The 71,508-nt window shown below is 42.7% G+C and overlaps 1 protein-coding gene across 2 annotated transcripts; it reads left to right on the forward strand.

Moving 5' to 3' along the window:
* Positions 1-303: 303 nt before the first annotated feature.
* On the forward strand, positions 304-31,664 carry ACTR3 (actin related protein 3). Of its 2 annotated transcripts, XM_063341387.1 has the most exons (13): positions 304-570; positions 15,397-15,452; positions 19,615-19,739; positions 20,291-20,401; positions 21,957-22,052; positions 22,596-22,703; positions 24,873-25,016; positions 25,749-25,922; positions 26,719-26,811; positions 27,297-27,422; positions 29,455-29,538; positions 29,926-30,052; positions 31,209-31,664. In XM_063341387.1, the coding sequence occupies exons 1-12, from the start codon at positions 527-529 to the stop codon at positions 30,019-30,021; spliced, it is 1,257 nt and encodes a 418-aa protein (XP_063197457.1). In that variant the 5' UTR covers positions 304-526; the 3' UTR covers positions 30,022-30,052; positions 31,209-31,664. The 2 variants fall into 2 exon arrangements, with proteins under 2 accessions (XP_063197457.1, XP_063197456.1); XM_063341386.1 differs by lacking the exon at positions 31,209-31,664 and having other exon boundaries at positions 29,926-30,828.
* Positions 31,665-71,508: the final 39,844 nt, after the last annotated feature.

Consider the following 71,508-nt stretch of genomic DNA (forward strand, 5'->3'; position numbering starts at 1 on the left):
AATACTGTGTGGCTAGAGGACATCATGGGGCCAGGCCTGGTGGACACAGCAGCCTGTCCTTCCAACCCTGAAGGGCTGTTGGAGGCGGGAAGAGAGAAAAAGAAAAGAAAGAACCCTTGAACAGATTTCTTTTTTTTACTTTCTCCACCCGAACTCTCAGGTTTTCAGTACTAAAATACTACTTCACCCGCCCTCCTCTGTTCGCCGCCCCTGAGGAGGGTAAGAACCCTCCCGCCCGCTCCACTTCGCGCCGCCTCGCAGGGGCGCGGCCGCGAGATCAGACGTCAGCCGAGGGCCGGGGTTGTCGCGCCCGCCCTCGCCGCCGCGCGCAGGGAGGGGCGGGTCAGCCATCTTGGGCTCGCCGGGCCGTGCCTGCGAGCCGAGCGGAGCGGAGCGGGCGGGGGAGGCAGCGCCCGCCCTGCGGAAGTGCCCTCGCTCCCTCCCTCCCTCCCCGCCGCCGAGCCCAGCCCCGCCGGAGCGCGCCCAGGGCTGCCCGCCGTCCCTAGCACCGCCGCTACCGAGGAGCATGGCAGGGCGGCTTCCCGCCTGTGTGGTGGACTGCGGCACGGGGTGAGCGACGGCCGGGCCGGCCGCTGACAGCTCGGTGCCGCCCGGGGCGGGGCCGGGCGGGTTCCGCTTGCCGCAGATGGCGGCGGGGGTCGCGCTGCCCGCCGCGGGGCCGGGCGGCCGCGCCCGAGGCGTCGCGGTGCCGGTAGCGGGAGGGCTGGGCCGGGCCGGGGGGAGCAGCCGGCTTCCATCCCATCCCTTCCATTCCCCTCGCCGCCGCCGAGCCCTCGGGCCGCCCCGCCGGGCCGGGGCCGCTTGGAGCAGCCGCCTCCGGCTCCTCGGCCGGTGCCTGCCGGGGTGTGGGGGAGCCGGTGCGGCTGCCGGAGCCGGGGGTGGCCGGCGGGGACAACGACCCTGCCAGCTCCCGAGATGCTCTCGCTGAGAGGAGTCGCCGGGCGCCGTCCGGGGGGTCTCTTATGTGCTTATTTATTTTTAATGTGTGGATAATGTCATTTATTCTGTGCTGCTTCTCTCTGTGGAAGGGGAAAAAACCCCTCCCCCTCCAGCGAGCAAGCGCAGAGGAACTTCCTTAGTTTTGTCAAAGCCTCTTCCTGCTTTCGGGCTTTTCTACCTTATAAGGCAGTTTTCAGTGTCAAACCTGAACCAAATCCGTTTTAGAAACTCTTCTTTTTATTTAGCAGCCGCCAGATGATGAAGAGGACGCGGTGCCCGGGATATATAGCATAAGCGGCGGTTGGGGAGGAGGCGGCCCTCGGCATTCAGGCTGCCTTCCCCGCCGTGGCCTGGCGGCTGGGGCTGGGGCTGGGGAGCCGGCCCTCCGAGGAGCCGGTCGGAGGCCGACCTGGACGGGGTTACACCTGGACGGGGTTACACCTGGACGGGGTTACACCGTGCTGCTTGCAGGCTTCCACGGGTTACACGGAAACCGCTCTGTGACCTGCCCTCTGTGGTGTGATTTTTTTAAAGATGAAATATTTCATTTTAGGCACTGTGCATCAGGCTTCTACTGGGAAGTAAAGTAAAGAGCTTTTAAGGATCTTCCTCTTTAGCTGGTGCTGATGGCATGCTGAGTCTTTAACTTGTCTCTTTCTTTCACTTCTCATCCATCTTGCTAAACGTAGTCAAATTTCTCAGTGGCTGCAATATAGGCACAAATACTTAAAATGCTCTGAAAAGGCAAGTTCTTTTGAAATCTGGGCGCTTGTTTTTTGAAATTACATGCTCGTCTTCCCTTCAGGAGAATCTCTTTGGTGTAGGACATTAATAAATTTGTCTTTAAGAAGAGCAAGAACTAAAACCTTGAGTTCTGAGGGATGAAGGAAGGTTAGCACAGCGGGAATGAGGGTGTGTAGCTGAATGTAATGGAAGTGCATGTGAGTTGAACATGATGTGTATATGCACTGTTTATCTTTCAAAACAAAAGATCTGTAATGTACTCTGCTGTATGCCACTAGGGGCTTTTTCCCATCCTACGTGTTTGTGCATTGCAGGTAGGCCCATTAAAGTCAGTAATTATGTCTTTATAGGTTTGCAAAATATAGCTCGTGAATAGCTCGTGACCACTGAAGTAGAGAGATTCACTTAGAGCTTTCAGTGATGCCAAGCAGGAACAACATATTAGCATATAGCTGTGTAAGTAACGACTTTGCCTTTTTAATGCGAGAGGTATACTGAGGGGCTTGAGTGTTAAAACAAATGTTCCCGGGGAGGATCTGTGTGTAAGTACTCCATTAATCCACTTCAGTGCACACGGTGTACTCTGTAATGTTCTTGTATATGATGTTCGCAGAGTCTTGCTCCTGTTTTGTTTATTTATTTCCCCCTAGTCTTCAAAGATCTCTCTAAGATGCTCTTTCATTGTGCACCTCTAGGTTTTTGGTTTTTTTTTCTGTAAACACAGACCAACCTATTCTGCTCTCCAGGCTTTTCCCTTCTGGTATGCTTCGTAGTTTGAAATTGTGCTTCCTTGAAGATCTGCTTCGGGAAACTGTGGGCAAAGATTTTTAGCATTGGAAACATTACAGAGCATTGGGGTTGTTGGAATTAATTGACTTCAGTAGTCAAAGGTATAAAGTGGTGAATCTACAAAGGAAAAATCTAATACTTGAGGCAAATAGGGAACAGGTGGGTAGTAGTGCAGTGGGATGTGATAGCATAATCATATCATGCTCATAGCTTTTTTTTTTTTAATTGCTGCAGCCCTCCTTAACTCCATCTCGGTTTTTGTGCACAAGCAAGAACATGACACAGTAGTTATTTCAGCCTTGTACTCTGTGTGGATCAGTTGAGGTCTCACCTAGGGTTCTGCCTTGTGTACCAAAATGGAAGAAAGCAGACAATTTAAAGATAGCCCCTGAAAACAGGAAAATAAGGAGGTTTCGAAAATACAACCAAAGCAGAAAGTTTGAAAGGAACTGCCTTTAGAACGGGCAAGGCTTTAAACGTGCACAAATTTTTCAGTAAGTAGGGTTTTTCTAGAGGGAGGGGATGATAATTAAATTACAGTCCAAGGAGAATTTACCTTAATCAGCAAAAGGGCAGACGTAGGAGAGGTATTAAGGGTGTCTTCCTACGTGTCTTGTGCGTGTAGCCACAGGTTCAGTTTGTTGATCTGAGTGGTTTTTTTGTTGTTTTTTGGTGTGTGTGTTTTCATTTTTGCCAGGTAAGATTGAGGGGAAAGGGGTGGATGAGAAAGGTGGCATAGTTGTGCTTTTCAGCATCAGCCTGCATGGATTAGACAAATTTTAAGGACCCCTTTCAAAGCACAGAAGAGGGTGGGGAGATCATGTGATCCCTGTTGTTTGAGGTTTTAACAGGTTAGTCAAACTTTTTAGGGAACATCCAAGTACGTGTCATACAGCTGGAGCTGGCAAATGAGTAAAGTCAGTGACACAGCAGTCAGGTTATGGGCGCAGCAAAAATTCTTCCAGTGTTACATTTGTTATCTTGAAATTTGCATTCTTTGCTTAAGCAAACCTGATACCTAGAAAATAGGTAATGGATACCTGGTAAGAGCAGGTAAATAGTGTGAATGGGACTTGCTTCAGATTGGCGTATCTAAGGATTACATGCCTTTTAAAATAAAAATACAAAAAAAGAAAAATTACATGGAATTATTTCTATAAACTGTATGAACAGCACACCAAAGAAAGAAAAAGGCTCTTACTGATATTTTAATCTCAGTAGGCTGCAGTCTTTTGCTCTGTGCCTTTTGGGTAGTTGAATAGTTCTTGCTGCCTGTTCTACAGGCAAACACAGTGCAGCCTGCAAGTCATGATTAAAAGCTCTTCCTACGCCACTTCAGAATTTAGCTTGATTAGGTTGACAAGTAGATTTTAACTGTGTCTTTCTGTGTGAATGCATTTTTTTCTAAGTATAACCTTGTATAACACTGAACTAGCTCATTTGGGATGGCAGATAATTAATTCCAAGTGTTCAAATTAATGGCTCTTCAGCTGAACTGAAGTAAGTGGCTGTGTAACCTACTGCAGTTCCAAAATGAGAACTTAATTTTAGCAATGAAAGTGATTTAAAGAAAAGTATTTGTCTTTTCTGTACCTAAACTTTCCCTTTTCTAGAGGCTTGTGTACGGTTTTTCTGTGGCTGTCAGGTGGATCCTTTACCACTCAGAGTGTCGTAGGTGACCAGCTTCTCTGGTGTACCCCAGAGCCTTCTGTCTGTAGGGTCAGTATGTTCGTTCTCTTGAGTAAATTGGTTACGTGATTGTGTGGAAAAAAAAAATAAAATCTGTTGTCTCACATCCTACTTTCTTATATCTCCTTTTATATGCCAGGCTAGGCCCCTTTTTCACTTCCCTTACACAGTTTATAAAAATGGGTGTGTTTGGGTTTTTCTCTTCCTTCTTTCCTGAGTACTAGGGGAGAGTGAAAGGTTTCAGAGTTGATGGGAGAAAGCCCCGCTGTTTGTGGTGGGCAGTCTGGGTTCCCTCTAAGCCGAGAGCATGGAAAACTGAGGATTTCCAAGCTTTCTTGACGTGAAGTTGCAAACTCTTCTTTGCAATGAGTCACATCTCTGAGAGTTTCTTGGCTGTTCCATTTCTATAGCCAGTTTTGCTGTAAATGAAGGAAGGATGAACTTGGGCATGTGAAACCTCGGAGAAGCTGAGATCCTGGCTGACGCTTGGGTGGTGTGCACAGTGCAGCGAGCTTTGCACTGGGGGACTTCTCCCATCAGTCTTCATGAAACACCTCTATAGTTTCATGCTCTTTAGCAGAGTGAAGTATTTATGGGTTGAGTGTCCTCTGATGTGAGAAGTTATAACAGGATTACATCGTTCTGTTTCTCTTCTGGGTTTTGACCTGGTAGCATAAATGAATACAAGATCCATGAAAACTAATAATCTTCAATAAACAGCGAAGATATGTGAGGTGAGAAATCCAATGCTGTAAAAACAAGGTAAGGGGAAGTAACAGCCTATATTTTGTTTGCTCTGCAACTTTTTTAGTCTTATACTGGACTTCAAAATTATTTTTCTTTCCTAACATTCCAGATACGGGTTATTTCAAATCATAACTTCTATTTAGTATAAATATATCAGCACTGTGGTGTTCTTGCAGTTAATATTTCAATTGGATATCTTGTTGTAACCTTTCATGGGTTCCAGTCTTCGTGAAAATGTTCTCTTTTGGGATGAATTTTCTCTATGTTGTGTCATCCCAGAAGTAATTTTTCAGTATGGAAAGCCTGAACAAAATAATTCCTTAATGGAATATGGAAAAAATACTCTTCCAGGATTTTAAGAATATCTTTTGCTTGCCAGTAGCTGAAATGGTTGGAGAGGGAGGGCGAAATGCTTCATCCTTAACATGGAAAAAGGAGTTGTGCTAGATTGAGAGTTGTGGTTTAAAATATATATATATTTTTGATAATTGCAAATAGGTTCTGGAGACCCATGATGACCTGTAGCGTCTCTTAAATGATTCTGGCACATCACAGTCCATGTTTTAACACTAAATGCACAGAGCTTACAGTGTAGTTAGGAATAATGGGAATTCAGTTAGGAATATATAATATTCCTAACCACACACGTATATATTTTGGAATTCCATTACAGGAATCAGTTTATATCTTATTGCAAAAGATGCACTGCACCTTCTAGTCCTTCTGTTTCTGCTTTTCTTTTCTGGTGTCCCACTTAACGCTTGATATATTGATATACTAATAAGGGCGGGGGGAGGAGGAGGCGACATCTCTGAGTTGAGGACAAACCCACTTGCATTCACGGGCTGAATCTGTAAAGTTAATGATAAATGAGCCACCTTCTAGGTACAGCAGAGCTCCTATTCCTGTGCGCGGGGGAAGCTTGCGCAGTTGCTGAGACCAGAGTATGGCCCTGGTTATGAGGAAGGGTTTGAGGGAGGGTAAGGCTGTGGGTGGGACAGAGCAGGTTCCCTTCTTGGTTTTTGGTTCTTATTTATTACCTGGCTTGAATGTTCTGCCCAGAAACTACATTGATTGCATGAGTGTGATGCACATTTGCTCATCTGAACTCTTAGAGCTGTATTTTCACATAATTCAGAACTACTGTACTAGTTCCTGAGTAGTAATCCAGCCTTTATATTATTTTAAAGGCACGTATAAGAAACTTTGCAGTTGCTCTTTCAGTTCATGCAATTTAAAAGTTTCAACATAATGTTTCAACATTCAGTTTCATCATTGCAGGCTTCCTTGGGGAAATGCAAAAAGGCTTTGAAAATTTCAAACAAACTTTTTTTAAAAAAAATTAATTTTAGACAAACATTCTTCATTTATAGACTTTAAGGAGAAAAGTTAGATTTGAAGGTAAAATAACTAAAACAATATTTTAGTTTGTCCCCAGTAAAATTATTGAGTTCTCTTCTGCTCTGCTTAGGAAAAGAAATTTTTATTACCTTAATTTTTAATTTTTGATTTGTTTTAGTCACTGAACTAAAATATATTTAGGTGTACTAATCTAACAAAAATCTTCCTTGCGTAGGCGCTTAAAAATACCAATTTGATTGCAAACTTGTTGGTGTCCATAGCAGGATTATTTTTAACGATCAGTATGAAGCATCTGTCCTTCCTTCCAAGTCCTAGTGCTGTTATATTGCTTTCTTTTTCTTTTTTTAAAAATCAGTTGTCAAGGAGGTTTATATCCCAAATTGAAAAAGTCATCATTTCATCCACTGACTTAAAAATTATGTTATACCCTACATTAGAATTTTTGTTCTGATCATGAGTTTGCATTTTTAAGACCAGACGTGGAAAATCTCTAGATAAATTTAGCTATTTTTTTTTTCTGGGGTTTCCTTTTTCTCTTTATTATTCTCTTGTGGTCATTGTGAGTGTTTGCAGCTGTGCACAGGATGTGTTTTGGCATACTCAGTCTGTAGAGAGCAAGATGCAGACAGGAGGTTGTCTGTTGATACTTTATTTTGATTGTACCCTGCTATCAATGAATGAATCCAAATTTTAATTCTGTAGTTGATGCAGTATCTCTTACTTATCTATTTTTTGAGTATTAGCATTTTATTTGTTGTGTCTTGCCTTAGATTTATCATGCTGTTTATCATCTGTAAGAGCCTTGCATATTTGTAGTCAGACTTCAGAATCTTATTAAATGAGACCTGCTTTTTATATTAAACAAAACTGTGTGGTATGTTTTTGTCCACAGCTTAGTGGGGCATTTTTTTCTACAAGACAACTGTTTGTAATTGGAAGCTGTCTTTTTATTAGAAGCACGGTGTAACATGATGAGTACGTAAACTGGTGTTTTAATGCAAGCCTATTCTTGATGGAAAACATTCAGTTATTTGCTCGAAGTGGTGACCATAGTACTGGGCAGGTGGGAGGTGTGCGGAGAGTGTCCTGCGGTGCTTGCTGTGTGCTCCTTCTCTCCTGTCTGTGCTCTGCCCGTCCATTTGGTTCATCTAACCCTCTGCTCAGGGTGGTGTGATTGGGGCGATAGTGTAGTAGCTGTGGGTTCAACACTGGAGCTCTAAACTGCTGAAATCATGCAAATAGCAAGCACAAATGCTCAACATTGTGAAGTGATTCCACATTAAAAAGGTTTTAGCCACTGTATTGCATCTGTTTGGAAAGACTTCTGAGTTAAGTCAGATTTATATTGAATATGGCTCTTTCTGCATCGTATGACTCGGATTTTGCCTATTTCATTTCTTCAAGTACAAGATTTTGTTTCCTTGGCAATTATGTATTGATTGGCTCAATTGATCTCTCCCTGTTTTGTCTGTTGAAAAGTATATATAGTTAATCTATTGTCTTGTGGGTTGTTTTTTGTTTGTTTTTTTTTTTTTTTTTCTTCTGATAAATGTCTGTGCAATGTTCAGCTTATTTGGGGCAAATGATGTAGAAAGTTGCCAAATGAATCTCCCCCTCATAGTAAGTTAATAAGTAATTTAGACTGTTAAGTAATTAGCCATGCAGACTTCCAAACTTTGGGGCATTATTTCCTTGTTATTTGCAAATACCATATGGAGCAGTCAGGCTGTGGAAAATGCTCAGAAATCTTCAGTGAAAATGAAATAGAAATTATTAAAAAACCTAGCAGTGCAGGTTAGTATTGTGTGGGTGTGGTGTAACACAGAGGCACTGTTAAAGACACTTGTTAAAATGAATTAGTCTAGAAGTCTCAAAGGAAGCAGTAAGTTAAGAGAGCGTTCTGCTTTTGCCAACACAAACTATTTTCATTATGCAAAGATAATACCCAAAGCCATTTGCTCTTCTTACTTTGAGGAAAATGTGTTCAAAAGAAAGCTGACTTTTATTTTCTGTGTTAAAGTACGTCAGCATTAAATATTTTTAATGGCTTTTACAAATGTAAATAAAATTGACTAGGATTGCAAATTTAGGTGGTAACATCATCAAAATGCCTGAATTGGATTTTCTTAGTCTTTAACGCTTAAATATGGGCTGGTTTTCAAGCACGCTTTTCATGACTCAATCATAACCTAGAGTCATTCAATAACAAATGCATCTTATCTTCCTGTTTACTTTTAGGAGAAGAGAACTTTTCCGGAGTCAAGTTATCAATGCTTGTTGTTTGTTTATTTATTTTTAAAGTTTTGATGCAAGTAAACATAGAGCAAATTTGAAAGTACATTCTCTTCTACTCCATCCAAATGTTTGTAAAATTAGAAGCTGCACGATGTGGTAGCTTTCTCCATCCTCCAGACCGGTGTAGAAACTGTCACCTGGGGACTCTTATTACAATGCCTGTGAATTTGTGCAGGCTGCTATTGCCTCTGTGTCACTCTTAGTCACGCACCTGGATGGTTCTACTCTGGGTGTTTGTGGCCATGACTTTGTGGTTTTTAGCTACACCTTTTAGCTAGGTTTTACTAGTAAGCATTAGTCATGTCTGTGCTTTGAATTGTGTAGCTGCTGATAAAAAGCAGCATTGGATAAATAATCTAGACAAAAATATAGATGCTTTTAAAGATAAGTCTACCTTTTATAAAGGTGTATTTTTTCCTATTTAGGAAATAAATTTTTGTTAGAAGCATTTTTCTCTCAAGCTGCTTTTGAGCTCACTCTTTAAATTGCACACCACTTCAATCTGCTTATGGTTTGTTTTACTGTGACAGTTACAGTATGTGGTGAAGAAGTATTTGTTGTCAAGATGAAGGCTTTTGTTCAAGTGGACTGATATTTTTCAGGGGAAATATTGTAAGAAAATAGTTTCAGATACACAGTAATGCAGTTAATTCCAAGGCCAAGGTTGCAGACTGCTGGATTTGTAACATCTGTGGTGTCTAGGGGTCCCATATGTCTTTGAAATATCCGCTTTTACCATCCCTTCATGTGTCTCATCCAGAGTTCAACAAGATTCTTCACCTGAGAGCACTTCTAATCTTGGGGTTTTTTTCCATTTATAGAGCTAATTCTTTGGCTTTCACTATTGATTACTTACAACACTTTTGATCAACAAGTGTTTTAAAACTTGACAGAAGCAGTTGCTATTTAAAAATATAAACTAGGGATGTGTAAAAGTAATATATATATTATAGCTCAAGGTGTAAAAATGTGAAAGGTGTGACAGATTTCAAAGTCTTTTGCTATCTTTTGTTTTATCAAGGACATTTGAAAAGAGATAGTAAACTAATTTATTAATACAAGTCCCATTTTCCTAATATAATCAGTTCCTTCAGGGACTTCTGATCTGCTGCTGCCTAACCGATTTGCATCAGATCCTAGAGCTGGGACCTTTTTTAAAGGGACAGGATGGCTTTCCTCTTTTGCCATCATTTTCTCGTTATTTCTCTTTACAGGGATTTGAAAAGTAAATACTCTGTAGGCTTTGCAGTCCCATCTGGTCTGCAAGAAGGATTGTAGAAGAAAAGCAACAAATAAAAACAAAGGCTTGTTCAGACCTTTCAGTCACATGGGGCTCTGTGTATGAAGACTTCAGGCCTCATCCATGTTTCATAAGTTTTCCACTTCTTTTTGAAGCGGTTTTGTTATCTAAGACTTCAGACAGTAAAAACACTGTATGTCTTGTAAGTTCTGCCTATGTAGAATTTGTCCAGTTAAAACAGGAAATGATATTAAGCCCTTTTTGATGAAGTCTTTGGACAGACCATCTGTAAGGAGCTGGGGATTGAAGAGCAGAATCTGTTTCCACCTTTCCATTCTGTTTAAAAACTTGGAGTTTTTGCCATTTGATTTATTTCACGCTCTTTTGAATATATGACTGTGTGTGTGGCCTTAGAACCTCCCAGCTTTCTGAGAGTTTTTGTAGTGCCTTCTTTAAGCTGCTCATTTACAATTCTCCTAGAGTTAAGGTAACTTAGCCAGCAATGAATGTTGCTGTTGTAGGCACACCTGCAACAAAGAATTTGCATGCTTCAGTGAATTTAAGTTGCATCTGCACTGTCTTGCATGCCTTCACACAGTGGCCTGCTGTGAAACTGTGAAATTGTGAAATCATAAAATAACCTTTCTTGGTTTTGCGTCTTTTTATTGTGAGCCATTCATAATAATGTTATTTACTTAATAGTTATTTAAAGATGTAAGTAATGATTGAAATTTCATAAATAAATAAGCACAGTTGAACTTTGTGTGAAGCCTAATCCCATTGCTGAATGTCAGACGTGCTTGGAGTATGACCCCTTGCACGGGTTCGGCATAGGACTCTGCAGAGGTGTGTTTGGTTAGAGAAACCTTGCTGGGCTTGGTGTGCAGGCTGTGGTATACACCAAAGCAGAATTTTAGGACGTACACACACCAAGTTAACACAGGTGCTGTACAGGTTACTGGACTTGGGAAGCCCATTGCATCTGCAAGGTAAGATACAGGCAATGATTGTGGTGCATTTTAAGTGAGAGCTTGAACAAAGGATTGCTGCGGCTCAGATGGTGGACAGTAGTACAGAAGCATCGTGAAGAGACAGCAATTTGATGAACAAAACCAACAAAAAAAAACCTCTGAAAAAAACATCCTTCTATGTATATTTGTTTTTCTAACTTTCTACACCTCGAAGGTAAACCAGAAAGAGACCATTTTGATTTCAGCCTAGTCCTGACTTTCTTTGCAGAGTTTCAGGTCTGTTACTCCTTCTTCCCTACAGAAAAGTAGTTCTTTTTGTTTGTTTTTAAAGTTACATTGCATTTTTCTATTGAGGCCAGCCTTGGAGGTATACATCTTATTCCTGTTTGTGTGCGCAGCTAAAAAAAGTGTCCTATGCATGAAACTGCTTTTAGTCCGGGTCATTAGGAGTAGCTGAGGGGTAGGCTGTAACCTGGATTTGCTCTACAGAAGTTGAAAATCGGGTAGCTTTTATCCTCTAGTGTTTATCTCTGCCTGTGCCTGGCTAACTCGTGTCTCTGCATGCAGCTGTCAGCAAAATGACAAGGATACAACCCGCATTGGGCCACCCCATTTCTGTTGTACTTCTCAGAGCAGCTGAACAAATGCGTTGTCTGTGAAGCAGTTGTCCCCTTATTCCTTACACCATAGTTAAAATTGCAGTTGTGCTAGAACTAGGGTGTATAACTTCAGAGAATATTTACAGAATGACATCTGTTGTGGATAGGAAAGAAGTGGAGCAAAGGCGCGTGGTCATGGCTTGTGGTTTGCAGACGGAGGTTCTGTTAATGACATTCTCATTAGAAGTTCTTACCCTAAATGCTGTTTCCTTCTGGCTTTAAAATTGTCTGCATGAGTAATACGTAAGTAACCTTCAAGTGGCATTGCTTCCATCTCATAGCCTCAGAAACATGTATTCTAGGTGAGAGAGCACATATAAGAAATCCCATTAGTGCAGCTGAGAGCATTGCAGGGAGCCTTTTGGCTGTCCTTCCAGAGACATCTCCAGCAGATCAGTCCAGAGCTACCTTGCAATTTCAGGGTGTGAGCTTGAGGTGGATGTGACTCTAGAGGTATTTTTCCACTGATAGTTGATGTAGATTAGTAGAGTTAGAAGGAATCTTCATTGGTTGCTACCCCCAATCTATTTGTGTTAGGAATTTCCCCTACAAAAAAAAAATAATCATATTTTGTTTGTCGCATTGTTACATCTGCATAGGCCAGAGGATTCTGTATGAGACCCCGTGGCCTTTTGGAGAAGACATTGCAGGGAAGTCACTGGGGAATATCAGCATCTTATATATGTATATTGATAGATAGTATAGAGGGGTGTGTGTGTATGTATATGATTCTCTATATACCTACATGCGCATGGACTTTGTGGACTGCTTTTGGATATTTTGTAGCTTATCTTCTAAAGTAAATCTGAAGGTCATGATTCTCCAACAAAATTTTTTGCCATTTCTTGTTGTTGTTGTTTGGTGGTTGTTTTTTTCTCCTACTTAAATGAGCTGGTGCACCTACAGAAACACTTATGGTAGCTGAATGTGGAGAAATAAATGAAAACATCTGAATGATCAAAGTTGAATTGAGGTTTTCACCTTTGGGATTTTGTAAATCAGTTCTGTGTTACAGATTTTAATAGAAGTCTGCTTACACTTTTATACTCATCTGCACAGGCCTTGCTCTCTTACTGCTGAGTGCCCCAAATTCAGTGTGGGAAAGCTGAGTTCATGTCTCGTTAAATGACATGTGCCTGCCCGTCTCCATGGAAGTCCCTCCTGCCACTCTTCAGTGCTGTGTAGAAAGCAAGACAAGCTGTGATTTACTGGAAAACTGTGATCAAGTATTGATACTGCCTTATGATATCTTTAATATCAGGGGTGTTTTTCTGTAGTGGCAGTGATTGCTGCTGTGAAGAAGACAGGGTGTGCCTCATTCCCCTGTGAATCATACATTAGTCAGACACTTTGCTCTGTATGAACTGCTTGTGGAAACTGTACACTTGTGAAATTTAGCTTGCCCATGGTATCCTTTTCTCATGTGATTTAAATGTTTACTTTGAGTGACAGTGGCAGAATAGATCTGATCAGCCTGAATAAAGCCTCATCTTAGCAAAAGTTAATTTTTAAAAAGTTATTTTTTTAAAACCCCCACTGTTACTAGATTGTGCGTTTGAAGAACCGAAGATTTTTATCATTTTTTATTCACTTTTTAACTTGCCTTTTTTGTCTCACCTATTGTGTTTTTAAACTCTGTTTTCACTCAAGAGTGTGTAGATTTTTAATTATGAAAATGAAACTTACTGTTTGTTATGTATATTCCCATAGTCCCTGGCAGCCCGAGCTCCTGTCCAGAGCCCCATAGTACCAGTCGCCATACGAATACTGCAAAGGCTGGCCGTGCCTGCCAGCGTGGAGCTGGGGAGGCAGGGGGTCCCTTCCCTCACCCGTGGGCAAGCAGCGGTGGCATTCCTGATGCAGAAAGGAGAGTGTGGCAAGGAAGCCTGGGAACACTAGACATGTGAAGCCTTGCGTTGGAGACTTGCCACTGTAATATTATAATATTCAGAGACCAGAAGCCATGTGGGGTTTTTCCTTTTTTTTTTTCTTTTTCCTTTTTTTGGAAGTCTAAAAATGTGACCTTTTATTTTTCCATGAGTCAGGAGACTTCTTGCTGAGTAGGCCATAGTATTTTTAGATATGCTGATTTTATGTCTGAATACGGTCTTTTTATGTAAAATGCATCTTTCATCTGACTCTTCCTTTCAGTCTGCTGGCTGTGTGTGTGCTGGGCAGTCTCCCACACCACAAGTGGCTAAACAGCCCCTTACCTCCAACAGCTTAGCTTTTGTTTTCTTTGAAATACCGAGTTTAGTAATCAAATGGTTTTAACTTTTTTGCTTAAGGCACTTCTGATCTAGTTGTAGGTTTATGTAGCCTTCAGGCTCCAAAGTTCCTCTGTAGATTTAGCTTTAACGTCTATGTGCCACAGTTCCATATTTGCAGGGGAAGGTAGAGGGAGCGAGTCAATATTTGCTAGTTTTATTACTAATTCGTTTGTGGAACTAAAAGCCTGTTAATATAGATACAGCGAACAGTTTTATTCTGCATGACAGGTTATAGAAGCATCAGATTGTGGAAGTCTTGATTATTTTGTTTTAGGAACTAGATATTTAAGAAGAAATTAAAAACTTGTAACTTGAGTCTGCAAAGTCTGAGTTGTGCGTCCTAAGCTCAGGCACATACAGTGCATGATGCTGATCTCTTAATCAGAGGTGATTTTTTTTCTGGTATTTAGTTTCTTACTTTTAATTATTTATCTTATTTTGCCTGTGAAGTGTTTTTTTCAGTAAACATTCCGGTTGATCAATATGAAATCAAGTTTTTTTTTTTTTTTTTGCACAATTACTCCCAACTGTTGCAGTGTGTTACACAGAAGATCAGGTTTACAGCTTTAAAGATACTTCTCTTGCAAAGTGTTTATGGTGTTAGGTGAGATCCTGTGCTAACCACTTTGTTATTTAGAGAGAAATAGACCTTCCTTTTGAGGGTACCGTTTTTCCTGGCCTAGCACTATTGTGTGCAATTAATGTCAGCGATAGAAATTGTGTAGGCGTTAGCGGACACGTGAGCAAAGTGTCAACCACTGTATGGGTAGCATCACAGGAAAACCTACCGCAGCACCACTCCTCTTCTGGCCTCTAAAAACCGGCCTCTAAAAACCAGCCTCTTGCTGTACTCGTTGCTAGGCGTTTTGCTGTGTTGTTGACGTAGATTTATGGCTTGTTCAAGTTAGTAGCGCTTCATACAGCCTGAGATCTGCCAGGTTTATATCCAAGTGCTGAAAATTGTAGAGGTGCTACTACAGTGTTTCGTGCTTTTGCTGATGCTGCTTGTTTAGTCAATACAGCTGTCCGGCTGCATAAGGAAAATGCGAACTTTATCATGACTGTCTTTATTAAAAACTTGCGCATAGGCTGTAACTCTTGAATGTAGTGTGCGTTTTCATCTGCACGTTTTAGAATTTGCCTATGCTGCTGTTAACTCTTTTGTAACGACATTTCTAGCAGCTGGATAGTTTCGTTACTGTGAGTTTTGTAGTTATTTTTCATGAATACAATGGTAACTTCTTCAGTTACTTACATCATGAAAATTATGCATCTTTCCGTAGCACATTCTGAAAATTGGGTGGGTGAAGGTATGTAGTGCTTTTCCTCTTGCTTTCCTTAGTCATCTGAAACACACTTTCAAGACTGTTTTCCACTTGTTAAATGGAGTTTCTTTTGCTACCACGTCGTTATCAGCTGTCAGTACTTGCCACCTACGGTAGTACATCTTGGGAAATGCTTGTGAAGTAATGACGGCCAGCCCTGCCACATGCCCGGCTGGCAGTCTGGTGTTTTAAAGGAAATTCAGCGGGTCTTTTTGATATATGGGAAGAGAGTTATGTTAATTAAAAAAGGGAGATATCTTTGGTATCTGTGGTATTGAATTATAATTCTATATACATACATATAAAAAATAATAATCATAATCCTACCTTTTTTTGCCTCGATAGGTACACAAAGCTCGGATATGCTGGTAATACTGAACCCCAGTTCATTATTCCTTCATGTAAGTATTTATTACTTGTGTATGAATGCTGAAGTTACATTTTGAGCTTGTATAACTTGCTATATAAACAAAAACAGTTAAAAATGAGCAACTTGAAGACCTTTAAGTAATGACGCAGAGTGGTAGCATGGCGCTGTTTTGTTTTGCTCAATTTAAAAAGATACGTTTATTAAAATGGTATACTAATATTTGAAGTTAATGTCGTAGAAACCGAAACCATATTGAAATACAGTAGTGTGGCTATATTTATGTTTCAGAAGGTTTTTCCCTTATTAGGAACTTCTGAGGTTAAAGTTTAGTTGATTGTAATTAGAAAAAAAAAATTGGATGTTTTAATATTTTTAGGGTTTAAAATGTTACACTTCGTAGGTATTTTTCAGTATTACAGCTATGTTACTTAATTTACTATGTTTTGTAAATAGAAAAGGAAAACATTTATTTATTCTACAAGTAAAATTGCTTATTTGCTCCCTGTCTTCTGAACTGTTTCTCGCCTTGAAGTGAAACGGCTCTACTTGAGAGTGTGGAATTCAATCAGCTTCCTTTCAAAATGCTTCACCTTTTGACCTCCTACACCACTTGGCATTTTGTCATTGTTCATCTGCGCCAAAGTAATCACGTATTACATCCTGGTAAAAAGGAATAATTAGTACACCCAGTTTTCCTTGTAAATGTAACAGGAAAAGAGCGAGAACTAATAATACTTCAGCACAGTTGCTGTAAAATAGAACTTGGTAGTTCAGACTCTCTGGTAATTTTTCTAGAAAGCATGCTTCAAAAAGCAATTTTCATGGAAAGCTAAGGCTAATGCACTTAATGCATTCTTCTGTTTTCATACAAGTGAGAGAAGCGTTTCAATCTCTTTTAAATATACTCTACAGCGTTGTTCTTTTTTTTTCCCCCCACAAAAACTAGTTTTAACATTAGAGTTAAAAAAAGTTAACGAACCACTGAAAAAAACCTCATATTGCTCTTTAAACTTCATAGCAATCTTTAAATTAAAAATGGGCAAATAGTTATTTTATTTAATTTCAGATAAATAGGGTTTATATACTTTTTCTGTATCTTCAGATTTGGTTTATTTAATTTTAAAATCACTCCCTTGTTCCAAAAAAGGAGAAGAAAGATCATGACACTTTAAACAAATTCTGAGAATGAAATGACCTGTCAGATCATCATGCAGAGAAATTTATACATCAGGGATGGTATTAAAGTAGAAGAGAAAGGCGAGAAATGAGATTTTTTTTGATAGCTTTTTGATAGTGTGCTGTATTTAAAAAAAAAAAAAATGAAAAAGTGTGCTCTAGTCTAGATGCTCCTACAGCTGCAGTGGTCCTTGACTACAGTTCTCTTAATGAAAAAGACGTTTTTCTCATTTGTACTGTACTCACACTAACTGCACGAGTTTGCATTAATCGTCTGCCTCATGAAATCAAATAGCAATGGTGTAATCCACATTAAAAGTAGAGTATAGCAGTACTTAGTTTCAAAGTAAAATGTTACGGAAAACTGTGGATCTTTTCAAAGCACTTTGATGTCTTTAATTTCCTTAATATTATCCACAGAGGAAAAATGGTTTAGTTTCTCCTTTGACTTCCAGCAATGATGGTTGCGTGTTATCAGTCTGATTCTCTAAAAAGTGTTTGCTGTTAAACAGGTTCGAGCAGCATTCCTTCTGCCTTGTTCAATTCCTGCTTATCTTACTGGCTTCTGCTCTTCACAAATTTTTGTCTCCCACTCCTCTCCTGTTGTGTTTTCTTGATTTAATTCTGAATATGCTTTTGTAGAGATGACAAATGCTTGTTTGAAAAGTGAAGTAAATGGGAATATATTGGGCTGATTTTTTTAAGAGACTTGGGTTCACTGGCTGCTTTTTACATCCTAGCAGATCGTTAATTTTGCTTGATTTTTATTCACTTAAGCCCTTTTTCCTGCTGTATGTTAAAATAGGAGTCAGCTTCTTTCCATGACCCCAGTAGTTCTCTTGATTTGTCATCTATTTCAGTTTATCTATAATAGTTCACGTTAGATGGCCTTTCCTTTACCTTTAAAAGGAAAAAAATGTCTTGAGTAGTGGTTCAGCACAAAAATTGATTTGATAGTACGTCCTTTTTCCTTTTTTTTTTTTTTTTTTTTTTTTTTTTGGTAAAAGCTCTTGATTCCTGTGCCAAGCAAACCAAAGGCAAATGCTGTGAGATACCACTGGAGCGCTGCCCATCTTCAGACACCGCGGTAGCCTAGCTCTGGTTTCAGCAAGATTTATTTTCCTGTTTGTATTTTCAGGATATGATTCTTGATTCAGGTTGTTCCCTTCTCATTTCTGACTTTCAAACCCAGGACCGAAGAGGCTAGCCTCAAGGTCAGCAAAATACAGAGAGCTCCCACCTTGTTTTAGGCTTGTAACAGGGTGAAACCACTTTGACTTGAAAGTTTCTATAGTCCTGTGGCAAGCGCTGGTATTTTACTTGAAAATTCTTGAAGATAACACACATCTGGACAGAAAAAATGTGTGAGCTCTGGAATGATGACCTGAAAAATATTTGGCAAGATTCTTCTTTTCACTTGCATCAGGCACTGGCCTTGCGACATCTCTTTCCTCACGATTTTAGTTTCTATTTCTTATCTTTGGCCCCCCCCCCCCTCCCCGCCCCATGCTTTCAGCTTCCTCCAGCCTTTTACTTCCTCTCTGCTCTCCTGCAAGCTGCTACAGAAGTTACGGGATGATTCACTTTTCTTCCTGAAGAGCTCGAAGTAATGTTTTCTGTTTTATCCTGTTCAGAGTTCACAATGTTTTGGCTGTGCGACTCTGCTTTTGTTTCTCTTTATGGGATGAGAAAGGAGAAGGATGGGGGGCATCAATGAACTAACTGCGCTTTACCTTAGCGTGCTATTGATTTCCAAATCCTGTAGCTGTGCCGCCCAGTGGGCTTGAGGCTGCAACAGCTGTTTTCATAATTTGTTTATTTTTTTAATTTTAGTTGTGAGCAAACAGAACTTCTTACTGAAGGTGAGAATTAGAAAAATAATTCTGCCTCTGAGCGTTTGGAGCATGGCCTCTGAATAATTGAGGCTGTTATTAATGCTTCTTATATATATGAATTTCCTCATTTGTGTAAAGGATTGTGTTTAAAGGCAATTAGGAAGACTTGAAAACATACAGCAGGTATTGCTGGCATGGCAGCCCTGTTAGCCAGGGGGCTGATGCAGAAGATGGGGAAAGGGAACATCTGTGTTCCTGTGATATCTAATCACTGATCCATCTTTCCAGGATCCTGTGTTTAGTCTTAGCCACTATTTTTGTGATTAAAAACTTTTTTTCTTTATTTATGATGAGTAATTAGCATGGAAGGAATAAATTGCCAAGATACGAGCTCTTAACTTTTGCCAGTTATTCCTTGAAGTGAAGGAGAGATTTATAGTCTGTCTTAAATGAAACTTTCCATCCTGTTGTTAATGTTAAGATAGGAGTAGGATTTAAAGGAAGAAATTAAACATGGACTTTGTGAAAATCTGTTTTAAAGCATCTAAAGGTGCATCATGGGTCCATCTGTCCTTTTAAAAATACTCCTATTTCTGTCCAGTTTTCTCTTTCTGCATGCCTTACATTTTCTCCTACTTCTTCATTCCTGCCTTCTTTTGTACATGTTTTTGCTTATTTAGTTGCTATTCAGCCCCTTTTGTGTGACATATCTCACTTTCATAATATGTCCAGAAATCAAATTGGTGCAAGTGAAGTAGAACGTCTGTTTATGTAATGGCAACATGTTTTCTTTCTTGCTTTTTATAAAACTTTTTAAAAAAAAATATTATTATTAGCAGAGTGTGCAGAAAATTATCACATTTGTTTAATAAAATGAGATCTGTAGGGATACCCTATCTTAGAAATTCTCTTTATATTTTATCTACCTGATTGCATTTTGAGTGTCTAATAATTAAATGTGTTTTAGGTCTGTATTGTGTTACTTTATAAATCCTAATTATGTTTACCTATGATTGGAATTAAAATTATCTGCTTTATTTAGCTTTTCTGTGCTTATGCCTGAAACAATGGACGAATGCAATTACAGCGTGTTCCTATTTTTGAATGTTGGATTGTTTTTTTTCTTTTTTTTTCTTGTGAGGGATATATAATCTACATTATTGTTTGTGTCCTCTGTTAAAGGTATTGCTATCAAAGAATCGGCGAAAGTGGTCGATCAAGCACAAAGGAGGGTTTTGAAAGGTGTTGATGATTTAGACTTCTTTATCGGGGATGAAGCAATAGAAAAACCAACTTATGCAACCAAGGTATTAAGAGAAATGCTTAAAAATAATTTTCCAGTACTCTTTAGAAAGTGTCAGCTATATAGTAAACAGCTGTTTAAGAGTGCTTTTCCGTTAACTATAACCTTATTTTCTTATTAACTCTATTTTAATTGAAAATAAGGTTTGATATTAGTTTTGTTGACCTTCAGGAGCCTGTGGGAATTTGCAAAAAAAATGTGTGAATATATATTTCTTTTGAAGTGAAGGGAGGCTGGGAGAGCGTTAAGAGGAAATGTCCTGTTCTTTCATGTTCCTTGGCATCTTTTATCAGCAGCATCAGAGTCAGGATATTGGGTTAAGGGGATTTATCCTAGTGCCACCGTTCAGTTGTACTGAGAAAAGCGCAATGTATTGTCTCTGCCATTCAGGGTTGGAATCTGAATTTCAAATAGGTGTCAGACGCAGCTAGGGAAAACCTAATGCAAGGTTTCTTGCATATGTACATCATATGCTTTCACTGCAGTTGAAAACACTGATTGTTTTATCTTTTTTTCTTTTGTTTCCAATTATATATTGATATTCTTGTGCAACAGTGGCCCATCCGCCATGGTATAGTTGAAGACTGGGACTTGATGGAGAGGTTTATGGAGCAAGTAATCTTTAAGTATCTAAGGGCAGAACCCGAGGATCATTATTTTCTTTTGGTAGGTAAAATTATGTCCTGCTTATGAAATCGCATATGACTAGTAAGAATGTTTGTGTTGATTTATGTAATAATTCTTAAATAAGGATATGCTTATCTTTAAAACTAAAGTAAATATAAATTACCTGAAACTTTCCTGACCTGGCTTATCCTATCCAGATTCTCTAATCTTCTAAAGATGTCAGTGTCTGAACTGCAAACTCTTTTCTTTTCTCATTTCGTTCCAAATCACGTCTGCTTTGTCCCTTTTTTCTATTCCTTACCCACTGAATTCGATAATCATGTTTACATTTTTTGAGACAAAAAAGTACCTGTGTGTTTTGACTTGACATAATTACAATTATTTTGGTTTTACAATGCTGCCACCTGAATAGTGTGTCAAGACAGTGTTTTTGGATTTTATTTTTTTTTTTGGGAAATCAGAAGAATTGATTGTCATTTGGGTTAGACTTGAGTTAAGGTTAATGTTATTGAGAAGCATCTGCTGTTCCTTAGTATTGTATTTAAGGCCATTAAAATAGGCAATTTGTTTTAGTGTGGTGTTTACAGAGCAAGTTTGGAATTAGAGGTGTTGGCCAGACTTGTTAAAGAACATCTAATGCAATATTTTCTTGAAGCAGTTCTAATTAGGTCCAGTGGCTCAAGGCTGTGACCAGCCAAGTTTTGACTATGTCCAAGGATCAAGATGCCGTAGCAACTCTGGGCCACTCTTCCAACATTTGACCACCCTCACATTTCCTTTTTTTTTCTTCTTAATACCTACTTAGGGTGTCCCATGTTGCAGTTTGTCTCTGTGGCCCCTTGTCCTATCACCTTTTTGAAGAGTCTGGCTCCCTCCTATTACGTAGTTGTTGCAAAGGAAGAGTGATTTTTTTTTTTTTTTTAAATTCTTTTTTTCCCCCCTCAAATATTCTGTAGCACTGTCCAAAATAATCTTTCAGAGGAGAGACTTAATATTAATTATGTTTGGTATTTTAATGAAAACTACAGCATGCTATTATAGCATATTGTATGTTGTTGCTCGCTGTTCTCAGTTGAGTACATTTCTACAGCTGGTCGTATCAACTTGTTTTATAGTGATTGCCTTATGAAGAAAAACACCTTTTTTCTTTAATGAGTCACTGAGAATTTTTTAAAATAATTGTCATTCTTTAAACGTGCTAAACTGCATCCTTTGACATTTTTAGGTTGATAATCCTTGATTCTTTCAAGTGAAATCAAAAGTTGTAATGAGCTAAACCAACCCACAAAGGGGCCTTCAATGTAAATTCTTAAGCAGTAATTACTATAACATTTTTATTGTACTTCTTGTTTTTGCAATGCAGATTGCATAAATTCTTTTACTGTTTGAGGAGTTTCTAGATTTTCTTAATTGTACCATTTGCCTTTAAAAGCACCCTTTGCACATTATTATTTTTACATGCTATTGTTTTCGAATGGCTCATCTTTCAAAACTTAGGGTTGGCTGATTATTTTTTTTTCAAGTCAAGTGTTTGATATGAATGTAAGTTAACACTTGGATTTATTTATTTATTTATTTATTTTCTGTCTCACAGACTGAGCCTCCATTAAATACTCCAGAAAACAGAGAATATACTGCTGAAATCATGTTCGAGTCTTTCAATGTTCCAGGGCTATATATTGCTGTTCAGGTAAGGGCAGAGCTGTTGAAAGTTAGAGCTACAGTATTTCTCTTTGAGCTAAAACTAATTTAACTATGAAAACTGTATGAGTGGTGTTTGGAATATTGTATGTACTTTTGGTTAGCAGTTTCACCACTAGATGTTTGATATGCATTGATTCTGTGGTCTGTTGGCTAGGTACTGTTCCTCTGTTACCTGTGTAGAAGGTGGCCTCTAAGCAGTAGAGTATCTGTTGTATCATAAGTAAAAAACCAACACACCACAGCATAATAATGGTGTTAGGCCAAGAATTGAATCCCTCTCTGTATGAAGCAGCAAAGAAGTTGTTTGTTTGAACATGGCTAAAAATGTATTAGGAGTCAAAAACTACATTTATGCAGTTTCTTTTCTGTAAGTTGTTGTGCACGCATATATAATATTACTAAATGAATTTCCAGGCTGTGACACCATGAGGGTGTCAGGCTGGGTACTCTTGGGAGGAGTAGTGGAAGGTGGGATCTGCAATGCAGTGCTTTTATTAAGATTTGGTTTTTGCCTGTGTTCTTCCACAAGGCTGTCCTTGCCTTAGCTGCATCTTGGACGTCAAGACAAGTAGGAGAACGAACGCTGACTGGCACAGTTATAGACAGTGGTGATGGCGTCACTCATGTTATTCCTGTTGTAAGTATACATCAAAACCACAGAAACAATTTAACAGAACAGTTTGTCCTCTAACTTCTCTGGAGCTTACACTTGCACAGATTGAAGTATAGCTAGGAATCTTCAAAAATGTCAGATAATTTCTGAGGTTGTGGGTTTGGGTTTATTTTGTAGTGCAGAACCTCCTGAAGAACTCTTCTGCACCCTGAGTTTGTCAGGGCATATTGTCTTTTGGCGACTTATCTTAAAAGGTCATTTGCCAAGACCGTGCGAAGTGATCAGTGCAATAGTATTGCTTTATCATATTGCCGGTTTGTTTTGCAGGTATGAGGGAATATGCTCTTTACAATAGTCAGTCCAAAAAGTTTTGGAAACTTGTTTAATCCAGTTAATTCATATATAAAATGGAAATAATAAAAAATATTTGAGGGCAGATGTGGCATTGTTTACAATTTTTCTCCATCTGTTGACCAATGTTTTATACTATGTCATCATGGATCAGTGATACAAGCAAAAATGAAAAACTTCTACCTGACTGGGGAAAAAAAAGGGCAAACCCTATGGTTAATGACTGTTGTGCATATCCGTTCCAATATGCCAAGTTGCTAAAAGCAAAAATTAGTATGATTGTATGATGTTTTATTAAATAATTAACACTTAGAACTGCAGTTTCTTAACTGTCAGACTATTGTTTTTGCTGTAGGTATGTATTTCCTTTTACAAAGTTACATATTTGAAACTTTATAATTGGAATATTTAATAGCATAGAAATAATACTTTATTTCAAGTGGCTGGTAATATGTCTCTCTGCCCATCTTTCCTTGGGAAGTTAAATGCGTGCCTAGGCACCAGATGCATTTTTCTTATCAAAATGAAGTTAGATTGCAGTTTTTAAGATTAAAACCTATACAAAGCTTTATCATGCCACAGCAACCTCAATTTTTAAAAATGATTTGTTACACCAAATAGTATTGGTGGTGATCAGCCATATGCTGTGATGTAGCAGATCATTCTAAGTCTTGGTGGAATCTAATGGCTAAATCTTTGTTCAGATTGTTCATCCAAAATGGCCTATTTTTAATAAGACGTAGGAAAAAATTGACATTTCAAACCTTTTATACGTAAACTTTTCTAAATTTGTACTTAGTAGTTCAAATTGCTATTTAAAACGGTTGAACTTTTCCTGATTTGTGGGTTTGTCGGTTTTGTTTGTGTTTTTTTGTTTTTTTTGTTTTTTTTTTTTTTTAATTGAAACAAGAGTAGATATTCTGTGTCACTTGAAACATTTGCCTCCTTTGTAGAGTGGCATTTGCTTGATTTCTGGAATTTTTAAACATGTTGAACAAATTGACAGCAATTTTATTATAAAATAGATAAAGAGAAATTAAACGCTTATCTCTGTAGTGAAGTTAACCATTGTGGTACATTTTTTATGACTTTATTATTTTCTATGTTAGAAAGGACATTTTATATGAATGTAAGGTGTATATAGGAAACTTTAAGCGTTTAACATCAGTGTGGTATTTGGATGCATGTGTTTGAATGCAGTAGGTCTGGTGAGGTTGAAGGCCAGTCTTGAACACTTGGTTTCTGTGTTTAGATGAGATACTTCTAATGCCCTGACACTGGCCCCTAGCACGAGTGTGACCTGCAAGGGTAGGCTGATGGATGAGTATGGGCCAGTCTGATGTTCTAAGCCGTCTCAATTAATGTGCTGAAATGATGCATTTTCTCCCTGCTTTCAGAAAATTAATTTTGGTTCATGTGGATTGTAACGTCTTACATCAGTGGCTGTGACTGCAGAGCCACATCATTTATTCTAAAATAATATTTCACGATACAAGGTTCCTTGACCTTTTTGGTAAGAGTAACCTCATTTTGAAGAGAAAATAAAGGCCAAGGAATAGTGAGTATAGCTATTTGTCTGCCTTATGTACTAGTGACCTTTCTGTTCCTCCTAACCTTGTAAGAATTATGAACCGAAGCAAAGCGAAACACTTTTAACAAGTGAAATAAGGCTATTGACGAATAGGATTTCTGGTAATTAAATGAGCCAGTTTTAAAGGGCTTCAGTCTCACAATCACAGGCAGTGAATAGGAATTTAGACTCCATGTCTTTCTCTGTCCCTCCTAAGCTTTGTTTAAAGGAGTTCTTGTCAATGTCTTTCTCCCAATTAATGTTATGTACAGGCTGAAGGATACGTGATTGGCAGCTGTATCAAACACATTCCAATTGCCGGGCGAGATATAACATACTTCATTCAGCAGCTGCTGAGGGAGCGAGAAGTAGGAATTCCTCCTGAACAATCCTTGGAAACAGCTAAAGCAGTGAAGGTAATGTGAACATTGTAGATATTAAGGTTATCTTTAGATCAGAGCTTGATATCTATTTTAAAAATACAATAATCTCTTAATCATTATCGTTCCAAGTAATGGTGCTCTGTTTCTAAATAATACAAAAATGTCTAAATAATGTAATAACATGAAATACCTTAAACTTAGGGTATGCAGTTGGGTTATACCCAATTTGGTCTAGAATTTCACTCTTCACTTGTAGTCTCCCTTTTCTCCTTCCTTCCCTTATTATCATTGTAATACTCAGTAGGAAGTGTTCTTGGTGGGATGCATAATGTAAAAAGCTGTAATTACTCTTTTATTCTTTCTGAATGTTGATACATTCTTTTTTTTTTTTTGTAGTACAAAGCTATTCTGAAAGACATTTGGCTTAAAGTACACTTAAACCTTGTTTCTATGGCAATTCTTCAATATACTTTAGAACTCGTTTCTCACCATTGTAGAAGTTTAGAGGAAAAATAGAAGAAAAGTAATTTAGCTCAGCAAGATGTGCTGCTTTCAGTGCCGCATGGAAATGATTTGTCGTAGCTGAGCCATTATCTAACAGTATACAGTAAATGTCGCTTCACCTGGTTTTGACACCTATTCTGTATCTGCCAATTTAAAACTCTCATTGTTAAAAGCTTAAATTACTACACTTTTTTAAAGCTCATACCATCTTCTCTGCTATACTTAAAAAGATACTTCTAACCGTACATATTCAATTTTCAGGAACGCTTTAGTTATGTTTGCCCTGACTTAGTAAAAGAATTTAACAAGTATGACACAGATGGTACAAAATGGATTAAACAGTATACTGGAATTAATGCTATCTCAAAGAAAGAATTCACCATTGATGTTGGCTATGAGAGGTTCCTGGGGCCAGAGATCTTCTTCCATCCTGAGGTAAGTTAACTTGAATTCTCTACATCTTTTTGTTTTAGGTGCATTTTAGATGATAGCATATAAATAGTATTTAGGAACTTTTAAATATGTGGTTATCTTGGCCTATATTTCTTCTTATTTGTAAATAGATACCAGCTATTGTTGTAAGTCAATGTGTTTTTGAGTCTTGATTGCTAGTAATCTTTATACGAAGTCAGGTGGATGTCTAAACTAAGCACTATATTTCGAATTTTTACAGTAAATGAATTACTAAACCCATATTTTCTTCTTGCAATTTTTAATAGAATTTCCTGGTCTCACCATATGGTACCCTGTTTTCTTAGCTGTTTGTTGAAAAGTTGAGTTTCTAAATATTCTGTCTTCTTGCCTTTATACCCTCAGTCTTTCTTCCAGTGTTGGGAAAAATTAAATAGGAATAAAGCCTTTTTTTTTTTTTCCCCTCCACATATCACCACCCCCCACATCCCTCTCTACATTCTCCTCTTGCAGCTTTTTTCATGTTGCACTGTTTTGCTCTGGTGCTCAGCATCTGAGAAGGGGATGTGTTCTTCAACCTGTTACAGTTAACAAAAACTCTCGTAGAGAATAGCTGGCAAAATAGATACTTTAGGTTTTATTCTTTCAAACCTTTTATAAATGTCAGCAAAAATAGCTAAAATAACTTTCCATTGTTAGTTTTCATGACATCTCTAGTATAATAGGGTAGTTCTTTCTCTTCCCTTTTTCTCTTTCTCCCCTTTCCTTTGCAATGTGTGGTCCTACACGTTGACTCATCTGGTTTTATTCTTGGTTGTAGTTTGCTAACCCTGACTTCACGCAACCAATCTCAGAAGTAGTAGATGAAGTTATTCAGAACTGTCCCATTGATGTTAGACGTCCTCTGTATAAGGTCAGTAGCTATAATGAATTTCTTAAATATTTGTTTTAGGACTGTGCGTTATATTGAAATATGTATTTGAAACTCTATTTAAAAAAAAACAAAACCCACAACACAACAAAAAACCCAACAAACCACCAACAAAACTAACTGTTTTTCCAGAAACAAGTCTAATATGCAGAAGGCTTTGTTGTTGACTTACGCTTTTTCAGAATATGATGTCTCATTACTCAAACTCTTCTTTAAAAGAAATGAGAAACATAAATCTCAGTGAAAGAAGCGAGACGTACTAAGATGTAAATGGATTTTAAAGCACAGCCAATTTTGATGTGACAACCCCTCTGTGAATTCATATTCTGTCATGATTAAGTGTTAGGTAATTTAAAAGCATACCTGTTAACTGTAAGTTTAAAAGCCGTATTTAGAATTTAAGAACTGGGTAAAGTTGGAGACTTAAATTTTCACAAGCAGTTAATAATTTTTGTTACTCAAAACAGAATATTGTCCTCTCTGGAGGCTCAACCATGTTCAGGGACTTTGGTCGCCGTTTACAGCGAGACTTGAAAAGGACTGTCGATGCCAGACTGAAACTTAGTGAAGAACTTAGTGGCGGCAGACTGAAGGTTAGTTCTTGCAGCTAATGCATTTAACGAGCATCTTTCTCTCCCATGTTACCTGGAAAATGCAAAACCAGCATATTGCAACGACGTCCTTGTTTGGTGAAATGTCTTTTCTTTTAAAGTTCTTGTAGAAGTTTTTTCGGAGACTTGTGTATTGCAGAGAATTGTAGACTGGTATTGGAGAATGTTTATGTAATCCTTTAATTGTAGGAAGCTGTAGTACTGTTTCCCCGGGCATACACTTGTGCTGCCTGTGCCTTTATCACTGAACTGAATCAATCTCACCTAATGAAAGGATGGGACTTACGCCTGCTACGTAAAAGCAATTGGTCACTCCCCAGTTGGTTTTTTGGTTTGTTTTTTCTTTTTTTTTTTTTTCCATTAGTGCTTATTGATTAGTTGCAAGTCATCATCTCCAGTCTTTTGAACTTAAAGATAATAAGAGAGATGGAGCAAGCTCGTTGTTGAGCCACCAGGGTAGTCAGAGGACCGGAGCGCTTGTCCTGTGAAGAAAGGCTGAGGGAACTGGCTTGTTTTGGAGAAGAGAAGGCTTTGGGAGTCTTAATAGTAGCCCCGTGGTATATGTGGGAAGGTGACTGAGAAAGTGGGACTGGGCCCTTGACAGTGGTGAGCGGTGGGTGCGTGAGAGACAACAGATACAAATTGAAACAAAAGAGATTCATCTTGGATAAAGGGAAAAAATTTTTATTCTGGGGATGATCAAGCGTGAGAACAGGCTGCCCAGAGGAGCCGGGCAGTTTCTGCCTAATTTGCCCAGTTGGGCAAAAATCTTGAAGGTTTTTGGGACTTAGCTGGAAAAAACTCTGAATAACTTCCTCTGACCTCGTAACTGACTCCACTTTGAGCAAGAGGCTGAACTAGAGGCACTGAGGCTGCTTCCCACCCAAACTAGCCTGTGAAATGACTTCGTGTCTTCACTAAACTGCATGATCCTTCATTTATGTTATTTCCGCTTTTAACCTTTGATATAACCTTCGCATTTTTTCTGTTGACGTTGACTCCGCATACATAAAAGATAGCAGAGAAAGAAATGACTTTATGTTTTTTCCTTTTAAGCCTGAAGTGATTTTCCTCACTTATTTTGTAGTAGTAATCTAGGTAGAGGAGCTCAAACAATCCTTCAAATGCCCAGTATAGCTTCATAATATGTCATGTAGACAACTCTGAAATTTCAGTTTTATACAGTTCTCTGGTTCATGTAACCTATTTTATTCTTAGTTCTCCTTAGTAGACTTTTACCACTTAGTAAGGAAGCAGGATACGAATAAGGAAATCTGATGCAATTCTTCCTTCTTCAGAGTACTGGGCATTGCACATCATCACTGGCTTGAATTTTCTTAATCTATTGCAAATGATTTTCAGATACTGTTTCAAATTGTTCAGATTTCAGCAGGTTGTACTGGAAAAAACCAAATCTTTCTGAAGCTGTTATGTATGCTGTCATTTTTGATTAGAACAAGTAAGGAATGAAGGTTTGTGCGGGTATGGAGGGAAAGGGGATAATTGTAATGAGTGTTGTAGTTTTGAAAAGCGTGACTGTGTTGGGCCTAGATAAACTTTCAATCAATATGCAACTGATGCTTCGTTAAAATAATGACATGAAACTTAAGAATTAACCTTCTGAAGTGTTTTTTGAAAGAAGTAAGTAGTATGGATCTGTTCTTACAATTGCATAAATAAACAGTCCCGCAAGAAATTCAGCAGAAAATAGAACGTGGATAACTGGAGAGGAACACTGTATGGGAGCTCTTGGGAGAAAATTGGTGTGAATGCAAGTATCTCTTAATACCTGATAAAGTAGGTAACTGGCGATTTATAAGCAAGAGCTATTTCTTAGTCTGGGTTGTACAAGAGAATCTGATGCTATAATAGTAAATTTAAATAACCCAGGATTTAAGAAAATAGTAATTTGCGAAAAGTAAGCTTGCAATGTACACTCTTTCAAAGAAAGACTGAATTTTTATCAGCAAAAGTGACTCTTAATGTATTCCTTTTCTTTCCTTCCCTTTTATAGCCTAAGCCCATTGATGTACAAGTCATTACACACCATATGCAGAGATACGCTGTGTGGTTCGGAGGATCAATGCTGGCTTCCACAGTAAGTTAGCTATAAAGCTGAGCGTGTTTTAGTCACCCTGGGTACGCTTTTGGAGTTCTCATCTCTCCTTCACTTCATACTAAATGCTGTTGGGGGATTTCTGCTAGGCCTCGGGTAGCGAATATACCCTTCCTGCCCCCTTTGAAGTTTTTGCGTTAAAGATTTGAAAGAGCAAGTGAGAGCTCTGTTACAACTTTGTGTGAGTTGTTAAATAGTGCATTTTAGTTTCGTGGCAAAATGCATTGCTTGCATTGGTGTTTAGCCTTCCAAGTTATCTGTATTTGTGTTTTTCCATTTGCTACCTAAATGTTACTGCTGTTCAGCTAAGGTATACATACCATTGACTTTTTTCTTTTTTTTTTTTTTTTTTTCTCCTTCCCTTTACAGCCTGAATTCTACCAAGTATGCCATACCAAAAAAGATTATGAAGAGATTGGTCCTAGCATCTGTCGTCACAACCCTGTGTTTGGAGTCATGTCTTAAAGCTGACCTCGGAGGGGTCAGGGATAGGGAGGTGGGGAGGAGGAGTCTTTCTGATTACTTGTTTGTCTGATGGCTGGTATTAAGATAACGAACATGACTTGACAATAAGAAAAAGACCAAACACAATTAAGCAGGATTATTTTAATAAGTGTCTCAACATGCGGATGTAGTGGAAAGCCAAAATGATCACATTTTTTCTTTAGATTGATTATTTGAACCTGTGCGTAACAAAAAGAGAAAAGTGGATTTTAGTTCTTTCTGTGCCCTGATATTTTGTATATTAATGGATTATCCAAGATTTGATGGGATTTGACGGTGTGTAGATAGTCAGCTCTCTAATGCTTCCGTTGTACCCTGTCATGGGTGCAATGCAGGAGCTTGTTTATATTTCATACTTTTTTATACTTTGAGGAAAAATATGAATAAAAGAAACTGTAATATTTGAGGAAAAAAAATCTACCAGTGACCAACTTGAAAGTAAATTAAAAAAACAAAGTCATGACTCATGCAACTAGTTCTTGCAAATCATGACCAGTCTAAATCCTGGGTTCCATACAATGCGAGTGCTTTTGGAACTAAGAAGCTACTATCTTGGATTAACCGACGCCTGCTAGTGCTTTCTGATTACTTGGTGCATTTTCATACTATCTCTTGCTTTAAAAAAAAAAAAAAAGTAAAGACAAGACTGTTGGACCAGTATTGCAGTTCTGTAGTGTCATTTCTAATTAAAACCAAATAATCAGGTTATCAAAATTGGTGTATTTAAAGCCTAACACCATTCCAATAAAGGCACAAAATTTCTTTTTATGTTTGTGTCAGACTTGTTAATCTCCTTACATGGGAAGTTGTGAGCATGGGTTCCTACATATCCGCTGTGGTTTTTGAAGAGTAAGATTGGTCTGTAAGGTAGAGATCATTATGTGCATTGTGTAAACTGAAGTGTGAGCATTTTAGAATTGCAGTTTATATGTTCATCTAGATAGCACTTATCCATATAAACCTAACATCTCCTCCATTGTTAGGTTTGTTCATCTACTTTGTTCTGTAACTTCTTCCCCCCCCCCGCCACTTTCAAGTGGTGGCATACAGGAGGCAGCACTGCGTTTTACATCTCTGTGGTTTTTCTGCAAGAAAATACCATGTAGATAAAAATAAAGTGAAAACAATCTCTTTCTCATTCTTTCTAGGAAGAACGCTTCATATATTGAATGGAATTACTTAAAATTTCTGTTCACATTTGATGAAAGATACTTCTGAACTCACAAATGTAGTTACGGTTGTTTACATAGAAGACCACAAGAGGGAGATCTCTTGGTTTCTTGAGTTGTAAAGATTCTTCAGATTCTTTTCTGAGAAGCCTATAAATTGCCAGAGCTTCTAGTCGCTTCAGAGCGTGATAAATGAGACTCCAAAATGAGGATAATATGGGAAAGTATTTTTACAGCAACGATTATAGTAATTCACCTGCTGGACTGGAGTAGAATCTTGGTGCAAACAAGACAATGTTAAATAGTTGTAATACAAAACTGTGTTATTAACATCTCCCTGTCAGTGCTACAACTTTTGAGATTTTTTTTTTTTTTCAAATAGTGAGTTTTCAACTCATAACTGCTGACTGATTCATGTGGTAAGAAAGACTGATAGGCAAATATGTGAAAAATAAAGAAGTTAATTTAAGCTGTGCCTTTTCCAGCAGTCCTCTGGTTCTGCAACTGTATCATGCTCCGAGTGGATTTCCTGATACACTGTAATGCCCTGAAGATCAGGCAAGGTTGGGATTTTTTTTTCCCCCCTCTCTAGAGTCTTAAAAATTCACTTGAAGAACTCAAAAATTCCTGATACATAGTGTAGCGAGGAAACGTAAAGAAAAGGAGTGAATGCCAGTTCCTGTCTCACACAGCTATATGTATATATTTATGTGCAGAGATGCACAGGCTGTGTAGGTATGGAGATCCCCTCTGAGCTGAAGGACAGGCTTGGTGTTCATTACCCACAAGTTGTACTGCGGCTAGGCCTAAATTTTACTACAGCTCTGGCTTGTGGGTCTTTTGGGACTCAGATCAGACGTGTTTTCCCCCCATTTTCTTTCACTGCCACGTCGAGGCCTCTGTTGCTGGGGCAGCTGGTGTAAAGGCACCGGCAGAAGAGCCCAAGGGGTGGGAGTTGGGACGCAGGAGCTGATGAGTGAGTGGTCACAGGCAATTTGGGGAGGCTCCGAGAGGCAGCGCGAGTGAGACCGGCAAATCTGGTTTTGTACAGATCCTTTACAGCCTGTAAGTTATTGAGGTGCCCTGGGCTCAGGTGCTGGGTGGATCTGCTGTGCAAAGAGCTGGCTGGATTAGAGAGTGGTGGCATCTACATCTTCAGAACTTGGCCGTTCTTGGCTATGGTGGGTAACAAGGAGAGACAAGTGGTTCTCGTGTACTGTGTTTCAGCAGCTGGGCTCTTTCAGGAGAGGGGTGTGGGAAGAGGAAAACCAGGCTGCAGCAGGAGGGGACGGTGTGGGACGGAGTCACTGCTTCAGGCCGGTCTGTCAGGTTGGTATTTTACAGAAATGGGCGCTGCCTGGTGGTGGGGAGCCCTCTCGAGTTGGACCGTGCGTCTGGCACAGTCATAACTGGATTAGCAAATAGCTCGTACGTCAAGGAAACGAGCCAGCTCTTCAGTGAGCACGTTGATGGGAGGAAGAGTTGACATTTGAGTGTGAAAGCTGTCAGGCTGAGAGTAGGAGTTGCTGCCAAGTGTAAAATAAGACGGGTTTTGCATTCCAGCTGTATTCAATGGGGAAAGCGCAGGCACTACTGGGGTTTTCATTAATTCGGTGTGTTCAGGAGCAAGGCCAGGAGTTTTTTTTCCTAGGTTGAGGGATCCCTGCTGCCAAAACTGAATAAAAATAGCTGAAGCAGCCCAGGACGGTGTGGTTTTATGCACCTCCCACACCAAACTCTCGATCCTGCGTACAGAACTAGAAATCTCTTGCTCCGAAGAGAAGCTCTGTTGTCCCAATGTTGTCTCCCCGATGGATGTCGGCTCTCAGAAGAGGAGGTTGGGACACGTGCCCTGAGTGCTGCTGAGCAGCCCGTGCTGCGCCTGGCCTGCTCAGGTGACACGTGTACAACTTTAGCTATCGGCATGTTCATTACAAAATCAGGGATGTAGGAGCTTAGTCTTTCCTTATACTTGTTCATGGCTCCAAGAAAGTCTCTTTAAACTTCTATTATTAATTTGTGTGGAAGAGAAAGGAGGGGGAAGGTACCCATGGTCTTACACAACACTCAGTTTCTTGTAGCTGTAACTTAAAATGATGTTAAGCTTCTCATAAAATGAAATAAGTGGGAGTTTTTTTACAATGTCTTTTTCTATTTTTTTTTTTTCATACTGTGGACATGGTTTTGGAGGCGGTATATAGCCGTGGCTGATTTCTGGTGCGTTAGGGAACTAAAAATCTGTGAGCAGGTCCCATCAATGACTTGGACTGAGCAGAGTCATCAGTACGTAAACCCACAAGTCAATTACAGTCTTGTACGCTGGGCATAACTCTGGGAACGGCTCACATCGGTCTTCTGCACCTGTAACACCAGTCTGGGATCTGAGCTGCTGGTGAGGTGGTGGAGGGGCCGAGCAGCTGCGGGCAAGTCACCCCAGGGCTCCCGTGGAGCAGAGACCGTACACTAGAAATGAAAGGCAATTTCGCCCTCTGCTCTGCTTAAACTCGTACCTCCTACTGCTGTTCTGTGCTGGGTTGGGTTTAAAGCATCCAAAAGGTTAATTGCAAAGGCAAGCGTTTCTTAAAAAAAAAAAAAGAGTTAGAATTAAATGGTATTTTCCTTTTCTTAAGACTCATTATGGGGGAGATTACATAAAGAAGACAATTACAGTTTGCACCAATGTAGAAACTTAGCTGCTTTTTTTTTTTGTCCTCTATTGGTTTCAAAATCCTGTTGTGTTGGTAATTAACATCCCAAGAATACACAAAATCCTTTCCTAATCTCCACGTTTCTATGATAAAGTGCAAACGGATAACCTGGCTGGGGCTGTAATGCCCCTCCCCTCCCAGGGCCGAGCTGGCTGCAGCGGGGGCAGAGCTCCGGCCCTGGGACACGCTGGGCGACCTGACCTGGCTGGAAGCGTCCGAAGCGCATGTATAGAAACGTGAGGGGGGGGAAAAACCCGCATTGGTGTTTCTTCTCAATCACCAAGCATACCGCAAAGACACTATCCTTGTGTAATGAAGGATCGAATGGGACCGATGTTACGGAGCAGCATGAAAGAGATTCATACTTTTATTGTCTGGGGCACCCGCAACAGTGCTGTTTCTGCCCAGAAAATTGCAAGGAGCGCTGAAAACCTGCAGACGGGGCTGCCCAAACTCAGCTTTTCTGCTCTTCAGGAGTTTGATTCATTCCGCTAGACGAAGCGGGACGCCAGGATTACTTGTCTCTGTGCAGTTAAAAGCTTGTGCTTCCACGCAGCTGAGCTGAGACTAAATCAAAGGTCACCGCCAAGTCAGCTTAGGCTTGTCTCTTTGCTTTGTGAAAACACTTGTGAGCATTGGGGTGTTGTTGGGATGCAGAGTTAGTGCTTGCAAAGCCGACTGCAGGCGGCTGCTGGATGCGCCGAGCTGAGCGGGCTCCTGCCGGCAGGACGCTGCTGTTTGGCCTTACTGCCCGACAGCCCTGGCCTTACTTGCGTAGGGTGAAAATATTTCTGCAAAATTTCTGTGGCAGTAAACCAAAGGGAAATACGTTAGTTGTTATCAGCAGTTAATTGTTTTGAGTTTGGGTTTGGTTTTGTTTTTCTTTCCCTGAAGTAGCAAATGATGTGGGGTTGCGATTTTGCAGTCCAGATCTTGTTTCTGATTTAACTATTGAACAAAGCTCAAATAATCAGCTCCGAAGGCTGGTCCCCCTCCCCCTTTTAGTATAAGCCTTCACGTGTTAAACAGGAGCTGGGCAGCTCTGTGCTATGTGGATATTGCAGATGTCTCTTTCGTATCTTTAAAATTTTTATCAAGAACTTGATCGCCAAAGGGAAGGCGCAGCCTGACCTGTGCTGGCTGTAGGTGTGCTTCGCTCGCGCCCCCAGCGATGCCCCGTGGTTTTGGATGTGCTGCTCGGTTCTGGATCCCTGTACCAGCAGACAGATGGCAATTTCTGGTATTTCGCTCTCACCACCCCAACTGCTTTTTCCCATATTATATAAATTGTATAAATTTTCTAGTAATTGTGGAGAGAGACGCAGAGAATAGGACAGCACTGAGTTTATAGGAACTGGAGATGTGGTGCTGCTGGTACCTCAGCCTGCGCTCCCATCCCTGAGCTGCAGAGCCTCGGGTAGACCTCCTGCTGCTTGCTCTGCTGGACCCTGCTCCTCCCGTGCCCTCCCAGCTACCCTCCAACCCCTTTGGGTCACATACGCTGGATGCTGCCCCTCTCCTGTAAAGCCTTGCTGGAAATTTGGTGTTTTAGCAAGTCCTGCCAGCCTCTGCTGGAGACTCTGCTGAACACTCGGCATGTCTGTGCCCTTCCTTCGTGGGATGGTTTTAGTGTGTTTTATCATAGAATCATGGAAAGATTTGGGTTGGAAAGGACCTTAAAGATCATTTAGTTCTACCTCCCTGCCCTGGGCAGGGACACCTCCCACCAGACCAGGCTGCTCAAAGCCCCATCCAGCCTGGCCTTGAACACCTCCAGGGATGGGGCAGCCACAGCTTCTCTGGGCAACCTGGGCCAGTGTCTCACCACCCCCACAGTGAAAAAGTTCTTCCTGATATCTAATCTAAATCTCCCCTCTTCCAGTTTGAAGCCATTACCCCTCACCCTATCACTACATGCCCTTGTAAAAAGTCCCTCTCCAGCTTTCCTGTAGGCCTCCTTCACATACTGGAGAGCTGCTATAAGGTCTCCTCGGAGCCTTCTCTGCTCCAGGCTGAACTCGTTGAAGTGTTCCAAGCATAGGTAGGTTCAAGGTATTAATAAACACGGAGATCAGATTAAAATAAAATGTCCTCTTGATCTCCTTTCAGATGGAAATCCCACAGGTACAGGCTCAATACTGTGCAGCAGCGTAGAGGTATCAAGTCTTATAAGAGGTATATTTGACGTACTGATGGCTAAAATGTTAGTGATTCAAGGTGACGTATTTCCTGTGCTGTGCTTGGGGGAGGAGGAATTTCTAAACTGGCTTGAGTTGGGAAGGCAAAAATGTGTCCGGGTGTCCAGCTTTGCGTACGGGAGAGGCGACCAGAAGTCTCCCCATCCGTCCCTTGTGGACGCTGCTGGCAAGGGGTCTGTCAGCAGCAGCTCTGGTCTGAGATGAAAACCCCTGAAGCCCTCCACCCAGCAGGGCCGTGATTAGGTTTGGTTTGTTTTCCTTCTTTTCTTCAACTTCCAAGCCCTGGGATTTAGTCAGATGTTGTTAATGGTAAAAGATAACAAAAGTAGTGCCCCAAAGAATAATATGTCGGAGAACAAATATTAAGTGCCCATGTAAAACTCCAAGGAAGCCAGGAAATAAGGAAGATGCTAGAGTGTACTATAATGCAGATTTGCTGCTGAAACCCTGCAGGGACGGGAGGTGGGCAGTCGGCCTTACTGCAGCAAGACTGTGCTTATGTATGTATTTACTGATTATATTATAGTTGTCTGAGGTGGCTTTTGAGTTTGCAGGCGTGACGCAGTCAGGGTTTCACACTTAGCCACGGGATGGCACTTTCCCACAAGAAATCTGGCTTCACCGCAGCCTGGAAAACCTTTTGGCGCAACCTGCCACGAAAAAAGCATCTAATAGAGGGAGCCCCAATGGCAAACCTTGACAGAAAGGCTCATGATGCCTTTTAGTCACACAGAACGGGATTTGAGCGTTGTCTTCTTATTTGGAGCCAATAAATCAGTGTCTCCCTGCAGATGTGGGTGCTCAGACACCTCCAGCCCCTGGAAGTGGTGTGAGATGACCTATGGACACTGGGCTGGACCCAGTCCTTCAGCGCAGGGGCTGTCAGAGGTGTGTTGGAGGGGAATCAACGTATGGGGGGGGATGTCGCACGCAGTACGTGAAGCCACTTCAGGAGATAACTGCGAGGAAGCTTTTGTACTCTCATTACAACTCGCTTCTGAATTAATTCAACCTTTCCTTGCACCTGGGCATGGGGAGGGCACAGGAGACAACCTGGGGGTGCTGTGGGCAGTGCTGATGTCTTGTCAGACCTGATGCACTCGCAAGCAGAGATAAAGCCAGGGAGAGCTCTGCTCTATCGGAGTCTTGATAGAGTTTTGTTATAACTAGGTGCCATTAGCGTGTTGTGCTTGTCATCCACAAAGTGGAGATAATGATAATATTACCCTAATGTGATGATACTTGCCGCACGGATGTCACAGCACTGCTGTCACTATAGCTCATCAGGCGTTTCTGAGCAAAAGGTGCTTTTATCTGGTTTATAAAAGTAGAATGTTTTTGTGGGAGCTTACCATCATTATGATTTTTTCATCAGGAAGGTTTCTCTGGTCCTTGATCAAATTTCCTGCCAGCATCCACCCCCAGTGCAGCCCCCGGCCTGGGGTTAGGATGCTCCGGGGCCCAGATCCTGACCCCATGCTCCCTAATTCAGGCTGATGAGCAATGGTGGGCAACCTGTCATTTCTACTCTTGTTCTGTTTCTGACTAAATATCTTCTTTGAATGCCTGAGAAGTTTCGTGGGGCGGCTGTGAGGCTTCCCAGGTTTGCACAGGCTGCTGAGAGCCTTTGGGGGGCTGGGAAGCGCGAGCCCGCCTGCCTGCACCTCATCCCGCATCCCCCAAATGCAAATGGCACAGTGTGGCGTAAATGCGTCCAAACTGTGCCTGTGCCTAAGCCAGATCAGTTATTTTTGCTGGAAAGGACGTTGTGAACATGGGTAGGTAACTCCCTGCTCAGCGCTTTCAAACCTGTTCTCTTCTCTTGCTGCCACAGCCATTGCAAAGCCACAGCTAAGCCTCGTGTCCCTGGTGGGTGCAGGGAGGAGACGCAGCCAGAGGGAGCTGGAGCTGGTGGCCCCTGTGCAGCTGTGCTTGCCCAGCTGTGGTCACATGAGCCTGGGAGCCCACCCAGAGCCAAGGCACTGGAGGGCAGGAGGGTCAGAAGTCTACAAAAATACATTAAGGCTTACTCAACAAGAAATACGGCATTGAGGAGCCACATGCCAAGATAGTCCTCACCCTGCAGCCCTCTTCTGGGGAGCTGAGCCACAATCAGGCTCTTTTGGTGTAGTTGTGACTCTTGGCCTGGGCAGACACCATGGAGATGGTCCTGGGCTGGGGCCGTCTGCACTTCTTGCCTTTAATGGACCTCTGAGTATTTAGAACTCCTCCTCTAATTATTGCCTGATGCATTTTGATTTTATCGAAATCGTGACCTGACAACCTTCAACTCCTCTCCCAACTCAGTTAGCTCATCTGACTGTCAAACATGGTTTATTGCCAAACCGTGCAAGCTGACAGCAAGGTCTGAAACTGCAGAACACATCATCCCTCAGCTATGAAGCCCCTTGAGGTGGGGGATGATTTTGCTACGTCTGTGCCATCACATCTAACTGATGGCTCTTCCTCTCTCTGTTGCCCTGCTCGCCCTGCACTCCCCCCGGCAGGGGACAGCTCGCTGCGGCACCCCGAACGCTGCTGGAATCCCTCAGTGTCAGGTGGACGGGGGCCTGTCTCTAAGGTTAAGGGAAGAGATTGCCTGATGCCTCAGGAGCCGAGAGCCGGAGGGGCTGAAGGTGGGTTAGGGAGCAGGCGAGGGGTAGCTGCAGGGACGTGTTGCTGACAAAGCTGCATCCCACAGCATAGCCCCTGCGCTCCCCGGGTAATGCCAGGTGTGCTGCACCGGGAAAGGCAACTGCGCGTGTGCTTTGGGAAACTGGGGTAACAGCAGCTCTCTGCTGGCACAGATACTGCCCGTTAAACACCTACAGTCCCTCGCTCCCGCGCCTTATCCCGTTGTACCTAGGGAAAGGGTTTCTGTCTAGGGAAAGGTTTATTGTCTTCGCCCTACAGGGCTAAATAGGCCAAAACTAACGATCGAAGGGACAACAGGAGGCGATGCTTCACAACCTGCGGGGTTGATGTCTCACTTCGTAGCACTCTACAAATGCCTTCCTCTTTGTTCTTTTTTTTTCTTTTTCCCACTTGCCCATCAGTCCCTTAAGTGAGCAGGGTGGGTTTGCTGTGGCAACGGCACCAGGCTGAGAAACTGGAGCCAGCGCTGGGGACACGGGGGCCCTGTGCCCTATGTGGTGAGGTCCAGGCCATGGTCAGCGGCCAGGCACGCTGGCTGTATGCAGCGTTCCCCTTCACCCCTGCTCCCTGCCTCCTGTCCCTGCTGAAAACCCCGCTGGATAGCAGGGCTATTGAAATACTTTCAGGTATGGTAGTGAAATACTTTCAGGTAATGGCTGTAAGAGACCGCACGCTGTGACCCAGTCCAACCCCAATGAGAAATGCAGCAGAGGCTTTTCCAGCCTCTAAAAGACAGAGAAACCAAATGACATGCTATTTTCCAGTGTCCTGAAAGTTTAAACACATTGTAAATGGATGTGTTAGAAGGACAGATAAAATGTACCCAGAGCTTGTGTAGTTAGAGAGGCTGGTATGCAGCAAAGTGGGATTTGAATCGACAGCCCCGCTCCCTGTTTTGCTGTGCCAACCGGGGTTTCCACAGTTTTCCCAGCTGCAGCCCCTGCCTGCAGCCGGGACCCCTGGCTTTCACCCGAAAGGTTAATTATCCTTTAAATGCGAAACCTGTTTGCTCCGGTGGTCAGAGCGAGGTTAAGGAGATGCACAGGGTCGAACCCTGTGGATCGATGGAGGCAGGCGCCCAGGGCAGTCGGGAAGAAGGAGGCAGCTTCACTCGCTCCTCAGCCCATCTGAGCATCTCGCCTGACGGCTTTTGTGACCCTACATGTGCTTTCTGCTACGTGTGCAGGCTGTTGGTCCTTAGGAGTGGAATTTAATTTAGGTAAATAAATAAAGAGTAACAATCTATAAGGTTTCATGCAATTCTCATTCCTTAGGACAGGTTGATGTTAGGAGCTCACTTAAGTTTGAGTTGGAGTATCTTAAATAAAAAAACTGAGGGAATACTTACTGGAAAAAAAATTGCTGTTAAAAGTTTCATTCAAAGCGTACTGCAAATCTGAAATTTTGTTGGGAGAAAACGTTTGCATCAATCTGATTATAACATCTGCAGGGTTTTTCTCTCTCTGGTGGGCAGTGCTGGCTGCTTCCCGCAGGCGAGGTGCTGATGCTGTAGCAGGACCATGGGCCATGCGTCTGCCACGAGACCCCCCAGCCTCCATGTAAGCAAAACCCCTGCCCGCCTCCTCGTGCAGCTAAAGCAAGAAAGTCATGAAAGTCATTTTGCTGCTTTGTTTGCTTTATTCCCCTCGTTGAAAAATTGCTTTCCTGTCTTTATAGTTGTAAAACTTCAGGGGAATTAATGAAAATGCAGGATGTTTTTTCCTCCATTGTGAAAACTTTTTTTTTCAGGGGAGAATAATGCTTGGAATCAGAGAATTTCCTTCTCCGGGAGCAAGGATTGTACATGTGGGTATATTTGCCATATGGCTTTCAAAAGGTGGTAACTAGGTAAACTGTGAGCCATGGAAGGAGCACTTAAAGGATTTTAAAGCTGCCAGCTGAGCAATCCGTTTGGATTTGGTTGGAGGGGCAGCAGCCCACACCAGGAGCTGGAGACTCTCTGTAGGTGACCTCCCCCCCGCTGCAGGACAGAGACACCCCCTCTCTCTTTTGGCAGAGTTGATGGGACCCCCTGTCTCTCTTCAGCCTTTAAGCCCTGATTCACATGGAGCATTGGCTCATTAGTTGTTTTTTTTTTTGTATTTTTTTTCCTTGCTCAGTTCAGGGATAACTTCACATATCCTGTTTTGGGTGTGTTTGAGCAGTGGAGGAGAGACGATGGGGACTGGGAATTCCCAGAGACTGTCCTGAGCAGGGGGAACAAATGCCCAGACATAAAGAGTGAGGTAGTAACGGCGCAGGGGCTCCTGCTCGCCCTGTCTGGGATGGTAGATCAAGAAAGGCACTTTACTACCTGAGAAACGATCGATACCTGCTGAGGAAGCAGAAGGCAGGGGCTGCACAGCCAGGAGACTCCTCGCTCCGAACCGCAAGTGCCCAGCTTTCGGACAGCACGTTAGCATGGCACCACGGGCCCCTCCGTCCTGGTGACTTCCATCACCTTCCACCCTCTTGGCCACCACTTCACTAGCAAGGTCCGCAGACCACGAGGTCCGCTTTTCTGCTGCAGTGAGGTTGTAACTAGAGGTGTCAGTATTTCAGCAGGGGAATGGTGCTCCACACTTCACATGGGGAATAAAAAAGGAGCAGGAGAGTATAAAAAAGAGACAACTGCGAAGACATAAAAACTGAATTAAGTTTTTCTACCGTACTTGTATTCATCTTAATAACAGCTTCGGCTTGCCTGTGAAATAGTGTGCTGGCTTAAGTGAGCATATAAAATGTGTGTGTTAACTAGGTAAACAAAACTGACTTTTCAATATCGTCTTTATATCGATATGAAAACAAAACTGCCTACTGAAGTGAAAGGGCATTTTACTCATTCATGGCTGTATCACACACCACAAAGCTCATCGGGTATATTAGACTTTAGGTAGCAGTGACTCTAATAACTCTCTACCTGTCCTTTTAAATTAAAAAATTAAGATGTGATGGAAAAGACCATTAAACAGCCAGGTCTTTAGATGATGAGCATGATTCTTCTGTGACTTGCTGCATAATGTTTATTTATATGGTGCCTCTCTACCACGATTTTTTAGGTATTGCATAGAAATAAGGTGATAATTAAAATCCAGTATGTTTTTTGAGTAAGATAGAGGACTGGGTCACTTATGGGCTCTTGGCCTTAGGGGTTACAGCCTGTGTGGATGGCTGCTGTGTGCCTTCATCCTCCTCCCATCACCCAGCCTGCGGCGCCAGCAGGGTCTGCCCAAGGACACGCTGCTTCCCTGCCTCTGCACAGGGACCGGTGAGGGGAAATGCCCAGAGGGTCTACAGGAGCTTTGTCATGCATGGGTGACAGCGGAGACCTGCTCTCCGCTTCGGCCTGTGCCCCAGCCCTGGTCTTCAAGGTATCACCTTGAGGTCTTTTGGGAAGAAATGCTGGGAAAAACCCTTCTAAGGTTTCTCCAATAGGAATATTTGGTTAACTTTTTTTTAGTTTTATTTTACTTTTTGGTAGTTCAGTGCAGAGGTTGGATAGAGGTGCTGCATATTTTCAGGGGTTTTGGATTTTTACAAAGCAGATCCGTCCAAGGAGAACGCGTCGCTGACACCAACACTTCATCTGTTTTCGTATTATTGCTTTCAATGAAATTTTTAACTAAAAAGCTAGGGAACATTGCCAGTGACAGGTGCTAGTGGTAAAGGGGAGCTCCCCTGGCACTCCCACGCTTGCTGCTCCGCTCTCCCACCTGTGGAGAAGGTGCAGCTTCCCAAGAGTAACTCACCTGAGGAACGAAACCAGCCCAAGGGCTCCCAGGTCAGCCAAATTCGAAATGGACTTTCAGATAAGCAGCTCCACAGTAAAATCATGCGGGCAATCAGGAGCAAAGGAGGGGAGGGAATTGGCTGTTGTTGTTCTTAGTGGCTGTAAAATAGTAAATAGAAATTTAAATTAAATTCCTCCCCAAGATTACCACGCAATAATTGGTCAAGGAGCCACATAACTTACAGAAATCTGATTTTTACCTTTTATGTCTATAAAATGTCTATTGATGCATCTTTTCTCTACTCTTACCTTGCAGGAGCACAGACTATTTCATCTGTTAAGTCAGGCCAGATACAGACGCTAGTACTGCTTCACTGGGCTCATTCATTGGGCAGCACTATTTTGGGAAAACCACAAAGCCTTCAGGACGTGCTGTGCTGCGCTGCGCTGTGCTGTGCTGTGCTGTGCTGCAACAGCAAAACCTCCTCATCCCTTCCTTGGCTCACCTGAGCTTAAAGTACAATCGTCTCTTAAAACAACCCTGTAGACAGCTGGGTGTAACTCAGCCCACAGCTTGTACTGCCGTAATTCACAAAGATCAATTGACAGAGCGGAAGCCTACAGCTAACCTATTTCAGGTGGTGGCTTCCTGAGGTGGGGGGGTGACAAATACAAGTGGCCTGAAACAAAGCAGAGGATAATGCTGTGCCGCAGCACAATGTCGGATGCCTTCTGTCTGCGGGTGTCTAATCCGGCTAACAAGCAACTAACATAACTGCCTGATTTGGCAGGAATTATTACCTGCTGAATAACTTAATAGATTTCTAGTCCCTACGTGTATAATTTTCGCTACTCCCCAAAGGAAAGCTATATAGTGCTTGCCATAGTTGTTTGTAGAATTGTGATGCACCGCAGGTGTACTTCGAACTTCATAAACTGCACTAGATTACGTCCCATTACGCCTCTTGTGGGGCTGTAATTACTGTGAGCTCTTCTGGGGCAGCGGCTGCTGCTTGAGACGTGATTTCCCAAAGCAGGACCTTAACCTGCCTGGCCTCTCTTTGTCACTGTGCTATTCACGTTGATTAGCTGTAATGCGCGGATGTTGTTAAATCCGCCCAAATAACTCTTGGACAGCTTTGAAATATGTTTAGTGTTTTTATAAGGGCTATGCTTTTAAATAAAGCAGGACCTTGAAAAATGGTCTTGAAGAGATGTGGACCTTTTTCAATAGCTTTTAAAAATAATATATTTAAATAAACAACACGGTCACAGGCTTACTCATTTAGGTAGCCTACCTTATAGGAAAATAATTCACTATTTCAGATTCTAGTTCAAGAGGAAGAAATAAATTCTAGCAGTTCTTAGAAATAATAAATTAGATTTTGACAAGACGCTGTATGCAGCTGTCCCTATATTAAAGGGGGAATAGTGTTATGTGGACGTGAAATGAAAAGAAGGACCCAGTCATTGAACAAGGAGGGGTTCCGCTCACATTCATTAATCAAGATGAGCACAGCAGCCAAATATTTGATTAAAAGGATGTATAAAAATAGCCATTGATGAAAATAAGCCTGCACGGGTCTTTGGCTGTGGTGTCTGGGAATGGCATAATCCTGGAACTGCAGCGTGCGAGCAAGTGAAGACTCTTTTAAGTGCCCACCTAAGGGACCGCTGAAAATTAACGGCACAGCAGACAGGCTCTTTAAAGGTCAGCCAGAATTACACATGGAGGCCTGCATTTGGAAGTAGTCATTTAGTGCAGGACTGCCTATTGCAGTTGTTTTTCAGCAGAGGGGTTTTAATTACAGTAGCACTTCACACACCTGATAGTGCTTTTTGTCTGAGGAGCTCGAGGAACCTTCTACCTAAGGAATCATCTACGCTCACCACCCGCTTGAGATCGGCTCATTGCTGCTATTTACCAGTGGTTAAACGAAGTCGCATTGGGACTGATTGATCCATGTAGCCTCACATACCATGAAGGAGGATGCAATGGGGGGGTATTTGTCTGCTCCAGTGTCACCTTCTGCAGTGGGGCTGGCACATCAGGGTGCTCCGTGCCAATTCCCTTTGCACCCAAGAGAAAGAAACAGGATATAACTCATCTGATCCTAAAGGAGCCACCTTACCACTGCACCTGCAAAACAACTGTAAGGGAGGACAAGGGGCTTGGATTGTGAGGGTACCTTGGCTGCTGAGGGCTGATGATGGCACTCATGAATCCTGCATCTCACATTCGACCCTCTGACGAGGCTGTGATCCCTCTGACCCCAGGCTGCCCCAGGGTATTACCAGGTACAGCCAAAACTATGCATGTGCAAAATGGATACTGCCCGTGACCTGGGAGATGTTGCTTGTGAAACATCTCCTTGAAAATAAACCAGAAATAGTTCTGGAAAAGGCTGCCTTGAAAAAATAAACAAGAGAAAACTTTGATGCTCTAAGGCAGAAATGAGAAAAATCAAAAAGCTGTAAAAGATCTTTCAAAGCTCCATTTTCATTACTACTGCTATTATCATTGCTAGAGGTAGCTTAAAAAAAAATGCCCATGTCCAATGGTTTTTGCAACTAAGAAACAGAATGAAAATCCAAATAGCCATTTAACGGCGAGGACAATCACTATTTCTTGTGAAGAAAAGCATGTTTTCTTGCTGTGGACAAAAACTAGAAATTGCCTAAAAAGATGTCATTTCTGTAAGGATTTTTGATGCTGAAGCTTCACCAAAACTGTGGAAAAGGGCAAACAGGAACATTTGTAGTGGGAAAGTGCTGGAGCAGCATTGCCTTAGGTGGGCAGGAGGTTCTCTCTGCAGCAGCCCAGAGAAGGTGGCTGAGCCGGGGCTGTGGCCATGCCCGGCTGCCAGCACCCGTGGGGAGAATGGCTCATGCTGGTCCAAAATGGGTGCATGATGCTCCCATCCTGCCTCTTGGAACCTGCAGGACTTCATAGACAAATCGATCTTGCTATCAGGGAGGTTTCCATGGTCTTCCAGCTGGCTATTTTACATTCCTTCCACATGCAGCCATATTGAAACCTGCTGGCATTTCTTTGGATATTCCTGTCCTGCAAAACCTTCAAGCATGTAGCTGTCATGTCTCCTGCACAGCCCCACCAAGACCCTTCTTGCTGCTCCTCAACAGACCTTGCCATCTTCCTCCCCGATCCTGCCAGTGCACCCATCCAGTGTCGGTACCACCTGCCTGTATTCCCAGTGGGGCAGCACAGCCTGTGGCTATTCCAGAGAACAGCCCTGAGGCATGGTCACGTTTTGGTGACATCTACCACTTACTTTAATTACTGTCCATTCTTGTTCTTGGACTACTTCTGTGTTACTGTTTTCCAAGCTTCACTTTCTGAATAAAAATTCCACATTTTGGATTATATTTTCTATATATACAAGGTGGCCTTTTTCCTCTCTCATTTAGCTGATATCTGTCTAACTTCATTATCCTCTCTGGACTTCTCAGCCTCTGGATTAGTCTCTTCTACAAATGTCATGAATCTGCCACTAACTCCCCTAGCTACATGGCGAGGGAATGTATTAAGCAATGCTGGTCCTAAGAGGTCCCTCTGGTTCCCCGCTAACCCTTTAGCCAGTAATATTGCATTAAATAAGAGGCAATGAAACAAACCGGGGACGTCTTGTCTTCCATGGGAACTCAGTAGACGCTGGAGATGCGATGACAGCAGCAAGTCTTTCTTTTCGGGGAGAGGAGGCAGCATATTGACGTAGTTCATCCTGCCAGTACTTTTCCTTTTCTTAAACAGGTAACCGAGGTCTAAAAGTCACACTCTGCTCAGAGACCTGGAGCAGGGCGCCAGGAGGCTGCTGCCCTGGACCACTTATACAGCATTGCTTCATGAAGCCCGGTGTGCTGTGTGCTGCCTCGTGGCTCTGTCCCCACCGCCGGGTGATGCTCCTTCTAAGCATCGCTGCCAGAAGGGAAAGCCAGTTTTTGTTTGCATCTTTGACCTCTAGGTCATTGTTTCTTGCTTTTCTCTGACCATTTCTAAAGATGCTTTCATTTAGCCCAGGTGAAAACAATGGGAGCTTCTGAAAGCCTCATTAATTCCCTTGGAGGAAAATGCCAAATCTGTCCTGCCAAAGAGAGAGGACGTGAAGGGGAGATTATAGCATTAGGATGAGGTTAAGAGATGGGATATCTGAGGCTCATGAGGGGTGGATTGCTCTTCTCTGCATCTATTAATTGACTGCATTTCACACGCAGTTGAGCTAGAGGAGAAACCTTGAGTCTAAACAATAATAATAATAAAAAAATAATAACTCAACAAGGAATACAAATCATGGGAGCGTGAGTAAACTGTAAAGACTTTTTGTTAGATGGACTGCAGACCCTCAGTGTGTCCTGGAGAATTTCATAAATCTAATGAAGCTTTCACACCTTCGGGGACGGGGCTTAAGCTGCCAGGCTTCCTATCCATCTTGGGATCAATAGCGCAGTTAAGTAAAGATCACCTGCAAATAAAGAACACAGAGCTGAGAGTGCAGCTCATCTCTCACAGAGGAAACAGAATAATAATCAAAAAGCCCAAGCCAGTGGTTTTCAAACTCACAGCTTCATCTGCAATGGTGATTTTTCTGGGATGACCCAACAGTAAACCAGGAAAATGATCGTGGGGGTGCAGGTAATTTCACATATGGTAGGAACCCTCTACTGACACTTGAAAAAAAAGAGTGTGAAGACATGTATGAAACACAAGGCAGTTTGCAAACTCCCTCCTTCTCCCCTCTCCCCTGCCCGTCGCTGCACTGTGCCAATCCTGCAGTCCTTTCCACGTAACTGCTTGTGGGGCTGTCTTGGAAACCAGCTCCTGAAATTGCTTAAATGAAGAGCAACCCTTGCTTTCTTATTCTGGGATAACGGGGAGTTGCAGCTGCCTACCCCTGCGGCTTTGCTCCTCTGGTGGCCACATGCTCTGGGAAGCCCAGGGCTTAGCTCAGGTTTAAGGACAGGATTTGGCTCATATGTCATGTTTACCCGCTCCCAGGTGTGCTTGCAAAAAGGTGCTTAGCTTGCTAAGGTGTTTGCATGGTGGACCTCCCTAACCCCTGGCTTTCAGGCTCAGCTGCTGTTCCTTGGGGCAGTGAGCCCCGTCCACCCACGTGGCCGGGCAGCGCTGGTGGCTGCAGCCCCGTCCTTGAGGGATGGCAGAGGGAGAGGCTGTGAAAGAGTCCGACCATGGAAACCCTCTGAGATGGGACATGTCAGTGGAGGGTTTGCTGTTGGGTTCTTAGGGACAAGTTTCCCTCCACTCGCTCGTCTCCCTGTTGGCACCTCAACTTTGGGGGCTCAGGCTTCAAGGTAAAGAGCAAGATCTCAACTGAGTAACCAAGCTTGGCAGAGTCGGTGGGGAGGCTGAGAGGCACAGGCTTGTTACCTGTGTGAGGTGTTAGGTGTAACCCTTAGGTGTAACACCTAGCACCCCTAGGTGTGCTAGATGTGACCCTTAATGGTGTCATGTCTGCAGGCACAGGCAGCGAATCTGGGGCATACAAACATTCAGTTCTTATTGAGGTAGGACTCATCATCCCAGCGCAAACACAAAAATAACTCAGATGAATTACCTAATGACCGAAGTACTTTACAGCACAAATTATTTTATTTCCTGTGACTATGGAATTGCTTTTCTTTCTTTCTCACTGTGCAATGTGGCCCTGACAGTGGGGAAGTGCTAACATAATGGAGTGGGAAGAGTCCTGCTTTAAGAAAGCAAATTAAAGTTTAGCTTTTGCCTTTGCAGGGGTGTGAGGGCTATAAATTTACTTATCTCTAAGAGGTCATTGCACAGCAATGCTCTGCCTTCTGCTGAAATGAAAAAATAAAATAAAAGTTATGTTCTAGAGGGTAAAAAGTAAGGGAGCTGACTGTAGTGGTTAAATACATCCCGCATCCCTGGGTTATCTAGTTGACAAGAACTTGTGTGATGCCCAGAGTGAAATCAGAAGACCCTAGTAAGGGACAAATCAGCAGAAAAAGGGACAGCAAAGTAGAGGACAAGTCCTGGGGGTGGCCAGGTTCAGGGGACAGGTAACCATGTGGAGGACATCAGCTGGGATGCAGGGACCTACCAGCTCCGGGTAGGTTTTATGCTCCGGGCTGGCAGCCCCCATGAAAGGGGATGTCAAGCTTCAACCTTGCTGGTGTTGGGGAAGAGGGAGGGAGAGCTGGTTGTCAGCCCACTCACGTGGGCTTTTGGGGAAGCAGACATGCTGCAGGAATGATGGTCCTGTGCCTCCCAGAGGTAAGAGCTAGCCAGGCTGGGGAGGGCACAGACAGCTCAAAAATGAGGTGGAGGTGTGAAAGAGGGCCCTGCTCAGAGACTTTGGAGGTCTCACTCTTTCCTCTGCATGCTTTACTCATTAGAGCGAATGAATAACCTCCTGCTTTCTGCCTGAGGAATAATCTTGTGTTGTTTTAATCGTCTTTCAGGTCCTGAATCTCCATAGAAAGAGTGGATGGCTAAAAAATTGCCTTTTTTGATGTTAACACGGGCTTTGTTTCTGTTTGCTAGCTGCAAAACCTGTCCTTTATGAATTATGTCTACCTGGAACTGGAGTGAAGGATGGGAAATTAAATGTATCATTGATACAGGCTCAAATTTCATGGACCATCAGTGTCCCTTGGTGTGTAGGGCTGCGTGTCTAAGGTTGTCAGTGAAGTGGCTGTTCACAGAAGGAAATGGGGCTTAGCCATCACTCCTTCTGCCAGGCTGGATCTCTCTCTCCAGGCAGGATTTTATCTTAAGACACACAGATTTAAAGATTACTTTTTCCCCCTCCTTTTTTTTTTTTTTCCCCTTTTCCTTTGGTTTTTAGTCTGGCACCAAAGCTAGAACATCTACAGCTTGTCACAACACACAGGGAGAGCTTGTGGCAGACTAATGACCGAAAAGCACAAGATCTGCCGGTAACTGCTTAATAACAGAGTGTTTTAAAATACTTCTCTGACACTACCATTTTTTATTTATAGAATAGTGAGTACATGCAAATAGAGTGTCTTTGGGATTGCATGCTGAGCCCTGGGGCATTCGCAGGTCCTAGCTATAAATTTGGAATAAGGCAACGCATATCGACTGTGGTATCGTTACTGTTGTAATAAACATGATACGTTTGCTCTTTTCATTCTTTTCCTCGTTCAAGATACTGCAGATTTCTACTGCAGGACGGGCATCTTTTGAAGACACCAGGGCTCCCAAACTGGCAGGTCAGCCCTGAGCTGCTTGTTTCCCCTTAAAACCAGCAGAAATTAGGGCTCAAGTTCTCAACAGTATGTAGTCATCTAAACCATGTTAATAGCAGGTGGTGGCATTTATCCATGCTAGGCAAATGGATATCAAGCAAGTTAACAGTGAAATTAATTTGGAGTTTAAATAACTAGGAACACCCCCCCACCCCCAATTCAACATGCAGATTTTCTTAAGTAGTGAAAATTATTCCAGCTAATAAAAAACTTCAAGAGAGAGCATGTGTTCAGGAATCTATATAAATAAAATGTCCAAAAATTAATAGCAATAAAATATATATCACATGGTAGTTCTTGTTGTTTTCCTTTAGAAATGAATAAACTGCCAACAACATTTCAGAGAAAAGGAGGGTTGTGTCTTTGAATGGCTTACTGCTCCTGCCTTCACAGGGTGGCCTGGATCATCAGAGAATGCCTTGGCTTAGACAAAAGTGCTCAGAAATGTCACTTGGCAGCCAGGTCCATTGCTGAAATCCTAAAAGAAATAACTTCCAGGAAGTTACCAGACTGGGCCTTAATTGGTGCAGCTGAAAGGTCCTGCCTGGGAATAGTGACAGGTGAAGTCATCTCTTGGATCTGTGATTTGTATCCCAACATGACTCTTGAATGATGCTAAGGTACAAAATATGCATTTTTGGGAACTGTGCTCCCATGTTACACTCCAGTGGGGCAGACGTCTGCAAGGCAGCAGCTCAAGGCATCTGCTTCAACACAGGTAACTCCTGCCATTTCAGTTGTTCATGGAGGACCCTGCTACACCTTCAGCCAGGTGGGTATCCCTGGGTCCTGTGCCACATCTGCCTTGAGGATGTCTCAGGTGCCCTTAAATCACTCCTCAGGTGGCACTAGCCCTTCAGGCAGCTGAAGGGAGCCCTTGATATCTTTGCTGCATGGGGCAGCCTCCTAAGATGAGAAAACACCAGGGCATCATATGCCGAATTTGTTCACACTGAAATGAGAACAGTTACTGGCAGAACTGAAGAAAGCAGGTTCAAGCCTCTCTGTGCCACCTCCCATGGATGCTCCCTGTTTGACATCGCTCCAGCTGTCCCCAGCACTGGGTGTTGAGTCTTCGTGGCCAGCCCCCTCTCCATCGCCAAACCGTCTTGCTATCAGCCCGGGAAGTGTTAAACCTGCCTCTGCCCCTCACCTCGAGGAAGGAAAAAAAGAAGCACCGTTTGAAATGGAAACAGTACACAAGGTTGCTCTCTTGCCTGCTGTAAGCTGTACATTATTAAAGGCCCAAGTCGTGTTTTTCCCAGGGCTTTTCGTTGGAGCTGCAACATGGATAGAGACAGGAACGACGGCACAAGAAACCCTTCCCCAGGGCAGCCCCAGGGCTGTGCATCATCTCCTTGGTCAGCCTGTGCCCCAGAACTGACAGGATGTTGAATTTCTCTAGTGCTTTCCATGCAAGTTTTTCAAAATCTTTATTTGAACTTCACAAACATGCCTGTAGGGGTGAGGAAACCCCCTTCATTTTCCAACACTATGAGAGAGACATGTCTGAGGAGCAGGGAAGGTAGCAGGGGGGAAACACAGGGGCAAAGCATCATTGCTGCTGCCTGCTCACTGGCCCATCTTCAGCAGTTTTCAATGGCCAAAAGCACTTCTTCATGTGATTTCTGAATACTTAGAGAAAACCTCTTAAGTCGGAAGAATCTGATGTCTGTGTAACTGCTATGCTGGGGCTTCTCCTTTGCTGTGTTTTGGCCCTTGAGAATGGGTCTGGAAAACGCAACTGAGGAGAGGATGGGAAGATATTTACCCTTTTCAAGTGTAGATACCTGCCCATGGCTCTAAGTTAGGCTGAGTGTCCTGGGGCTCTGGGGCTTTTTGTTGGAGGCATGTTTTGGAGCTGGGACCTTCGAGTGGTCGTTTAGAGGCCCTCATTTGGTTTCAGTTTGGAAGTGTTCACCTGCCTAGAAACCTACAGGAAGCTGAAGCACTAACGTGTATTTAATGATAAAAGACAATTAAGATAACACACCCTATAGCCCATCCAAAATGTTCCATTTGAGTCAATGACAATGTGGGGCTCTAGGGCAGCAAAATGGGACCATAAATGAAGAAGCTGCCATGCCCAAGCTGAGCTGTGCCTACGGTTTGTGCACATGATCTGAGCCCACTGGAAATACCAGATAGTTGGACTTTGCTCATCCTTCCCTCTTCAGACAAAACTAAATCAATATGGATGCGCACAAGTCTATGGGACCGGATGGGTTGCATCCAAGAGTGCTGAAAGAGTTGGCAGATGTGCTTGCCAAGCCACTTTCCATTATCTACCTGAAGTCATGGCTAACTGGGGAGGTCCCAATGGACTGGAGGGTAGCAAATGTAGCACCCATCTACAAAACAGGCAGAAAGGAGGATCCAGGAAACTATAGGCCTGTCAGTCTGACCTCAGTAGCAGGGAAAGTCATGGAGCAGATCATCTTGAGTGCCATTACAAGTCATATAATGGACAAGCAGGGGATCAGGCCTAGTCAGCATGGGTTTATGAAAGGCAGGTCCTGCCTGACGAGCCTGATCTCCTTCTCCGACAAGATGACCCGGTTATTGGATGAGGGAAAGGCTGTGGACATTGTCTACCTAGACTTCTGAAAAGCATTTGACACTGTCCCCCATAGAATTCTCATGGAAAAACTGGCGGCTCATGGCCTGGATGTGCATACGATCTGCTGGATCAAGCACTGGCTGGATGGGTGGTTCCAAAGAGCGGTGGTCAATGGAGTTAAATCCAGCTGGCGGCCGGTCACAAGTGGTGTCCCTCAGGGCTCAGTGTTGGGACCACTTCTGTTTAACATCTTTATTGATGACCTTGATAAGGACATATACTGTATCATCAGCAAGTTTGCAGATGGCATGAAGCTAAGCAGGAGTGTTGATCTACATGAGGATAGGGAGGCTCTATAGAGAGACTTGGATAGGTCGGACCAATGGGTTAATGCTAATGGAATGTGCTTCAACAAGGCCAAGTGCCGGGTCCTGCACTTGAGCCACAACAACCCCATGCATCGCTACAGGCTTGGGGAAGTGTGGCTGGAGAGCTGCCTGGCAGAAAAGGACCTGGGGGTTCTAATTGACAAGTGGCTGAACATGAGCCAGCAGTGTGCCCAGGTGGCCAAGAAAGCCAATGGCATCCTGGCTTGTATTAGAAATAGTGTGACCAGCAGAAGGAGGGAGGTGATTGTCCCCCTGTACTCAGCACTGGTGAGGCCACACCTTGAGTATTGTGTCCAGTTCCGGGCACCTCAATACGAGAGAGATATCGAGGTGCTGGAGTGAGTGCAGAGGAGGGCAACGAAGCTGGTGAAAGGCCTGGAGAATAAATCTTACAAGGAGCGATTGAAGGAGCTGGGACTGTTTAGTTTGAGAAAGAGGAGGCTGAGGGGAGACCTCATCACTCTCTACAGCTATTTGAAGTGTTGTAGAGAGGTTGGTGCTGGTCTCTTCTCACAGGTAATTAGTGATAGAACAAGAAGGAATGGGTTCAAGCTGCAGCAGGGTAGGTTTAGGCTGGACATTAGGAAAAAATTCTTCACAGAAAGAGTGGTCAGACACTGGAATAGGCTGCCCAGGGAGGTGGTGGAGTCACCATCCCTGGATGTGTTTAAGACATGTTTAGATGTGGTGTTAAGGGACATGGTGTAAGGGAGAACTTTGTAGAGTGGAGTTGATGGTTGGACTCGATGATCTCAAGGGTCTTTTCCAACCTAAATGATTCTATGATTCTACAATATTTTCCTGTTTGACTCATGCTAAAAGCATGGACATAGACAGTTCCCTCATTCCAGCTGCTCCTTGTAAACTTATCTAGCCAGGGTAACTTGTTTTTGTGTCTGAATCCCTATTTAAAGTCCAACAGTTTGTGTTTACTTCTATTTCTCTAAATCTCAGCATGCTGTGTGAAAGGAATCAGCCTACTTATCTATAACTGAGGTCTACAGAGTGAATTAAATGTGCTGTGTGCTGGTTGGTAATCTTGCTGAAAGAAAAAGCAGAAAAACATAGAGAGGATAAAGGATGATCAGATCTGGTATTTTAAGCAATTAGCATTTTGAGGCCCTTTAAAATGGAAGTGAACATCTGTTAATAAAAGAAGAAAATGAGAAAACCAACCCCCCTAAAAACAATTATGTGAATCAGCAGCAAAGGATCAGATTTGTCATATGTTACTTTGAATTTTCTAGTAACTTTTAAAATCCTGAGTGCGGAGCCACAAGTGGATTTATTAGCATCTAAAGCAATTTCCAAAATGTGAAAGGTGACCAGCAGGCACAGAAGCAGAAGAATAAATGGGAGCTCAACAGCAGAAAGCAAGCAGCATTTGGAGAAGAGTTCTGGCCACATTCAAAAAACAAAAAAGGGAGAAACTCCTTGTTCATCAGTTCAGCAGAACTGATGGAAAATAGAAATTTCTGTTCCAAATGGAAATCATATTTTCATGGAAAATCTGAACTGGACTGGATTAAAATAATAAAAATAAAAGTGAAGTAGAACTACCTGCCTGAACACATCAAAGTGTTGATCTGATCATTGCATCCAAAGGGAAATCACGGCAAATCTCTGCAATGTGGTTGCAACTTTACAGACCTCTTTTCCACTCATTACAGCCATCTTTCCCCATCCCAAGGAGGTGCCCAAGATTTGGCCCAGAGTTAGCTACAAACAAATGAACCTTCCCAAAACACAGCAGTGGGGCACCGGTGCACTCCCCAGGCTTTCTGCCAGGGCTTCGCTTAATGCCACTTTTTGCTTTTCTGCTGCTCAAGATGTGCATTTCTTGTAACTGCTGCTCTTCTGGGAGCAAAGAGAGTGAATTTCTATAGCTGCAAAATGAAAAATATGTTTCAAACTTGGGAAGGCAGAAATGTAATGGCTGCACCTCTCATGCTGACAGGATGACCTAGAGGTGGAGTAATTTGAATTAAAAAGCAATTCCAGTAAGTATCAGACAGAAGAAGAGTCCTTGTCCGGGAAAGAGAATAAAACCAGAAAGAAGTTTCAAAACGGTTAAAAAATTATGTTTCATTGGTATTTGAAAGACTAAAACTGTCCAGGCTTTTAGTGCAAAGTGATGGGGAAAAGGAAAATATATTATCTGTCAGCCCACACGTTTCTAGCCGAGGACGTCAAGTTTGCTGCGCAGGTACTTTTCAGAAAGACCAATCTGACTTTCAGCGCTTCCCCATGCTGTTTCACACACTCGGTGCTCCAGGGGAGGTGTGTTTCATCGAGCATTAAAGCTGCTGCTCTCAGTTGCTCTGATTCCATTAGCAAATAAAACGGCAAAATTATTACAGATGTGTGGTTGGAAGGGGAGGGAAGGAAAGAAAGAGAGTTAAAATGCATTAATACCGAACAATACTTCAGACCATCTGCTTTAAAATTGCTTGCCGCACTGGGGGCTGAGTTGGCTGTATTGTGTATCCTCCGGTGCTGTATCAGTGCTTTCCCCACACGGTGGGAGCAATGGACCCTGCGCCCACTGCACTGTGCTGCACAGAAATCACACCAGCCAGCAAAGCGGCAATGAAGAAAACTTGGCATTTGCTGATGGTTTCCCTGATATTAAGCTTGCCTTCAAAAACATAACTCTTAAGGTATTAACTCCCTCATCCCAGAAGGTAAGGTGTGGTTCTTCTATAATATTTAGTTACAAAAAACTAAATATTAACTTGGGCTTTGCGTAGTGTTGACCCTTGTGCACCACAGAGGAGGGTGTGGGTGGCCAGAAAGCAGCCACCGCTGCCCATTTGCACACATGCTGTTATCTGCTTCTCCGCCAGCCACTCGGCTCTGCGCACGCCCGATCCTTTCTTTGCCAAATTATAAGCTATGGCAGGTCCCTGAGTAATGTCTGCCCTAACTTAAGACAACACAAGAAACAAGGAGCTGTAGAGAGCCGTTTCCCAGATGATTTCAGTGATGGAAAGATGCTGTCCTGTTATTTCCCAAAGGAAGCCCAGCAGGCTCTTCCTGGCACTCCCATTTACAGGAGTTGCCTTCTGCTCAGAATGGCAATAGTGTCTTTGTGGCACTTGTTTTATTTTTATTATTTATTTTGGCTCTGGCTTCTAATTCTGCAGCTGCAGATCCCATAAAATGTAGAAGCTAAAACATGTTCCTGACTCCTGACTCAAGGAATGCATAAAGGTGAATCCTGGGGAGGCATTTCTCAAGGCACACAGAAAATACAAACAGATCTTTCATTGTAACCCCATTTTCTTCAGTTCCCCCAGAGACGATCAAAACTCCATTGAATTATAAATAAAAACCACATCAGGATTGTGTCTGCAGCCCTGGAGACATCAGGGCATGGAATCCACATTTCCTCTTTTACATAGTTGGAAGTCCAGAAACTCCAGCTTGTAGCCACAACCATCACTGGGTCTGCAAAAGCTGTGGCCCCTGGTGCAGCAAGTGGGATTGCACGAGGTGGTGGGGCTGAAGGAGAGCTGGCAGCAGCAGAGAGCAACACTTTTGCAGCCATCCCTCTGCCATCCCCCAGCCTTCCTTTTCTTGGTAGCACTCCTGTGTCGTAAATAGCAATTTTAGCTAAGCTATTAAAATTAACCAAGCAGCTATTTCATAGAATCATAGAATCATAGAATTGTTTAGGTTGGAAGGGACCTTAAAGAGCAGCAAGTTCCAACCCCCTGCCATGGGCAGGGACATCCCATGCTAGACCAGGTGAGCTGGAGGCAACGACACTACTGGAAAGAAAAAATATAAGGCACCTGCAGAAGTACTGTGATAAAAAAAATATGATACCTATGGTATTCATAAAAGGAGATCTGTAAATTGTTGAACAGCTGAATTTGGTCTCAGCTTTACAATTTCTCCTTTCACATCTCCTCACGGATGAAGTGGTATTGGTATACAGCAATGGGAGCTCTGACTGCACCAGATACATCAGCAAAAACCCTTTGCTGCATGCCTTGCTTGTTTTATTTACTATGCTGCCCACATAGAAAATACCTCAACACATGTAGAGGAGTGTAAATACCATTGTACTATGTAGACCTAACGGCTCTTGTGAGGCGGGAAGGATGGCTGGAGCTGATCCAGAGGGGTGCAGGGGCTGCAGCTCGCCCGGCCCGGCTGTCTTCATTCTGCAGGATCAGGTACTACCCCAGGCAGTCCCTCAGCTCGCTGTCACGGGAGGGATAGGTCACAGCTTCACAGCATCAGGCTGGGAAAAAGGCAGATATCATGTGGGATCTTATTAAGCGTGCAAGGCTACAGCGCTGCATGCAGAGCTGCCACCTGCCCCGGGTGGCTCTGGGCTTGGTGGAGAGGAGCACCCCCCCCCCCAGCACCACTGCACTCTATCAAAGCAAATATAACAACATGGATTACAAACCTGTGGCTGATGCAAACCGAGAACTAACACGAGGAAAGGGAAATCTATTAAAGTCATGCAGATCACTTGGGAGGCAGGGCTTATTTGGGCAAAATGCATTTTAATCTGATTTTAATGAGACTGATATTTTAAAAAGGATGTTGAAGAACACTATTGGGGATTTAGAAAAAAGAGCTGTACACAGAATTTCAGGCTGCAGAATTGTTTAGGCTCTGTCTGAAAGAGGCAGCCTTGAAGAGTTTATATTGTTTAGATTATCAAAAAGGAGACGGAGAGGTAACTTGATTACGGTGAAAATCCACAGGGAAAAAGTAATAGTTACTATAGAGTTAAGTGGCTCAGGGAAAAAAAGGTATAAAAAGAATGAATAGCTGAAAGCTGAAGTCAAATAAATTCAAATGAGAAATCCAGCACAGTTTTTAGCAGTGAGGATGATTAATCACTGGAACAAATTACCAAGTGAAGCAGCTGATTCACAGTCTCTCAAATGCTTTCAAATCACAAATGGTTGTCTTAAGCCCAGAGAGGACATCTTTGGTCAAACAAAAAGTATTGGGCTTAATAGAGAGGTGACAGACCGGTATTTAATTACTCACATTGTGAGTGGCCAGGCTGGACCTGCAGACTTTTGTAATCAGCTGTGAGGCCACTCTTGCCTCCCTCCTTCCTCCCAGTACTGAAATTTCCCTGTGCCAAACCACTGCGCTGACTGGGGACGGTGGGACCGGGCTGCCCTCCCCATTCCTGCCAGGCGTCCAGGGATGGGGGCTGGCGCTGAGACCAACAGTGATGGAAGCAGGCGCAGAGGCTTCCAAATCTCCCCTTAAACCTTACCTCTTGCAGTCCCCATGCACCTCCTGCAGCCACCCTGCAGCTCCCCATGACACCCCATCCTTGCTGGATGTGTCCTCAGGCACAGCTCCTGAGAGCTGCCTGGCTCAGCCAGCCCAGGGCTTGTTTGGAAACAAGTCTGGGCTTTACCTCACTGTTGCATTGCTTGCCACTTTTTACTGGGTTTGTTAAACACAATTATGTTTTAAACATTACACTGAAATTTGGACTGGAGCTCTCTCTGGCATGAAACACACCCAAATGCACTGAAAATGAGAGATTCCCACATGCAAGGCAATAACTGACAACTTCCATCTTTCCTCAGCTGCAGTGCTACATTTATAACATTAGGTGAAGCTATGCGAGGAGCTAAATGCCAGAGCCATCCTCCCACAGCCCGGCACAGAGTCCATTAAGAAATCCCGTTGGCTCTCTGGAGAACACTCAAAGCACAGGCACTAAGATGCTGCTTTGGGGAAGATAATGGATAAAGATGAAATCAGTTTTTCAAATCAGTCTTCCCTTTCCAGAGGGGCCATCTTTATGGTTTCAATGGTGTAGAATAAAAAGAAAGAGTATTCGCTTCCTAATGAAATGAAAAATTTCATTAATTTTGGGATATTCATTCCTTTAAGAGCTTCACTCCTTGACTTCATTAACTCTGCGGATGTGGCTCACGCTGATGCTGCCCTGCAGTCCTTGCCAGGAGTTGCTTTCTGTTCTCTGGTCTGGGCCAAGACGTAGACCGTTTGCCAAGCCCCGACGTAATGCCTGCTGTTATCGAGCAGACACGCAGAGATATTTCCTATTGAAAGATGACAGAAAAATCCCCTGATATTCTCAGCTGCTGTCAATCTCAACAGTTCGATGTGGCTGATGTCTGCAGCAATTACAGAGCTCATCCTGGTCCTGCAAATGTCCAAAGGAAAGTTTTGCAAGCTTGTTTTCTGTGACCCATGCAAGATGTGGCAGCAGTCTCAGCCCAGCGGCTGGGGAAGCCTCTGTTCAAGTGCTCCTGCAGAGCCGGGGAGCAGCTCTGTGGGGCTTCTGGAGAGTCTCAGTCATGTAGAGTCCCATTAGCAAAACTGAGCATTGCGTTTTGGGTTATTTGATGTAAGTAGCCTTTAGTGTGTGTAAGGTTTCAGCAGCAGCATGAGATTTGGTGAGTTTTTCTGTTTACAGCATCAGGGGTGGGCTATAGGATGAGCATAAATACTTCAATTACAAAAAAGGATTTGTGAAACTCTTTTCTGTGTAGTTGAAAGGATGAATAAAAAAAATGGGGAAGAAGAACGTGTTACAGAGACTTAAAGGTGAACTTCTGATCATCACCTTCCTCTCTCTTTTCTGGCCCATTTCTCTTAAAATACTCAGCATTCTTGGGGCTGCATGGTCCTTTCTTAGCATTACTTAAACAATTTTTTTCTTATTCACCTTCAAGGGATAACAGATTCTTTGTGATAGAGATGTGTCCACTTGTAAGTAGATTAACAAACAGGCTTGTATAGCTTTGCACTGTGGAAGTCATCTTCACTGCAAAATTCTGCACAAAACAATCTCTAAAAATTAAAACCAATAAAATCCTGGACCGAAACCTGCTATTCTTCCCTAAGCAAAAATGTAATTTCATTGAGTGGGCGTCCTATTGCCACAAGATCAGCAGCATTTGGTCTTTTGTATTCAAAGCAAGTGTCATGTGATATGCATGTGAAATTTTGCAGTATTTTTGGATTTTGTTTTCTAAAACTAATAAATTATGAAAATGTGCTTCCAGGAAGCTTGTCTTTGATCTAAAGAAAGGTCATCTATAATGAAGCCAAAGGAAAATGCACTAAAGGGAATAGATTCTGATGATGAACTAGTTTTTTTATTTATAAATTTATAACACTCTTTTTCTCTATCTATACAAATACACAAATCTCTATACATATAGATGTTTTCTTTTCTTGTTCCATCAATGTTCAAAACCCAGGAATTACTAAAGTATGTTCTTCTGGTTCTAAAACACTGTGATTATTTGCTTCTTGCTAAAAAACACTTTTATGAGAACCTGCCCTCTTACCTCAAATATCTAGAGTAGAGTGATTCAGCCTATGGAAAAAAAGGATGGTCTAAAATATAAACGTTGGAAAGTATATGTTTGGTTGTAAGGTTGTGAACTAGTAAATGAGATTTGGAACTGACAAGCTGATCCTTGGACAAGGACACGAGAGGAAGAGCGATGGTAATGTGAATTTGCATAGTGAAGTTACAGCTTTGGGAAGGATAAGGAGAAAAGCTGAGTTTAATTTTCACAAGCACCTTAGGTATGTGCATACTGCCCTGGGGGATGAGGGATGAGGAAGAACCAAGAAAGAAGCTGTATAACCACTTCGAGGTCCAGAAGGTAGTAAGTGATGAAGCCATTTGAAGTCCCTACTTAAATGTAAAAGGAATGAAAGACAAGTGTGGCAGTGGTAGGGACCGAGGTAAGCACATTGGGTGGATGTGACCTCATGTAATAACAAATAGCATCATCTGCAGGGAGGACTGGGATTGATGGGGAGGGAACAGACTGCCCAGGGACATAGGCCAAGGTTCCTGAAGTAAACTGGCGACAACTTTGGACAGAGAAGGAGAGAAAGCAGAGAGGAGGACTTGTCTAGCTTTGTTCTGATCAGCACAGGGGACTCATTGAGAATAAGATGGTGAAAGGCACTTTCTTCACCATGAAATGATAGTGATAGTGTTCTTGGGAAGGCAAAGAGGGAGAAGACAATAAAAAGATGAATTCAAGACAGCACATGTTGGTCCCCTCCAATAATTGGTAAGATTTACTCATGGGAAATGAATCTACATTGAAAAGGTACACAGGACGCTTGACTGTTCCTTAAGGAATTTGAGAGTAAAGTATCCTGCTGTGGAGATGGCGTAGGAAGTTAAACTGTAAGTTTTTTAGTGCCCTGAAATTTTAAAAGGAATTGGTATAGAAAGTGGAAACCGAGTGACAAATGATGCTTATAAAAAGGGTCTTTGAGCCACCCTGAGTTATCCTCCAGTTGTTCTGCTATGTCAGGGAAATCATGAACATCATACTCTTGCACCTCTCCTTCTCCCCCCAAAATAGCAAATACTGCAATATTTAAGGAGCAGTGTGGCATTTAAAATGTTTGAAGTAGTGTGTACACAGCACTCTGGGAATGTCTCACTCACTTATGTCGCTGTACTCAGTGTCGTCCTTAGTAATACGAAGTGGACACGTGCAAGGAAGTTCAGAGCTACTAAAAGTGAGATGTATGAGCAAAGACTGAAGTGCTGTATCTGCATCCTGTAGAGGAGAGAGGTTTGATGGAAGATCTCAGCCCTGAATACAGCTGAGAAAAACGTTGCAAAGAGAAAGAAACTGTTTCCATAGGTATGACAGGTAAAGGAAGAAGTGCTGGACTTAAATTGCAGCAATGGGGACCTAGGCATTAGGAAGATATTTGTACTTCTGGGCTAGCTAAGCACGAGGGCACTCCTATTCTTTGAGGATGCTCAAAATACATCATGATGTGCTAAAATATAGCCCAAATCAACACTTCTCAGACTGGCAGCTGGCTGGTCTGTCACTACCCCTTGGTGAAAGGGTCATGGGCAAGGATTTTCTTCTTCCTCTGTATCTCTTTTTCATTTGAGCTGCAGTGAAAAAGGCTGTAGGATTTCTACTGCTGAGGTTTAAAGGACAGATTAGGCAGAGGATTGCCAGGATTTTTTCTGCCTGTGTGGGTTTGATATGTAGTTTCAATCCCAAGTGAAGGCAACCCTCAAAACTTTCAAAATTTCCTACCAACCAGAAAAACCCAAACACCCAAATAAAGGAGGCTCCTTTCCAAACCTCAGTCTCACCTTTGCAGTAAGAATTCGGAAGCTGTCGGAGCCCAACTCCATTCACCACTCGTGGGGCTTTCTAACTTGCAGAGCTGGAAGGCCTCATTCCTGAGGCAGAAATGAAAAATCTTGGAAAGGCTGACAGGACTTGGAGATAACATCCCTTTTCAGAGGAAATCTGCCTTGTGGCAGATCTAAGGATTCTGGCCAGATTTGCCTGGAAATCAGCCCTGCTCCGGGAGCCAGGCTGAAGTTTCGGCAAAAGTCTGCAGAGCTCAAGATGTTTAGAGAGAAATATTTCAGCCTCCATGGCCATAGTTATCTTCTGGTGAATGTTTGTGATTAAATTTCACCAGTTTATGGCATGAGCTGTTTCTTGCCTCTGATCTCAGAAACGCTTTCTTTGACAGCATTGAGTTCCCTAGAAATCCGACAGGGTTTTTGATACGAGGAAAGACTCCTACCCCCCGAAGCACTACAACGCACATGCTGCTCGGAGGTTTGCCATACAAGCACGCTCTGAGCTGGCTCCTGTCCATTTTGAATTATGCCAGAACCGCAGCCTACAGTGCAGCGAATAAAGGCCTGCTGTAAAGACAGAAGGGCCCAGAATCCTAAACAGCGTGTCTCTAGCAGCGGGGAGAGGGGGGGGTATGAAAGAAATCGTGCTGGAAATCATTCAGTCAATGAATTGAAGTAAGGTGTCCACCATTTTGGCACGTTGAAGATGTACTTTGCACATGTGGGGGCTTGCAGACAGTCTGTGACAGCTCCTCTCTGCCGCTCCTTCCTCCCGATATGCTCCAGCGTGGGCTCTCTGCAGCCATAGCTCCTTCAGGAGAACGTTCACCTGCTCTGGCGTGGGGTCCTCCATGGGCCGCCGTGTGGGGGCCTGCTCCAGCGGGGTCCCATCATGGGCTGCAGGGAAACACCTGTCCCCTCCTCCTCCTCCTCCCCAGTCCTGTTTCTCACGCTTTTTTCCTCACACCTCACCGCCTCTGCGGTGTTTTGCCCTTTCTTAAGGGCCACCGGCATTGCTGACAGGCCTGGCTGTGCCCTGTGGTGGGGCAGCGGCAGAGCTGGCTGGAACCGGCTGGAACCAGCTGGAACGGGCTGCGTGTGGCAGGGGGCGGCCCTGTTTTCTCCTCACAGAGGAGCCACCACAGCCAGCGGCCGGGCATGCACACTGGGAGCAATGCTTGGCTAAAAACACTCCAACTTTTACTCACAAGTGTAAAAAGAGAGGGTGACAGGCGAGTGTGGGAGTGCTGGCAGCCCAGGTGTCACCAGGAGCCATCCCCCAGCAGGTCACCACCTCACCATCCTCTGCTGTAAGTTGATTTTTTTCTTTTTTACTTTTCCTTCCTATTTTTTTCAGTTTTTTGATGATTCTCAGGCATCCCCTTTCTTTGGGAGCTCAGTTTAGGAAAGCAACGCTTCTTTCTCAGCCGTGCCTGCGGCTGTGACTAGCTTGGGGCTGTTCTTCCCTGGTTATCCCTAGCGGGTTTCTGACATCCAGCACTCTGGTGGGGTTATGGCCGACCCTCAGGGCTGACCCTGGCTGGATCATTGGCCATCTCCAGCAGCACCGGGACTTGGTGACACTGGTGAGGGGAGCGTGGGGAGGACCAGCTTTGTGCAGCCAGGCCTTGGGAGATGGGCAGCAGGGGCTGAGCCAAGCCTGGAATGGCAGCGCTGCCTCAAAATGGAGAGGTGAAGGTAGGTGTGTGTGCTTTGGGTGCCCCTCACCCCCCTCAAAGCCTCTGAATAAATGTTGAACCATTCTGTTCCCGAGTTTTCTATTGATAGTGGTCAGTGGCCTTCTGGTATCACTAAGGTTCTGGGAGAAAGAGATGTATCTGCAGCCACCTGTGTGGTGGACGGTCACCAAATTCCTGCTCGCAGAGGCCAGTGTGGGCACTGGAGAGAGCAGTGCACCAGTGGGGCCACAAGGCACGGTGGCCAGAGAGGTGTGGGGCGACTGGGGGCAGCTGGCCTTGGCAGGGCCAGGATGCCCAGTTGCCAATAGCGATCTCTTTTGGTCCTGCCCCTTCCTTCAAGAGCTTGCAAGTCATTGAAGAGGCGACTATTTCAAGCTTGTTCAACTTGTTTCAAACTTGTGTGCACTGCAGTGTTTCTCACTGATGTCAATGACATATTCCCCCGTAAAAGACCACAAAAATCATTAGAGAATATCTTTGTAAATCAAATATGCTTGTCCATAATTACAAAAGATACACAGTTAAAATGACTGTGGAGAAAATATGGCTGAAAGGTAGCAATTAAGACTTTTAAACTTTAAATTTGTATTAAGAAATTCTCTGTGGAAAAGTTTGAAAATTTATTTAATTAGCATATGGAATCAAAACTTTCAGGTATTTCCTGTTTTATCTTGGGGAAGATGGTACTGTTGAGTGCAAGGAGCTGGGTGATGTCACAGCTAGTCTAATTAAACTCGTCATTTCTTCTAATGTTGGATGTGGTCTAGCATCCAGACAGGGTAGTGTAACAATTTATCATCAGTGTGGGCATTTCCAGTAAAATAGCAAATCTAATAAACCATAATTACTTCTTGGCATTGGAACTGCTGTACTGAAACTCATTATAGTCATTGATTTCTGCCTTTAAGAAACTTGTATTTTTTGTTTAAAAAATAAACACATTGGCAAAATAATTTACCTGGAAAATGTTAGGGATTTTTCTATGATAGGGTCGCAATTGTGGTACAAGAAGTTGTGGGTCTGAGTGTCTGCAGCGTGGCCCCAGTTCTGCATAGGCCAGGGCAGCAATTAATTTCATAAAGGTGAAAAAACCAGGATGCCATTCAAATAGAAAATACTATTACCGATAACAACTTTCTAGCTTATAGTTTTTGTTTTCCTTAATTGGGTAACTTTATTCTTTCTTAGATGATTTAATTCTCTAAATGTTCTTGTCATTGTCTACAAACCAACTTCAGCTTTGATCAGGCATTTGCTTTAGCTTCAGTTGTGATCTTATGCAGTGGGGCGGTAAATAAGCAGTTTTAAACAAAAGCCAGTGTGATGATGCACAATAATAAAATCAAGTTTCAGAATGCATGAATCTAAATATGCGAGCTATAAATTACAAATTCATGGGTTGAAGGGAAGCAGAGATTTTATGTTTAAGGCATCAGAATTTTTTTTATATGTTATCCTAAAATTAATAGATGTGTTTAAGGTCTGCTACCATTTGAAAAGCTATTATACTGAGGACCTCAATTCAGCAAACACTTACCTCTGTCTGCCACAGAGTATTGCAGGATTTAGGCATATACTGATAGCTAGCAGGTCTCTGTCACCTGCTCTGAGCCTTAACAGCCCGGGATTGCCTTTCTATCAGTAACGCGGCGATTAAGTTACCCATACCAAAATTCCCTCTTGAGCATATCTTAACAGATAAATGTGTATTACGTACTAGCCAGGTGTGATAGCAAAAGTACTTTTCCCTGTAAGATTCTTCTTCCTTCAACGAAAATGGTCTATTCATCCAAAAGCAGTTCTGGAAAGAAAAGCTTCTGATATTTCCTCTTTGTGCTTTCAGAGACTGCTGATAAATGTAGCTGTAGGTGCTTTTATTTTGTGATTTCTAATGAAAGAGATGGGTTAGGTATCTATACTCTCTGACAAGCTCTGTAGCTCCTTCTGGCTCATGAAGCAGTTAGCATTTCCCTGGCGGTACAGGAGTCCTGGGAAGGCAGGACACTAATGGGATTGCAATGGGAAAAGGGGTTTACCAGATTGCTGCAGAAAAACACTTTTCCTTCTGAAATTATTCACCAAGTGCCACGCAAAGATTGAGAGGACCCTACTTATCCAGCGGGGACATGGGCAGCAGCTGCTCTATTTTCCAGTTGTATGTGGATGTGTGTGCATATATGGGTCGGCTGCTCAGTTTGGCTGGATGCAACAATGAGGAGCGCTGAGTCATCTGAAGAGATTTTCCCTGAGTTTCTTTAAAAATAGAAAGGGAGGGGGAGAAAAATATTGTTCCTAAGTGGTTCCTTGGAATTACTTCTGGTAGGGGCCAGATTGCAATTACAGATGTGCTGAACGCAGTGTCAGCTCTCTTGACAAACTCAGTATTTGTGCTGCTGTCCACAGTATCTATTTCAGACAGCTTGAGCCATAAAGTGTTCTGCCTGTAAGATTGAGAGCATGAGTAGAGCTTGCAGATGCTGACAGAGCCTCAGGTTTGTGTTCCTCGCATACGTGCACACTGTTTGCTGTAATGAGGAAACCAAGTGATTTTAAAATCAGGGTACCATCAATTTGCACTTTTTTTCTGCAGGGTCTGTGCCTTTCTGTAGCCTGAGTAAAAATTGAAGCTAAAACCTTTACCTTTCTTTGCAGATAGGCTGTTCAGTCTTTATATTCTGAAAGAGTCTTTCTTTATGTTCTGAGAGAGATTGATCTGAGGGCATTATTCTAATTTCAGTATTTTCTATCACATTTTCTAGGCATCCAATTGTTTGATTAGATTTTTTTGACCATTGCTGTGCCTGGAGCAGAGATTTTTATTGAGCTACTCTGGAAGATGCTTTGTGAATTTAGAGTTGTGCAAGAAGTACGGGTAGCTCTTGCAGAATGTATGGCTTAAATTTGTCAGCACCGATACTTATCATCTGCCCTGTGTGAATAAACAGGGCAGCTAAAATCTTGAAACCTACCTTCCTAACAGTGAGGGTAAAAAAAATCTTAAGTGTAAGATTTTCAGGTATTTTAAAGATAAGGAAAGCTGATGCTTCAAAAAAGCCACTTAGAGAATTTTACCTAATCTTAACCCTCCTGACACCTCTTTTTTGATGTCTCCACTGCTTATTGCTTTATGAGAACCTTGTCTTGCAGTTATGGCTGATCCATCCATGGCAGAAAAAAATGGACGACTTCATGCAATTGTGTGTGATATTTTTTCCCTGAAAGCACATTTTAAATCTTAATATACTTAGAGCAGGAATTCTTTCTGAGACATTCCTCAACACTGAGCGGGCTTTTCAGGCCTCCAGAAAACAATCCTCTAAGACCAATTCTCCTAGCTTGGAACTGGTTTCTGAGGAGGAGCTATGCATTCAGACTTGGCTTGATCATTGTTTCATTTCCAAACATGAAATAAATGAGAGTCAGGTTGCTCTGCCATGCAATAACACCCTTTCTGCACTCCTTTCTGTCTTACTCTTGAAATGCTTTATGCAGGGTGCGTGACTAACAGAAGAGGATGAGACTGCATTTGGTGTCAGTCAATAGTAAATAACTCACCTGTTATCAAGTGAGTTGTTGTAGAGCAATAAATAACTACTTAGACCAAATGCAGCCTCAGCTGAATTGCAATTGGAAAAAGGGAATGATTGAAAAGGAAATATCCATCAGAGGTCAAACAGGCCTTTCATTAAAACATACATTTTTGAATGAACTCAGAACCTCTAGGTGGACTGGCGCTGCTTCAGATGTGAAGGGAAAGATGTGGCATACAGAGAACTGGTTTATGTTCTGGGACATGGAGAAGGGTGAAAAACTTATCTTTCACTGCTTTGGGTTTCATGGGTGCAAAATGGATCTCAGGCTAGCTCAGTGCTGACTTGAAATACAGCGTGCCTTGGGTGGGTGAGGGCCAGCTGCCTGAGGATACAGATTCAAGAGATGAGGAGGTGCAATGACTCCACACCATCAGGAAGGGGGAATTTGCCTTCTGGTTGTGTGCTCTTGTACGCGCCTTGTCCCCAAATATCAAGGAGGTCAGTTTCTATCTCTTTTGGAGGAGTTGGACTTGGTCTTGTTACCTAGTGGCAGCAGTTTGGAGCGAGGCAGAGGACTTCTTGCTTCTGGGATGGTTCCTGACAGTCTCAGGCCACTGAAAAGAGACTCTTTCCCTCGTGATAATTTTCAATATTTACATAACAATGCTATGGTAACAGAGAGAAAATTTTCTGCTAAGTTTGTATTCGGGTTTTTTCTAATTATAAGAAATAATGGGCATCCATCCCATCAGACATGAGCTCTCTGTGAAAAGCAACTTTTGGAGTTGCATGCGTTAGTTCTTTTTATAACTGTATTGATGTTCTTCTCAGCCACCCGTACTTGACAAAGAAGCAAAAAGCAGTTATGATTTAAAAATGAGAGTCTGTGAAGCTTAAAACTACTGAAACACTGCTTTCCCCCACCTTTTTAGCTACAGACCATTTGCAAGTTTCATTGCACTGTTATCCTCAGGTTTGTCATGTTGTACAGCCTGGATTGAGTTGAAATTCGTGATATGCTGGAGCTGAAATTTCTAAGTCCTTCCTAAAGTGTCTAACTTAATCAGATATACCTTTAAAGTATCATATATACTAACATGTAGAGAAGAAACACTTTAACTGAAAGTCAGACCATTGTTATTTGAGATATTTAGATATTTAGGATGCAATCAGAAATATGTGCTGAAGTTTAGCTATGTCAGTGATTAGTTATAATCATCTGTTTGGTATATGGGTAAGGATGTGAAATATAACATGCAGACCTAAAATTTTGGTCAAAAACTGCCTTAGAAGCAGCAGTTAGTTACGAGCATTTTGTTAATTCATCATTGTCCCATAAAGTTATTTCACTTTGATCTTGTCCTCTTCTGCGTTTCTATTGGTACGATGAAATGGTTTCGGTCAAGTTGCCCATAGCTTATACCAGTCAATATAGAAACGAACCGCATTACTGAATTGTGTCTACATGGATACCTTATGCTTCTTTAGCCCTTGTGTGATGTGTGTGTGAAGTTAGCCTTAAGGAAATGCTTACAGTCGACTAAGCAGGCTTGTCCAAAGAAAGATGTGTTGACTGTAGGCATGTATACTGAGGACCTGCCTTTAGGAATCACGGTATATATTGGTCAGAAAGATACAATCCTGTTTTGTCATCAGAAAGATTACAATGAAGAAAGTGGATTTTGGGAGTGACAGGGAAATCATAACAGTTGTCTGTGTTGGAGTCTGAGGTGAGCCAAACAGAGGACGAGTGTGAGAAGTATCCTATTGTTACCAGCTCAGAGGCCCTGTGCATCCCTGCAGTGGACTGCTTAAGGAGGGTTTACTTCAAGGACCCAAAATGGTACCACTGGGCTTCTGGTGTAGTTTAATTTGCTCTCTATCCACCGTAGGTGCCAGTTGCTACCATGATGGTGCACTGGCAGCAATATGGCACCACCTCAGACTCCCTGGTTCCATTCATGGCCTGGGTCTGGACTGGCCAGAAGCCCCATGGTCAGCTGTGAGGGGGTAGGTGTGAGTACAGTTATTGGGGTCCAGGACTGGTCCCAAAAGTAATTGGGTTCAGGGACTGGTCTCTCAGCCATATGGTACTGATGAGGGCAGCCACACAATTGTTGGGGTTGGGGTTGCGTCATGAGATTATATTGGGGTTGGGGTTGCATTAGGACATTTCGTTGGGGTCAAGGGGGTGGAATGCAGTTTGTTTGTAACAGGACATTGTCCCAGACTTTTTCAGGTTGGGGCCAGCTCTAAAGGTATTGGGAGTCAAGGGGATGTCCCCACAGTCATTTAGGGATGGAGGGGGATGGCTCCTTAATTATCTGGGGCCAGAGGGAGTGGCCCCACAAACTTTGGGGTCAGGGTTATATTGGGGTCAGTGGGATAGGATCCAACTTGCTGGACTTGGGGGGAGAGATGGCCCCGCAGTTGTTGGGTTTGGGAGAGAGCCCCAAATGTAGGTGCAGCATGTGTTTGGCAAATGGGCATAAACGGCCTCTCCACAAAGCTGGGAGTCACCAGGGGACTCCTGGGTCAGGTGGGCAGGAGGGCTTTGTTGTCCTGCAGCAGTGATGATGCTGTCTTACTGGTTCTTGCCTGCTCTTGCCTCCTCATGCAACTGATCAATAGATAACGGGTTTTCCCCAGCTTTGTTACACATGCATTTACACATTCTCTTGTCTCTAAGTATTAATCTGAATTATGATACTTTTTAAAGGTAAAATGCAGTTCTTGATACGGCACTGTCCTGGTTTGAGGGCCTTCTAAATGATGGCACCTTTGTTAAGAAAGCATTGAAATAGGATCGTAGGGCTGCAGAGATGCACAATGAACATACCAAAGCTTGGTGCAAAGTGGTTGCTTGCGAGAGATAAGTCACACCATTGGAAGTACAACATTTTAAAAAATGCTTATTTTTTCCTTGAAGAAACCTGGTATGAATTGTCTTCTCAGTGATACTCCAATGGACTTATATGGTACAAATAGTCTGATTAAATCAGAACAAGCACAATGACTTCATTATCAGATACATTTTTGTTCTATTTAAATTCATCCATCTATCAGAAATGCTCAGTGAAATACTAGAAGGGCTCTCACTAGCTGCAAAATAGATTAGTTTCAAATTCTAATGGACAGGAATTGATCTAATCATCGCTCCGGGATCCTTGGAGAATTAAAAAAGCAACCAAAGACCCCTCAGGAGTCAAATGTTTTACTTTTTGGACACTGATAGAGGTCAATAGCTACAAAATATGGAGAAAAATCTTTTCCCTTGGTCTGACTTTAAGATATTTGTCTACATATAAATTGTCTACATGGGAATTGTCTATGTGAAAAAAACCTAACTTCTTCCGTGTAATAAAGCTGTGCTCTCCCTACTCCAACCTTTAAAATATTTCTCCTAGTTAGACAGAAAAAACAAGCGTCATAGAAACTATGTAATTCCAGCTGAAGCTAGACCAAATGTAAGACTGTGGCTTGTCTTGGGTGAATGCAGAATTTCAGAGCATGAAAGCTGGTTTGTGCTCTGAACCAGGGGTTCACTGGGGAAACCCTAGGACTTGGGTTTCAGTCCCTGGACCTGTGACTGTTGCTGAAGTGCCTGGGAGTTTTCTGTGAAAGTGAGTGCAGAAGTGTCTGGCTGTGGAGAAGCTCCTCAGAATGTGCAGTGAACCTTGTGAAAGGCTGGGATTGTGGTCATGGCTCCTCTGCTGGTGGCAAGCTGGAGGGGCAACATACCTCTTAGGTTTCTTCTGTGTGGTACACCTGGGAACTCCTCTCCAGTAGGTTTGGCTTTGATCATGTGATCTTAATCCATATTGCTAAATTTGAATGGTCTTCAATGGTCTTCACCCTGTTTTCAATGGGGTGGCCTAATACTATACACAGTAGGTGGGATTTTTGGAAACCTCCTCTCCTTCCTTCCCTGCTGTCTGGCCTGTCTCAGCCTCAAGGCACCTCATCCTGTTTCCCCACCTCAAAAATATTTTGCATTCCAGTGAAGTTGGTCTTGGCTCCCTCAAACCGTTTCCTCCTACCAACCTATTTATCCCAGGGAACATCTTGAAGCTTTTCAAATCCTTACTTTTTGCCTACACCCCACTTGAGGCCTCAGGTGGTACCAGTAGGTCCTTCCCACTGCTGGCAAAGTGCTCCTAACCTGCCCAGGTAGAGAGCTGTTGGTGGACCTGCCTCGTCCTGCAGACAGGCTGCAAAGTGACCTCCTGGTGAGTCAGCTTCTCTCCTGGGAGACATCCAGGCTTGCCATCAATAAGACAAGCTGGGGTGGAGGGGGCGATCTCCAGTATATGTGTGCATGAAAGACGGTGGAAAGGAAAATGGGCAGTCAGCAGTTGAATCAAATTTTTCTGAGGCTCCTTGCAGTTCACTTCTCACATCTAAGAATGTCTCAAA

Source organism: Chroicocephalus ridibundus, chromosome 7 (genome assembly GCF_963924245.1).
Source record: "Chroicocephalus ridibundus chromosome 7, bChrRid1.1, whole genome shotgun sequence".
NCBI classification, from domain to species: domain Eukaryota; kingdom Metazoa; phylum Chordata; class Aves; order Charadriiformes; family Laridae; genus Chroicocephalus; species Chroicocephalus ridibundus.

Excerpts from the sequence above, each read along its gene's own strand:
- ACTR3 (XM_063341387.1), top strand. The coding sequence starts at position 527 with ATGGCAGGGCGGCTTCCCGCCTGTGTGGTGGACTGCGGCACGGG. Across the intron at positions 20,402-21,956 it reads AGGATCATTATTTTCTTTTG|ACTGAGCCTCCATTAAATAC; the intron begins GTAGGTAAAATT and ends TCTGTCTCACAG. Across the intron at positions 22,704-24,872 it reads TCACTCATGTTATTCCTGTT|GCTGAAGGATACGTGATTGG; the intron begins GTAAGTATACAT and ends TGTTATGTACAG.